The 72,089-nt window shown below is 31.0% G+C and overlaps 5 protein-coding genes, 1 long non-coding RNA gene and 1 other non-coding gene across 14 annotated transcripts; 3 read left to right on the top strand and 4 right to left on the bottom strand.

Moving 5' to 3' along the window:
* Positions 1–5,774: 5,774 nt before the first annotated feature.
* LOC115716066 ((-)-limonene synthase, chloroplastic-like) lies at positions 5,775–16,846 on the top strand. Of its 2 annotated transcripts, none has more exons than XM_061115238.1 (7): positions 5,775–6,056; positions 9,494–9,767; positions 10,112–10,562; positions 14,403–14,621; positions 15,134–15,272; positions 15,537–15,788; positions 15,943–16,846. In XM_061115238.1, the coding sequence occupies exons 1-7, from the start codon at positions 5,784–5,786 to the stop codon at positions 16,243–16,245; spliced, it is 1,911 nt and encodes a 636-aa protein (XP_060971221.1). In that variant the 5' UTR covers positions 5,775–5,783; the 3' UTR covers positions 16,246–16,846. The 2 variants fall into 2 exon arrangements, with proteins under 2 accessions (XP_060971221.1, XP_060971222.1); XM_061115239.1 differs by lacking the exons at positions 14,403–14,621; positions 15,134–15,272; positions 15,537–15,788; positions 15,943–16,846 and adding exons at positions 11,295–11,513; positions 11,939–12,077; positions 12,169–12,420; positions 12,502–12,921.
* On the bottom strand, positions 7,291–8,982 carry LOC133037765 (protein RICE SALT SENSITIVE 3-like). 4 transcript variants are annotated; one of them, XM_061115241.1, is made up of 6 exons: positions 8,916–8,982; positions 8,629–8,734; positions 8,455–8,496; positions 8,247–8,333; positions 7,946–8,064; positions 7,291–7,752 (listed from the first exon to the last, which is right to left on the bottom strand). In XM_061115241.1, the coding sequence occupies exons 1-5, from the start codon at positions 8,933–8,935 to the stop codon at positions 8,014–8,016; spliced, it is 306 nt and encodes a 101-aa protein (XP_060971224.1). In that variant the 5' UTR covers positions 8,936–8,982; the 3' UTR covers positions 7,291–7,752; positions 7,946–8,013. The 4 variants fall into 4 exon arrangements, with proteins under 4 accessions (XP_060971224.1, XP_060971226.1, XP_060971225.1 ...); XM_061115243.1 differs by having other exon boundaries at positions 8,231–8,333; positions 8,916–8,981; XM_061115242.1 differs by having other exon boundaries at positions 8,912–8,975.
* Positions 16,847–16,851: 5 nt separating the features above from the next.
* On the top strand, positions 16,852–19,333 carry LOC115717349 (uncharacterized). Its single transcript, XR_004011739.2, has 3 exons — positions 16,852–17,815; positions 18,406–18,470; positions 18,891–19,333. It is a non-coding gene; the product is annotated as an uncharacterized LOC115717349 (long non-coding RNA).
* Positions 19,334–38,897: 19,564 nt separating this feature from the next.
* Positions 38,898–44,123, top strand: LOC115715884 (myrcene synthase, chloroplastic). Its single transcript, XM_030644559.2, has 7 exons — positions 38,898–39,176; positions 39,866–40,133; positions 40,602–41,028; positions 41,571–41,789; positions 42,389–42,527; positions 42,970–43,221; positions 43,587–44,123. The coding sequence occupies exons 1-7, from the start codon at positions 38,934–38,936 to the stop codon at positions 43,881–43,883; spliced, it is 1,845 nt and encodes a 614-aa protein (XP_030500419.2). The 5' UTR covers positions 38,898–38,933; the 3' UTR covers positions 43,884–44,123.
* A 5,683-nt stretch (positions 44,124–49,806) lies between these two features.
* On the bottom strand, positions 49,807–54,124 carry LOC115716688 (uncharacterized). 3 transcript variants are annotated; one of them, XM_061115236.1, is made up of 9 exons: positions 54,003–54,124; positions 53,353–53,687; positions 53,197–53,301; positions 52,511–52,597; positions 52,135–52,183; positions 51,889–51,985; positions 50,813–50,865; positions 50,640–50,702; positions 49,807–50,451 (listed from the first exon to the last, which is right to left on the bottom strand). In XM_061115236.1, the coding sequence occupies exons 2-9, from the start codon at positions 53,667–53,669 to the stop codon at positions 50,158–50,160; spliced, it is 1,065 nt and encodes a 354-aa protein (XP_060971219.1). In that variant the 5' UTR covers positions 53,670–53,687; positions 54,003–54,124; the 3' UTR covers positions 49,807–50,157. The 3 variants fall into 3 exon arrangements, with proteins under 3 accessions (XP_060971219.1, XP_060971220.1, XP_030501402.2); XM_061115237.1 differs by having other exon boundaries at positions 53,407–53,687; XM_030645542.2 differs by having other exon boundaries at positions 53,197–53,687.
* Positions 54,125–55,076: 952 nt separating this feature from the next.
* Positions 55,077–63,791, bottom strand: LOC115716788 (protein TOPLESS-RELATED PROTEIN 2). 2 transcript variants are annotated; one of them, XM_030645690.2, is made up of 25 exons: positions 62,882–63,791; positions 62,533–62,712; positions 62,283–62,396; positions 62,039–62,197; positions 61,750–61,924; positions 61,536–61,662; positions 61,048–61,157; positions 60,756–60,891; positions 60,568–60,677; positions 60,360–60,429; positions 60,187–60,260; positions 60,022–60,117; positions 59,847–59,942; positions 59,624–59,751; positions 59,167–59,401; positions 58,901–59,068; positions 58,135–58,242; positions 57,903–58,049; positions 57,652–57,762; positions 57,373–57,555; positions 57,128–57,256; positions 56,855–56,950; positions 55,998–56,183; positions 55,743–55,915; positions 55,077–55,648 (listed from the first exon to the last, which is right to left on the bottom strand). In XM_030645690.2, the coding sequence occupies exons 1-25, from the start codon at positions 62,959–62,961 to the stop codon at positions 55,432–55,434; spliced, it is 3,408 nt and encodes a 1,135-aa protein (XP_030501550.1). In that variant the 5' UTR covers positions 62,962–63,791; the 3' UTR covers positions 55,077–55,431. The 2 variants fall into 2 exon arrangements, with proteins under 2 accessions (XP_030501550.1, XP_030501549.1); XM_030645689.2 differs by having other exon boundaries at positions 55,077–55,651; positions 62,882–63,786.
* Positions 63,792–71,417: 7,626 nt separating this feature from the next.
* LOC115718316 (small nucleolar RNA R71) lies at positions 71,418–71,524 on the bottom strand. Its single transcript, XR_004011895.1, has one exon. It is a non-coding gene; the product is annotated as a small nucleolar RNA R71 (small nucleolar RNA).
* Positions 71,525–72,089: the final 565 nt, after the last annotated feature.

The raw sequence follows: 72,089 nt of genomic DNA, 5'->3' as shown, positions 1-72,089 counted from the left end.
TATATAAATCTATAATATACACATTGTTATTCAAATGTTTTACGTTATAAACGATTTTTTTTATATAGAGTTTAAATTTTATATTGATGATTCTAATTTAGGGTGGGTATTGGTGTAGTTTTTTTTAATTTAAAAAAAGATGGTTTAATTTTTTGGGTTTAATTATTGGGTTTAAACGTTTAAAAAAAAAATTATTTAATTTTTTGGGTTTAAAAAAAAATCGTGTAAACCTAATGTGTAACAATATTAATATTTGTTAATTTTTTATTTATTTGTTAACGTTTAACTAATAAAAAAAATATCAAACATTGAGATATACGGTTTGTTATGTTAGAGAGATATGTGGCTAGGATGATTTTTTTTAATTTAAAAAAAGATTATTTAATTTTTTAAATTGAATTATTTGTTTTAAACGTTTAAAAAAAGATTGTTTAATTTTTGGGTTTAATTATTTATATATTTTTGAAAGTTAACGGGAGATCAAACATTTTTTTATTTTTAAAGTATATTCTGTTAAACCAAGAAATGCCGTTAGATAGTCACTTTTAATATATAAAGATATACACATGTATTTATATATCTACAATATATTATTGATCTATATAATGTACTTGTGTTAATTATAAATTAAATAATGAAATAAAGCAATATGCAATTTTGATGAAAAGAGATAAGAGAGGGAGTGATATGCAACTTAATTTATTTATATTTATATGGAATTTCGAAGAAAAGTACAAGAAAACTATTATCTTTTTGAACAGAAATATCTTGACTCTCTGAAATATATATTTGTTATTTATAGGGAAAATATGAGGGAATCAGACTTTAGTGCGTTAACAAATGAATCAATTAAATCTCGAAATTGTAGGAATTTGTTGTAGTAGACCAATTCTTTAGGGATATTATATTATATAACTTCTTGGATCATAACCACTCACAACCCTATTGGGGTGCCTATAAGGTTTTGGAGGAGTAAGCTCTTTTGTTACTTTGGCTAGCTAGTAGCTTCCCTCCAAGTGATTCACATGTTAAGATTTGTTACAAATGAGAATTCAGCTACTTAGCTGAGAATTATTACAAGAACTAACAAACTTATTCTCTAAACAACTTGGACAACTCACTACACTAACCAACACCCTAACTATCTTCCTAACCAACTAACTTCTCAATGTCATATTTACATTGAAAAAAAGAAATAATAGTTCTCTCTCCAATAAATCTAAAGAATTTTTTCATAAAAAAATACCAAACTAACTTTGATACTCCCCTCAAGATGGAGAATAGATATCTCTCCAACCCATCTTGTCTTTGAAGGTATTAAATTGGTTAGGAAAAAGTGGCTTAGTTAGGATATCTTTTGTAGAAACATGAACTATTTTGATAAGACCTTGTTGTACCTTTTCTCTTACCAAATGACAGTCTATTTTAAAGTGAATGTTTAGTTCTTTCATGGAAAACTGGATTTGCAGCTATAAGTTGAGCAGATTTGTTGTCACAATATAGCAATGAAGGCCCTTCATGCTCAACCTTCAGTTCTTTAAGAATGGAAAGAAGCCAAACAACTTCACAAGTAGTGTTAGCCATTGCTTTGTATTTTGCCTCTGCAGAAGATCTTGAAATATATAGTGTGTTGTTTCTTGCTCTTTCATTAGATGATAGAGGTTTCAATGAAGATACAGAAACCTGTTGTAGATCTTTTCGTATCAGGACAAGCTACCCAGTCTGAGTTTGCATAAGCATGAAACTTCACTTGTGAATTGGGCATCAAAGAAGATCCCTTAGCCAAGACTACTTTTCACATACTGCAATACCATTTGTGATGCATTTATGGGAGTGACTCGAGGTGTATATAGGAATTGGCTCAGTTTGTAAACTGAGTATAAGAGATGTCTGGTCTTGTAATTGTTAGGTATTGAAGTTTCCCGACAATTCATCTGTACAAAGTTGGATCAACTAGCTTCTCTTTCTCAACTTGTCTAAGTTTCAGGTTAGCTTCCATTGGTGTATTCATAGGCTTGCAGCCATAACAACCAAGATCCTCTAATAATTGCAAAGCATAGGGCCTTTGAGAAAAAAAGATCCCTTCCTCTGATCTAGCCACTTCTAGGCCTCGGAAATACTTCAATTTTCCTAAGTATTTTAGTTAAAATTGAGCATGTAACCTGATCTTTAGAGCCTTAAATTCATGTAGATTGTTGCTATTTAGAATGCCATCATTCACATAAACCAAGAGAAAAATAAAACTTCCATTGAAGTGTCTGATGAATAGAGAGTGGTCTGTGGTAGAGTGATGGAAACCTTCCTCAGTTAGAGCACTTGAAAATTTAGCAAACCACTACCTTGAAGCTTGCTTCAATCCATATAGGAATTTTCACAATTTACAAACTGCATTTGGTGGCAACTCTCCCTTAGGTCTATACCCTTGAGGTAGGGACATATACACATCTTCAAGGAGATCACCATGTAGAAAAGCATTGTTGACATCCAGCTGGTGTAAAGGCCAACCTTTGATTGCTGTAAGAGACAAAACTAGTTTAACAGTAACTAAATTAGTTACTTGCGCAAAGGTATATGTGTAATTAATTCCCTCCTACTGGTTATAACCCTTTGCAACCAGCCTAGCTTTAAACCTTTCTACATGCTCACCAGTATTAAATTTGATCTTGTAAACCCATTTTGGACCAATGACATGTTGATCTTCAAGCAAAGAAACAACAATCCAGATCTGTTTTTTCTCAAGTGCCTCTAATTCTGTGTCCATTGCATTGTCTTATTCAAGAATTCCCTAAGCTTGACTGAAAAATTATGGCTCAAAATGGCTTGAAATGGCTAAGACAGTTGCTCTAAAAGTAGGGGACGGCATGTGATACCCAAAAACTTGAGATAAAGGATGAGTAGTAACTAGAGAAGCCTGAGATGAAACAAAATTGTTATTAGTGGCCAAATAGCAGTGATAATCATTCAGGTATGATGGTTTAATAACTTGTCTCCTTGATCTATCATGAAAATGAGAAGAAACATGAAAAGGATCAGAAGAATTAGTTTGAGGATGTTGAGGAGTTGCTGTATGCGAATGTTGAGGAGCTGCTATATAAGGCAAATTAGAGAAAAAAGATTCATAAGTAGTAGGAAGACCCCAAGTATGAACTAAAGGAAAAATATGTTCATAAAAGTAGATATCTCATGAATTGAATATTGTGTTGGTATTTAAATCAAGCTAATGCATGTTGTAAGCCACAACAAATTTACTAATATTTTAATTCCAATACTTCTAATTATTTTAGTATAATTGTAAGTAAGGGTCGATCCCACTAGGACTATGTTTATTTAATTACTAAAAAAATTAGTGACAAAAGTTAGAAAATAGGGGTTTGAGGTTTAGAGTAAAATAGCATAAATAAAAATAAAAACAAATTAAAATTAAAATTGAGACTACGATATGAAAACCTAGTTAAAGGTTATTCGTCACCCTCAACAATGATTCCTAATTCCTATTAGTGAATATAATTTCAATTTCCAATCAAACTATTAATCCCGCAGATAAAGTTGAAGCAGTCAATTATCTCAATCTCCCTATTACATGTAATTAAGGCGAAGCGCTCAATAATTAACTCTTTTACCTAAGCAATAAATCCACGAAGCATGTAATTTATTTAACTTAGATAAAGCTTTAAGATTTATGGAGATAGATTAATCTAGGCAACAAATTAATGAAGCATATAATTTATTTAACTTAGGTTTTATTCTTCATCACAATTAAAAATACCTTTGACAATATTAAAAATTGTAATTCATCACAAACACTTAGAATCCTAGACTATTAGGTGAATAGTAATCATAAGTTGATGGTAGATTAAAGTAAAACCTAATTTAGTGGCCATCTAAACAAGATTAAAACAATAACCATGACATTGAACATAGAAGAATAGAAGCAATTTGATATAATAAAAACTAGAAATTAACATTCAATAATAAAATTAAGAATTCATGTCTCGGGTTTTGAAATAACCCTTAACTAAAAGGAAATTACTCCAAACTAGACATTATAACGATAATCATAATAAATAGTAAAAGTTTAAGGAGAAGAAAAGAACTATGATGAAGAACACTTCGAAGCCGCGATCTCTGTCTCTTCCTTGCTCTCTCTCTAAGTTTCTATTAATTCGGTAGCTCTAGGGTTCTTAAATTCGTAGCGTAAAGAACAGCACCTGGATTATCACAATTGGAGAGATAAGAGATCATTGGATCAGTCGATCAAGAATTTTCACTGGGAATAAAGAACATGTTAGAGCCATTTGAAGTGTTTTCTGATTCACATTTTCTTCGAGTTTGGACTCTTCCACCTCGAGTGTGGGCTCCTCCATCGCATGCCATGAACACCAAATAGTCAAGAACAGAAAGAAGAGGAAGAAGAAGGAGCTCACAACAGTGGCTCTGATACCATATTAGCTCATAAGAGCAAAATACAGTAGAAAACGAGAGAGAAAAAACAATCTATTTATTATTGAATGAATCAAGTTGTTACAAATGAGAATTCAACTACTTATAGTAGATGAGATGTAATGTCCCCTCTTCAAGCCTCCATCGGGCCTTTCCCCATATTGGTGACTCTTATACACGGGTATGCCACTCTAGCTGCTTCCTGGACTGATGATTGCTCCTGAGTGTTTTCAATGTACTTTTTCCTCACCCGCACGCTTCCTGGAAAACACTCGTGTTGGTCTGTAGAGCCAGTCATCAATCCAAGAAGCAGTCAAAGTGGCATACTCGTGTATAAGCCTATAAATAAATACTAGAATATTTGTGTCTAAAACTGATTAGTGACAATTTATACAAAAAAATACTATCTTTTAGTTACGAATAACCCAGAATAAGAAAAAAAAAATTACGCACACTGAAAAAAGTGCTATCAAATATTGCTTGTATCACTTTTAGCAAAGCGATCAACAAATATTATTAAGAGTTGAATAGCATCATATATTTTAACAGATGTGAAATCTATGATTATTGAGCTCAAATTCATAATTAGATTGTGAATTCCACTCTACCGAGCACTACCTTATTTTTCAGCTTGTCTTAATTGGGTCATCAGTAATTACTTTAAGGGTTTCCATCATACAGATGGAACCATCTACAGCAAGCTAGCCTTTGGAAAGGCTAAGCCTTTAATTCCTTTCTATAGAGATTGTGGTGGATTTTGAACCTTTAATCCAAATAAAGATGGATGCCAATAACAGAAATCCCTATAACTACACCACACATATGGTCACATGGTTGATCAATCTTGATTAGTGTAGATATAGATGAGTGGATACTAATATATTTTAATATATAGATTTATATAGTGGAAACATTTTATATTATTTGGGTGGTAATTAGGTAGTGTACATTGTTTCTTGCACATTATCATATATTGATCTAGTATTTCATCATTCACCCAAAATAGTAGTTTTAGACATTTTTTAATAACTAACTTCCAAAATTCAAATCTATTGATATTTCTTATAGTATTCGATTTATAGACAAATTTCACTTTATTAATTATAATTAATTAATTAATGGTGGGATGTTGCTTTACTTTTTTATATATGTTATAATAATAATAATAATGGAGCAATAATAATTGATATGAATTAGAACTATAGATAATCATGAATGACGTTTGAACTAAATATTAATTGTTTAAATTATTAATTTATTCTACTGTGTGTTCCATATATGTATATGTATAAATACAAGGTCAAGCAAGCCTAAATTATTCTCATCCCAAAAACACAAACAAAATGCAATGCATAACAGTTAAACACCGATTTTCTCCATTAATAATATTCCCTAATATTTGTAGTAATAGTAATTATTTTGGTATACCTTTTAGACCAAAAATATGTACTAATATTAATACTACAAAATCAAGATTATCAAGTACTTGCTACCCCATCAAATGTTCTGTGGTCCATAACCCTAGTTCTACTACTACTATTGTTAGAAGATCAGGAAACTATGAACCTCCCATTTGGTCTTTTGATTATATTCATTCTCTTTCAAGCAAATATAAGGTCATTTCTTTATATAAGTTTTTTTCTTTGAAATTTATTATATATAATCTCTAATAATAAGTTTTCTTAGAATATCTCCGATAGAGTACTATTATAATAGTGGTATTATAATAGTGGTGTAGTGTTACATTTTAGTATTTTAAAAAACATTAATTCTCCACTGGTGTACTAAATATTGTGTCATCAAATTTGACTAGAAGTTGTGCAAAATTTGGTATAAAATATAGCATTATATGTCAATTTCGGTCCACAATAAATGCAGTTTTTTTAGTTAGATTTAATATAAATATTTTAATTATAAGATTCTCATTAACTGTTTTTTAAATATTTTCATTTATTGATGAACATTATATTTTATTTTTGGTTGTTATTTGCATCTTAAAATTTCATTATATGCATTGGAGCACAATAACAAATATTATAGCAAATATATGTTTTTTTTTTCTCAAAATTAATATGGCACAATATTTACATCTATTGAAAATAGTCTTATTAATTAGTACATGTATATATAATTCTATTATTTTTACTTTCATAATAAGTTAACATCTTATTTACTAATGCATAATTCTATTCTTATATAAAAATATATATATTAATTACTACTATAAAAAATCTTACTTTTAGTCACAACAAAACATGTGACTAAAAGTGAAAAAGTAGTGACTAATTATAAATTATTATTCTTATGACTAAAAGGTCTGTGGCAAAAAGTATTAGTCACAAAAATTCACTACAAGAAAAAACATTTACGATAACACTGAAAAAATGTAATTAAATGTATTTTATAACATTTTAGCAACTGTTAAGACAGGCCATGTAATTAAAAGTATTGACATTTAATTACATTTTTTACATGTTATTAAATAGTATATTATAACATTATTTTAGTGTTATATATTATAAATAGTAACATTAATTTAGTGTTATGGTTTATTATGTTACATTTATTAATAACATTTTCAAAATGTAATCATATATGTTTTAATTACATTATTATTATGTTATATATAAGAAAATATTACATTTTAATATTGTTATAATTTTTTAATAATAACAATTTTTTTAATGTTATCATTCATCTTATGTTATATTCATTTAATAACATTTTAAAAATGTAATCATATAATTTTTTATTACATTATTATTATAATATATATTAAGAAATATTACATTTTAATATTGCTATAATTTCTCAATAATAACACTTTGATCCAAGTACAAAATAACATTAATAAAATCTAATATATTTCTTATACCATCAAAATATTCAATACATGTATCACGAAATTTGGTTCAAGTACAAAATAACATGATAAAAGCTCATGTAATGTCTAATAAAAATCTATTTGTAACATTTATCAATTACTAATTGCACAGATTCATGTCTCTTGATCGTGTCACTATCTCGATCACCTATAGCAATTAGCAGCAGACCTTGAGAGAAATAATGTAGTCTTTTTCCACTTATAATTCGCCATTAAAATCATCCTCTGCTTCATCAATAAACAATCATTTATCTACATGCTTCTTAAGTTTCACATAATGAAGCTGGAACAATCTTGAGTCCAAGTGATACCAAATTTTGTAGAGCTATATGAATCCTACTGTAATCATCACAGCAAAACCACTTGTCCTTTGGGAGTTCCAGTAAGATACGCAAAACTTAGTAAAAAGATACTCAATTGGCAGGAAACTGGTAAAACAGATTGGAAAAATAAATATATTTTGAGTTTGGTCGATGCCAAAATGAAGATCGACTATAAGTTGGTGATGTATACATGTGTGGGAAATATTATAGCTACTCAAACATATTTTCAAACTCCCAAATATATATATATATATATATATATGATTGTAGCGGGGGAAAAAGAAGATAATTTGAATACCTGATAGTGATTCTACCGGCAAAGACGAGACCAAAGAGAAACTGAGATAGAGAAATTGAGATTCCAATTCATAGCATGCCATAATAATTATCACATGTAAATGTAAATTTAAATATAAGCTCATCAGGAAAACAGTACAAGAATAATTTATTCTGTAATGTTAGGTAATTAGTGCACCTGGAAGGATAGAAGGAAAGAGCTACAAATTCAATCAAGCAAATTGATCAGATTTTTTCCATTCAATTCTATTATCCAACCAATAGCAGGAATGAAAGGCAAAGAAACTCCTAAAGCTAACTACAAGAAGCTCTCTGGGACAGAATCTTTTTACAATCTTGCAGGAGCCCAACTGCAAAAGACCATGACCAGCTTGAATCACAGCTATAGTCTGGTGAAAATAAATTATTTCACTTGAGAATTTCGAATCAGTAGTAAGTAAATCAGATAATGATAGTACATGATTTACAGTTTAATCTGTAGTAAGTAACATAATTTTCCTCTGTACTGACCTGAATCCCCGACTCAAACTGATCAGTCCATTCAGTGGGCAGCTGCAATCAATAACATCAATTATTGGAGTCAGAACCAGATATTGCTAATAAAACACCATCTTACCTAAAACAGAATAATAAAAGCAGAAGTAATACTCAATTTACTAAGTTTAAGTAATTATAAGAACATACAACATCAAAAGAGCTTTGCCAGTAGTTGGAGATATTAGGTTCACATTCAGTTGGTTCTTTGAAGACCCATTTGTGACATTTATCAGATGCAACTTTGCCCATCAGCCTGGTCATGATCAAATGAAACCCATCAAAAGAAAAGAAGAAAACACCAGAAAAATTTCACCAAAAATGTAGTCATGTTTATGTGCAGACATATTTTGGTAGGAGCAATTAGATTTTAGATTGTAAGAGGCAGAGAGATTATTAAATTGAAACAACCACAAAAACAGCTACCCAGTACCCACCCTTCTTCATAATTATACATCTGTCATGATACAATGAGGTGACTTCCTCGAGATCCGCCTGCAGATCGTGCAAATATAAGCATGAAATCATAGAAAACAATAAGGTTTAACCACTTCCTTGTAATAATGACTGGGTCCCAAATTATTTATATATATACAATTTGTTGTGACTAAATGTATTTTTAATCACAATACTATTGTGACTAAAACGAAATTAGTCACAACTTGTATCTAAAGACTATGTTTTAGTCACAAGTAACATTTTATTGTGACTAAAAATTACATTTAGTCACAAAAAAATTATGTTGTGACTAAAAAGTTATCACTAAAGGTAGCAATTTTTTGTAGTGTACTTACTAATGCTTAATTCTATTTTTACATACATATAAACATAAGTTAATGTTTTATTTACTAATGCATAATTCTATTCTTATTATAAAAATATATAAGTTAATATTTTAATATTGTAAACGACTTAATTAGTTAACCTAAATTTGTTAATTATGCTCTTTTGAACAATATCATCATCAGAACTTTATTCGATTTATCTATTAAGAGATATTGTTATATGCATGCAGGGAGAAGCTTATACAAATCGACTAAAAAAGCTTGAGAATGATGTGAAAATGATGCTACTTGGCATGGAAATTAATTCTTTAGCCCAACTTGAGTTCATTGATACATTACAAAGACTTGGAATATCTTATCATTTTAAAAATGAAATATATAATATTTTAAAGAAAAAGTACACTAATAATATAAATATTATGAATAAAAACCCTAATTATGACTTATATGCCACTTCTTTGGAATTCAGACTTCTACGCGAATATGGATTTGTAGTACCTCAAGGTAAAGATTAGTATAATTAACTAATTAATAATTTAAATTTTTATGTGATTTATATAGAGCGGATCCACGTAGAAGCGAGGGGGTAATCAATCTCTAAAAAAATTAAAAAAAAAATGTATATTCATTTTAATTAGCTACAATATATATTTGTAATAAAAGATAATATTTATAGATTTTATAGACATATTATTAGTTTTGGTGTAATTGTATAGAATACATATATGATAGAAGTTAAGGGTTTAAATTCTTACTAAAAAAATATTACTTCTCCTCATTTTAAATCTTAGATCCGTCACTATTATTTATAATAAATCATTTTTATTTTTGTGATATTATTATTGCAGAAATTTTCAATGATTTTAAGGATGATGAGACAGCAGAGTTCAAGGCAAGTATAAGTGATGATATTATGGGAGCATTGGCTTTATATGAAGCTTCATTTTATGGGAAAAATGGTGAAAGTGTTTTGGAAGAAGCAAGAATTTTCACAACCAAATGTCTTGAAAAATACAAAATATTGTCAAGTAATAATAATAATAATAATAATAATAATAATAATAATAATAATAATAATAATAATAATAATAATGTTATGGATATATTATTATTAGTGGATCATGCTTTGGAAATGCCACTTCATTGGAGAATCACAAAATCAGAAGCTAGATGGTTCATTGAAGAAATATATGAGAAAAAACAAGACATGATGATGAATTCTACTTTGCTTGAGTTTGCCAAATTGGATTTCAACATTGTGCAATCAACATATCAAGAAGAGCTCAAATATCTCTCTAGGTAATAATTATATATATATAACTATATTAATTGGATTTTTTTCTATTTAGCAAATTGTGTCTAATACCACCTAAAAATAATGTTTTACGAATGAGTTTTACTATTTGGTACCATGACTAGCATTATTTGGTGTCTTACGATTAGTTAGTGATATTTTATAAAAATTATTGTATTAAATTATATAGGATCTAATAGTATTTAATTGCACTAATAGCGATATAATACTTTAGAGAGTGCTAGACACTCTACTCACTACAAAATAAAAATTATCTTTAGTAACAATCTTTTAGTCACAATATAATTTTTTTGTGACTAAATGTGACTTTTATTCACAACAAGTTACTTGTGACTAAAACATAGTATATTAATTCAAGTTGTTATTTATTTAGTTTTAGTCACAACAAATTATGATTTTTGTGACTAATACTTTTAGTTACAAACAATTTAGTCACAACATAAAAATGATAATTTATATAATTAGTCATAATTTTTTTACTTTTTATAAGTCACAAGTTTTTAACATTTCTCTTTACGAATAATTAACAGTATGACACCTCATAGCGCGGTATTATTATAAGCACAACTACTAATAGCCTCTAAGGATTTTGCTTGTATTATTGAATATGTACAATATATGTATGGCAATATAGAGATTGCATATTGTTGAATTTCAAGTGGTTTTGATCATATATTTGTGTGTATATATATAAATGTAATTAATTATATATAAAGGTGGTGGAAGCATTCTAAACTTGAAGAGAAATTGCCTTTCGTTAGAGATAGATTGGTGGAGTGTTTCTTATGGCAAGTTGGAGTAAGATTTGAGCCACAATTCAGTTACTTTAGAATAATGGATACAAAACTCTATGTTCTATTAACAATAATTGATGATATGCATGACATTTATGGAACATTGGAGGAACTACAACTTTTCACTAATGCTCTTCAAAGGTAATTACCTAATACCTAATTAATTAGTATATTATAATGATATCACATTTTTTTATTACCTGTTATAACAGATTACTAATTAGTAAAAATTTAATTTTTAGATTTCAATTAATTATAATTAATTATATGCTTAAAATAAATTATTTTTTAAATTTTAATAAAACTTTTTTATTTTTATTTATAAGGAAATAGATAAACTAAGGCAAAGTATGAGATTGAAAGTAATTCATTAATTATTTTTATTTATTTTATAAATTAATCGCAAGTGTATAACAATAATATCAAAAGACTAAAAGTAAATGTAACCATCATGATTAAATATTTGTATGTAATCATGGAAACCTCCTCTCTTTCTCTCTATATATATATATGTATATTAAACAAAATTAAACTTATATTTGTGTAAAAATTCAATTGGTTTTCAGATGGGATTTGAAAGAATTAGATAAGTTACCAGATTATATGAAGACAGCTTTCTACTTTACATACAATTTCACAAATGAATTGGCATTTGATGTATTACAAGAACATGGTTTTGTTCACATTGAATACTTCAAGAAACTGGTAAGTTTGTATTGGGTTTTTTAGTTGTAATATATTGCATGTTTAATACTATTATATCTTTTTTATCTTTAATTAATATATATGTATGTAGATGGTAGAGTTGTGTAAACATCATTTGCAAGAGGCAAAATGGTTTTATAGTAGATACAAACCAACATTGCAAGAATATGTTGAGAATGGATGGTTGTCTGTGGGAGGACAAGTTATTCTTATGCATGCATATTTCGCTTTTACAAATCCTGTTACCAAAGAGGCATTGGAATGTCTAAAAGACGGTCATCCTAACATAGTTCGCCATGCATCGATAATATTACGACTTGCAGATGATCTAGGAACATTGTCGGTAAGCTAGAATATATATTTACAATGTGGAAATTATTATTATTATTATTATTATTATTATTTAACTTTATTAATTGATTAGGATGAAATGAAAAGAGGCGATGTTCCTAAATCAATTCAATGTTATATGCACGATACTGGTGCTTCTGAAGATGAAGCTCGTGAGCACATAAAATATTTAATAAGTGAATCATGGAAGGAGATGAATAATGAAGATGGAAATATTAACTCTTTTTTCTCAAATGAATTTGTTCAAGTTTGCAAAAATCTTGGTAGAGCGTCACAATTCATGTATCAGTATGGCGATGGACATGCTTCTCAGAATAATCTATCGAAAGAGCGCGTTTTAGGGTTGATTATTACTCCTATCCCCATGTAAACTATGATTAAATGTTTGTTTTTCTAATCATAGCTAGCCCTATTTTGTTTTTAATAAAAGGCTAGCTATATGATTACAAATGGTACCCAATGCAAATTAATTACAAAGCATTTTCTTCTCTAAGCTGATTTAGTTGTTTGCTTCTAGTTCTACATTGTACACATGCCTACAAATTAAGTGAGTTAAGTCATAGAATGAACATAATTGTGGGGGTATACATATAAGATTTTTTGTCCCAAAAAAATCATAGTTAGAGGGACCATTTCGCATAAGAAAAAAGTTAGAGGACCAATATACACAAACATTTTAGGGGGCTGATTGATAAGTAAATAAGCCTAATATATATAAAAAGTAAAAGAATAAAGCGCATTTAGAAGACAATAAGTGTAATATTATTTTGGAAAATGCTAAGGAGCACTTTAAGTTAAAAGTGTCAAAACAGAGTTATTAGTGTGCATTTCAATATATATCTAGGTGGATTTGTAAAAGGTAGATTTATTTACAATATTATGATATGTCAAGACTTGGTTAGACATGGAGGGAGTCTACCAAAGCTAATTGCATGATCAAGTTAGATTTACAAAAGGAAATTTGAAATTGTATGCATTATAGGAATTAAAATTGATCCACTAATTTAAAACTATACAAAATTTGTAAAATGGGATAAATTTTACTAAAACCCAATTTTACCCCCTCATTCTAAATTGACTCTCTCTCTCTCTCTCTCTCTCTCTCTCTCTCTCTCTCTCTCTCTCTCTCTCTCTCCTTTCTATTTCGAATTCCCACCATCCACACGGACCGAACCATTCCCCCACTCGACCGATGAACCCACCACCCCACGGACCGAACCCACCACCTATAACCGAACCCATTACCCCACGGCGCTCCCCCACCGACCCACGACGCATCCACGACGCACCCCCAACCAAATCGGACACAATGTCAAAGGTGAGTTCGTGTTCCGTTTTAGGAAGAATTATTATTTGAGCCCAATAAATGTGTATAGACACGATTAGTTAGTGATATTTTATAAAAATTATTGTATTAAATTATATAGGATCTAATAGTACTTAATTGCACTAATAGCGATATAATACTTTAGAGAGTGCTAGACACCCTACTCACTACAAAATAAAAATTATCTTTAGTAACAATCTTTTAGTCACAATATAATTTTTTTGTGACTAAATGTGACTTTTATTCACAACAAGTTACTTGTGACTAAAACATAGTATATTAATTCAAGTTGTTATTTATTTAGTTTTAGTCACAACAAATTATGATTTTTGTGACTAATACTTTTAGTTACAAACCATTTAGTCACAACATAAAAATGATAATTTATATAATTAGTCATAATTTTTTTACTTTTTATAAGTCACAAGTTTTTAACATTTCTCTTTACGAATAATTAACAGTATGACACCTCATAGCGCGGTATTATTATAAGCACAACTACTAATAGCCTCTAAGGATTTTGCTTGTATTATTGAATATGTACAATATATGTATGGCAATATAGAGATTGCATATTGTTGAATTTCAAGTGGTTTTGATCATATATTTGTGTGTATATATATAAATGTAATTAATTATATATAAAGGTGGTGGAAGCATTCTAAACTTGGAGAGAAATTGCCTTTCGTTAGAGATAGATTGATGGAGTGTTTCATGTGGCAAGTTGGAATAAGATTTGAGCCAGAATTCAGTTACTTTAGAATAATTGCTACACAAATCTATGTTCTAATCACAATAATTGATGATATGCATGACATATATGCAACTTTGGAGGAACTACAACTTTTCGCTAATGCTCTTCAAAGGTAACCTAATTAATTAATTAATTATACTTAACTACACTATTAATTTAAGGGTAAATATTATTTTAGACTGTGTATTTTATAAAAATTATTGATTGGGTCTTCTGCTTTGTTAAATGATAATATATTCGAGCCTTATATTTTTCAAAATAGTATAAAATAGATCCAGAGCTTAATTTTTTGTCAAATAAAAACTTAACAATACATAAACTGAACTGAAAATGTTATGACAAGAATAATTACATTTTTTACATCTATATATTCATGTTAGAAAATGATTTCAGGTTGGTTATACTAAAAAAAAACGAAAAAATTGAGTTCACGATCAATTTTGTACTATTTTGAAAAACACGGGGTCTAAATTGTATCATTTAATAAAAATAGAGAGTCTAATCTATAACTTTTACAAAATATGGGATCCAAAATGATATTTTACTTAATTTAATTATACAATCATTTACTACTTAATTTTTTTGTTTTAAAACTTAAATAGAATTTATTAAATTGGTTTGCAGGTGGGATTTGAAAGTAATAGATGAGTTACCGGATTACATGAAGATGGCTTTCCTCATTTTATACAATTTCACAAATGAAATGGTGTTTAATGTATTAGGAGAACATGGTTTTGTTAACCTTGAATACTTCAAGAAATTGGTATGTTGGTACATATAAAATTCATATGTTATTTTAAAATATATATTTTGAGCATTGCTATTAGGTATTAATAGTATCCAGTACTATTTAAAGGTGGTGTCTTACAATTGTTTAATAATATTACACGAAAAGTTATCATGTTAAATTATATGAGATCTGATACTTAATTGCATTAGTAGCGATATATCATATTAGAAGGTGTTAGGCACCACTGAAATTTTTTCAAATTTCTCTAATATTTTTCATGTGAATAATTATATGCAGTGGATAGACATATGTAAACATCAATTGCAGGAGGCAAAATGGTTCTATAGTGGATACCAACCAACATTGCAAGAATATACTGAAAATGCTTGGATTTCAGTAGGAGGACCAGCTTTTCTTATGCATGCTTATTTCTGTTTTACAAATCTCATAACAAATGAAGAAGTGGAATGTCTTAAAGAGGGTTATCCCAATATTGTTCGACATGGATCCCTAATATTACGACTTGCGGATGATCTAGGAACATGTTCGGTACGTAAGCTCATATTTCGTATCTTGTGTTTTATTAAAATACAGATTGGATGTATATTTCAAATTCGATAAACACATTAAATAGTACTCTTATTATTTTTAAAAAATTTGTTAATGATAATGTTTATAATAATAGTAATCATTTATTTAATAGGATGAAATGAAAAGAGGCGATGTTCCTACATCAATTCAATGTTACATGCATGATACTGGTGTTTCTGAAGACGAAGCTCGTGAGCACATCAAGCATTTGATAAGCGAATCATGGAAGGAGATGAATAATGAAAATGGAGATCATAATTCTTCTTTCTCCAAAGAATTTGTTCATGTTTGCAAAAATCTTGGTAGAGCGTCACAATTTATTTACCAATATGGAGATGGACATGCTTCTCAAAATACTCTATCAAAAGATCGTATTTTTAAAATTATTATTAATCCTTTCCCCTATAAATTATGATTATAGATGTATTATGGTATTGACATTAATAATAATTACATAAATAAAATAAAATTATCTATTATATGTATATGTTGAACTTTGTGGTGGTGAAAGTACGATTAAAGTAAATTGAGATGAATCAATTTAACTTTTTAATTAATAATATGTTTTTTTCTTCTATTGTTTATTTATTTTTATTATGAGCTTCAACTCTAACTGAAGTGACGTAATTAACTAGTTGCTGGAGGTTGTTTTTTTCTTCGTCCAGGCCCGCCAGCCTTCTTTGGATTTAGGTGTGGCTTGGTCGGGTTTGTACTTGTAGTTTTGCTACTTTAGTCCTGTCTTGTAACATAGTTTTGAATATCTTTTGTTTAGGATACTGGGATTAGTCATTTTTACTGTGACATGGTTTTGTTTTATTTTATTTTGTTGTTGATTTGTCTTCTTTGGTCTTTGATGACTCGTCATCAAATCATTGTTAGTGGTTGGGAATAACAAGTTATTTGTGGCTGAAAGGGTTGTTAGTGGTTGTCATAGTCAGAGTCCTGTGATCCGAAGGGGAAAGACCGGGAGTTGTACAATCCCCCATCGCCTGGGAAAGGTCATGTGTGATGATTCTGGGACTACATAGTTGAAGAGGACTTAAATGGATTGATTGGTACTACCTATATCAACAAAATGCATCTTATTATTTTTCGGTAGCCCATCACGAAAGAACTCCACTGTTAAGCGTGCTTGACTTGGAGTAATTTCAGGATGGGTGACCTCCTAGGAAGTTTTCCCAAGAAGTGTGCGAGTGAGAACAAAGCACGCTGGAAATACTCATGTTGGTTTGTAGGGTTAGTTGTCATTCCATGAAGCAGCCAAAGTAGAGTACTCGTGTCTAAGATTCATCATTCAGTGGGTGTAAGGGCCCAATAGAAGCTTGAAGCGGGGACGTTACAAAAGTTGTAATGAACGTATGATTTAGATATGGATTAGTGGGGCCATAGATATTAATTGTTGTTATTTAATGATTATATGTGAATATTATACGTGATGTGGGTCCCATTTTTTAGAATGGGCATTAGAATTATAATTTTTTAATTTTGGAGAAATTATTTAACTCTACAAATGTTATTTATATCAAATGCAAAATATGTAATTTTTGTGATTCTAGCCCGGTGGCGATGGAAAATGCAACGGAGGGTCGTCAAACATAGAATCTTTTTATTCTTGAGAGTAATAGCAGGTTGAGTTCAAGTTTCGGGTTTAGGCGGGGTAATGGTATCGGACCATTTTACCCCTAAACCATTCTTTGAGTTAGGTATTAAGACAATGGTAGAATTGGAATTTTACGCTTGATGATAGGTGGCTTTAGAGAGTATGGACAGCGGGCATTTAGAAATTTAGAGATAAACTAAGTTTATCTAAAAAGAGAATTAAATTAAAGAAAAAAAATATTAGAAGATAAGTGTAAAATCCCATTTCTTTAGCTTTCTCTCGTTTATGTAGCAGCCCTAGAACGAAGGGATTTCTTCAATTTTCCTTTGTTGATTCTAGAAGAAATTCAAGGGTTAAGAAGAAGCTTTGGAAGAGAAAAACTAAGGTGAGCCCTAGAACTATTTTTTTTTCCCAAGTTTTGAAGTTATGCTTGAAATGTTGATTTAGTTACTGTTTTGTTAGGGTTTCGGTTAGAATTGATTTCTGTATATTAGGATTGGTGTTTTATGCTTAACTGGGTTGTTGTTATTGAATAATTATGAGGTTGAGCATGTTTGAGTTCTAAGAACTCAAACTTGACTCAACAATGGCATGTTCAGTTTTAGGAGGTGTTTCTTACTGTTATTGCTTGGAAACTGTTATGGGATGTTATTGCAAGTGTTTTGGAGAATTTGGTTTAGTTTGGGGAAGTTTTGAGTGATTTTTCAGGGTTTTTACATTTTTTGTAAGAGAACTGGTTAACCGGTTTTGTAGAACCAGTCAACCGTTTCCCCCAGGCAGGGTCTCGAAAACCGATTCACCGGTTGGGGAATCCGGTCTATCAGTTGGGGCAGGCCCAAAACCCAAATTTTCATGTTATCTCAAAATTTAGAGCGTTTTCATGTTGTTTATCATTAGGGCTACCTCTGATTTTAACTTTAGGTTCCTGGAAGGGTTTATTCAAGTTGTTTACCCATTTATGTGAATGTGACACAGGGCCTCCGTTCAGGTTGAGAATTTTCTATTCAAGTCGACCCGGCACGCTTGAATCTGGTAACGAGGTAAGATTTGCATAAAGTAAGTATATGTATGTGTGTATGTGTATTATATGCATGCAATTATTTAATCCATACACTATCAATACTAGTACAGAGGCGGTACTGAGTGCATGTGGTATAGCTTGTGTTACATAAGAGTACCAACTAGTATTACCGACACTAGTACAGTTAGGTGTGTAGTGCATGCAGTGTAATACTTAGTAGTACTCGGGATACAGTTCATACCCTACCAACACTAGTACAGTGACGGCACGTAGTGCATGTGGTACAGTGGTCGTACCTTAGTTAAGAATATTCTTGATCATTTGATAAAACTTGTAATTAGGCATATGAGAGCCTAATTATGAGTCATTATTAGCACATAGTATATTTTATGCATATCTTACTGAGTTTGTTGACTCACCAGTGTGTTACCATGTGTAGGTAAAGGAAGAGCTAAGGCAGAGGAGCAGTGAGTTTGGAGCTCGGTAGTGATTGTACATATCGCGGCAATACAGCCTGGAGGGTTCTGGTCTTAAAACATTTTGGGTCAAATTTTTGTAGTCACCATATGACATATAATAGAATACGTTATGTTTGTGAAAATCATCTTTTGAAATCGGGATTCCGGCTTTGTAAAATTATATATATGTTTATATTTAGTTTATATGATTAAAGTTTAAATCCAAGTGATTTCTAAATTGGGGGTTACAATAATGCAATTACGTACCTTGCACAATAGTTGAGTGCTAAAGTTAAGTGGTTGAATGAACTTACTACAACAGTTTGTACTGATGTATATTCTGAGCGCTGGAGAAAAATGAATATAAGTATTCTTAAGGTTAACTGTGTTGTTGCAATCTCTTTCATCTGATTTTATTTTAGTTTTTTTTGTCATCAAACGATTTGGGAATCAGGCAACTAATTGGTTGATCATTTTTCTGAATCCCTAGTCGTGTTTTCAATGAGGGAGATAGAACAACCTCAACCATATATAAAATACAAAAATGAAGGATTTCTTTTTATTAGATAGAAAAATTAAGTATAGAAACTCAAATCTTCCAAATAATACTCATTCATGGGTAATACACATTAAGAGTACACCCATATATATAAGATGAATAAAATGAAAAAATTGATCAGGTACAAATGATGTTAAACAATCTTGATTATACAATTTTATCTTTAGAATATGTCTGTTTAAATTAATATTTATCCCTTTCCATTTTAAATTACAAATCACGTTATACAAAAGGAGGAAGTAATTAATATTTTTCTAGAGTGACATCAAAAATACCCGAGCTAGATCTATAAGCCATGCCCTAACACTCTTTTTGAGTTGAGCCGTTGAGTTGTGTAAGAATAGTTAGTTATGATAGTTAGGAGTTAATATAGGTTTAGAGTTTGTTACACTTGTACAGTTATATTATTTCTATTTCTAGTTTGTTAGCTCTCTAGAGCTTGTATAAATATTTTACTCAATTCATGATTCAATAACAAGATTTTTCTTTCTATCTTGATCTTTCAAAGTCTTTCTCTTTCTCTATCTTTCTTCCCTTTCTGTTATTCATTGTTCATTAGCTATGGTGAGACATGGGAATAGTTCCAACATTGTATCAAAACTATTTTCGTAATTAATGGTGAATATGGCAAGCACTGGTGTTGGTAACACCATCTACGTTTCCTTCAACTCCACCAAACCTTCCTTTTGCGACAGCAAGAACTAGAGCTCGAGAGGCAAAGGATCATCCAGTCTATTCAATCACACTCTATCGATCAAGCTCAATGATCATAATTTCCTCTTCTGGAAACAAGAGATCTTGGCAGCAATTCGAGGCAATTGACTGTAGAAGTACATTCAAGATGTCACTCCACTGCCGAAATATCAAAATGATGCATATCAAGTTGCTCGGGTGGTTAATCTAGCTTTTCAGGAGTGGGAGGTTCATGATCAGTTGTTAGTATCTTGGCTTTCTATCCTCCATGTCTGAGAGCTTGCTCACTCGGATGGATAAGCTTCAGAATCTCAGGAAAGACACCTTGTCCCTCAACGTATATCTTCTTAAAGTAAAGCAACATGTCGATCTGTTGGCTTTTATTGGAAAGGTTCTTTCTACTTGAGATCACATTGTTACAATCTTCAAAAGATTACAAAGTGAATATGACTTTCATCATATCTTCCAAGATTTGAATAGAAGAATATCCAATTGCTAAAATTGAAGCGCTTCTTCTAGCCTCAGAATCAAGAATTGAAAAGACTAATAAGGAGATTAATCTCAGTGTGAATCTTGTTGTTGCTAACAATGATTCAAATCTTGAATCTCAGTGACCGCATGTAGCAAACTTAGCTCCTTTGCAATCACAATAATTTCAAGAAAGAGCTTCTCGAGGTGAGTTTCCCTTTAATCATCATAACTATCCTTCATTTAATTCATCTAGTTTTCATACCAATAGAGGATCTTCATTTAATTCTGGTCAAGGAGGTCCCAATTTTAAGCATAGTGGAAGGTTTCCTCCAACATAAAATAGACCTCAGTGCCAATTCTATCATAAATTTGGTCACATGGCTTTTGAATGTTTCTACAGATTTGATAAGAGTTTCACTAGAATCTTGTCAGCCTCTTAGGATTCCACTTCTATGCAACCTCATGTTGCTCAGACTACTCACAGTGGAAATGGAAATTGGTATCCTAATTCTAGTGCAACTAATCATTATACACAATCTAATGCACAGTTGGTATTACAATGAAAAGGATTGGCTATATGTTGGTAATGGATCAGGTTTGACAATTCAACATACTAGATATATTTTTCTTAATTCTAACAGTTCAGATAAACTTTTGATTCTTAATATACGATCCATATTCTACAAAATCTATTTTGACGCGTCTTTTTTATTGAAAAATGTTTCCATTGATCCCAACACCTTAATAAGATTCAAAACGACCCAAGAACACAACCCCAATGCGTCGAATTGGGTTGTCTTCTCCAATCCCAGTGTACCGTCTTTAATGGTGTCGAAAATGGCACAGTTCGTTACGCGCACCATTTTGTTTTGTTTCCTTACATTCCCGAGAGTCCCTTATAAGATCTAAAACTACCTTTGGTAAACCCATAAACGACTTAAACACATTCAAATTTAAGATTGCTCAAGAATATCTATGAACGTGCATGAAAATGGTGAATTTTGTTCTCGGTATTCCCAAACTATTTCAATGCACTCAAATCCTTTCTTAGAGCCTAGGAAACCCAATAAAAACTCTCAAAATAACCCATAACATTCCCAACCCTCACACACTTGGATCTCTCTTGACTTTTTTACAAGAAGCATTATTTTTCTTTTTATTTTCTTAGAGCGCCGCGACCTTTAACAAAAGGTCGTGGTTCTTAATTTTTTCTCAAACTCGAGCTTTTTTGAATGATTGGAGAGTTGTGACTAAGAGATAGCTTCAACTCTTTACGCTGAAAATTGGAAAAACTAATTTTTCGAGATTTACGAGCCGCACCAAGCCATGAAATCTATTCCTAAGATTCTTTTTCCATGATTTGATTATTTTCATCGAAAAGAAATTCAAAAAAGATCAATTTTCACCTAAACGTGTAATTTCTTCTTCTATATCACCTAAAATTCACAAAAAAAAAAATAAAAACAAGTTCAAACCTAAACAATAATACATAAAAATTACTAAAAATACTTTTAAAATTAGACTCTTAAACAAATAAAAATATACTTATAATTTTAATTATTATTTTCTTTGTTTTTAGTCTACATTTAAGTTAATAATTAGTAATTATCAATTTATTTTAATTTTTCCCCCGAACTTTGACATGTATTAAATCATACTCCTTGAACTTTTTTTGGCGTTAAAAATTCCCCCCTCAACTATTAAGATTGTTAGATTTAAGGACTTTTATCTAATTTTAGTAAAAAAATTCTAACACAGATGAAAGTTCAGGGACATGATTTAGTACATATCAAAGTTTGAGAGGAATGATTTGGTAGATATCAAAGTCTAGGGAGCATGATTTAGTACATAAAAAATCACTGAAACAGTAAAATTGAATAAAATTAGACAAAAGTCCTTAAATTTAACAATCTCAATAGTTCAGGGAAATTTTTTAACGGACAAAAAAGTTCAGGAGTATAATTTAGTATATGTAAAAATTCGGACGAAAAATTACTAATTAGCTTATATTATATTAGTAATAATAGAGTAATTATCGACATTTTTGTCTATTTTAATTTTGAGATGTATATAATTCAAATCAATTATTTAACTATGTACTACATTTTAAAAATCTTATCATCAAAGACAAATTAAATTATAATAATTGAATAGATGTGATGTGACCTCTTTGAAATGAGTGAAGCTTTATTAATTTAAGGTATAATTGTTGTGTGGCACAGTTATCATGATTAGAAATTATATTGGATTTATCCTTGAGAGTTATTGATTCGATATAATAATTAATATACATAAATATAAATTCTATAATGAAAAATTATTATCAAAAATTAAGTGATTATTTTTTTTTAATTATAATATAAATTTTTTGTAATTAAATTTAACTTTTAGTCATAACAAAAAATTATTCGTGACTAAAACATAGTATTTAGATACAAGTTGTCACCAATTTTATTTTAGTGACACCAAGTATTGTGACTAAAAATACATTTTTTTGAAAGGTAATTAAAAATACATTTAGTCACAACAAATTGTAATTTTTATGACTTATATTTTTAGCCACAGATCTTTCAGTTACAATATAAAAAAAATAATTTATAATTAGATACAATTTTTTTACTTTCAATCACAAATTTTATTGTGACTAAAAATAAGATTTTTTGTAGTGAATATAATTAATTTATTTATTCACTTGTTTTGTGTTTTTAATATTTAGATGGTTTTAATTTATTTTTTTATTTTTACATAACATTTTATACCATATAGTTATTTAAGTTATTTTGTCAATTTTTTAAAAATTTAGAATAATTTTTATCGAAAATAAAATTTAAACAATTAAATAAGTGTATTATTTTTTTATTTTATACACATATAAAATAAACTACTTAAACTCCTTACGGTAAAGTAAATTATTTTAAATTTTTCAAAATTTTATAAAATATCTCAAATAATTACAATTACACTTATGTAACAATAAAATGAGAGATTAACTACAGTACAAAAATAATACATCAGTACACTTATTTTTAAATAGTATACTATAAAAGCACTCATTAAAATATCTATCTAAAAATATTGTAGTGATCACAAGTAATTTTTTTTGTTGTGACTAAGAGAATTTTTAATGGAGATGCAAATAAGTGATGTAAGTGTAAAATATAGCTCATGATTTTGTTAAAAGTCTACTTATGCTAAACTATGATGCACAAATCTCACATAATCAAAAGTAATCCAAATTTGTATCACAATATATAGTATGATGTAAAATTTGCATCACAATAAATACTATAATTTTATATTTGTTATGAAATAATATAAAATAATATAAAATAGATGAGAAGAAAGAAGAAGAAGATGAAGAGAGAAAGAGAAAGTGAATGAGAATTTCTGAGTTGTTTATTCCAATGGGATGAACCCCTATTTATACAAATACAAGAGTGAGATATTAAGAAACTAAGAAAAAAGGAAACTAAGGAAAAAAGGAATGTTGATTACAATTCATGGTAATAAATAAAAGATTTGGACATCCACATAATTATTAATATTTATAACACTCCCCCTTGGATGTCCATAATAGCTGTCTTATTAAAAATCTTGCTGAAAACTTGGTCAAAGGAAAAAGAGTATAGTGTAAACTAACTCCCTCCCCCTCATTTAGGCATTTGTGGAGATCTTCTAATCGACGAATTTCGATCTTGTCTGTCGTCTTCTCAAATGTTGATGTTGGTAATAACTTTGTGAATAAGTTTGTAAGATTGACACTTGATTGAATATGTTGAACACCAATATGCATTTTCTTGAAGCGTATAAAGAAGAATTTCGTGAAATGTGTTCTAACTCTATCTCCTTCAATGTACCTCCTTTTAGTTGAACGATGCAAGCAGTATTATCCATAGAGAATTGCTTGGGTTGATACTTCTTTATTGAGTGCAATCCATATGTTTCCCAAATATGCTATGTCAATGATCTCACTCACACACATTCTCTACTTGCTTCATAAAATGCAAGTATGTTAACATGATTTATAGTTGCCTCGTTAAAAACCTTGCCAGAAAAACCCAGTGGGACAAAATCTGAGCTAGGGAAAAGAGTACAATATATATTTCATATTCATAATTATTTGCAAGTTACCTCGTTAAAAACCTTGCCAGGAAAACCCATTGGGACAAAACCTGAACTAAGGGAAAAAGAGTGCAACATGAATATGTCTCCCCCTCATGCACATATGATCCATAATTCTTTTGGTGATAATATATCTCATAAGATTATTGTTATCACTTTTAAAATATCACCATATATAATCTTTGATCATATATTTTCTATAACTCTTCCAGAGTATGCATGGACTTCTAAATTATAGATGAGGGGTTCGTGGAACATTAGTCTTTATCCAACTAATTGTATCATTCATGTGTGTACACAACTTTGTTCATACGAAAATTTAAAATTTCAAGTAGATATGAACATAACACATTAATGGTACTACAAATTTTCATTTGTGACAATGATGGTACTCCAAGACCATATATTTATTCCATCTTGTTTTATGATCTTAATTTCCATATCAAATGATCATATATCTATAATTCTTGATACATATGAAGTACTTCAGGACTTCAATACTAATGAACAAACTTTATACATTAATATTTCTCGAAATACAAAAGAAATAAAAGTTTGTTCTTCAATTAATCAAAAACTCTTCAAGAGTCTATCACAACGTATAATTTACGTATTTATATTGCATAGACAACCATAGGTATTTTTCAAATAATAATTTACTTACATGTCTTTATTTCATACAAAGATCTTTGTCATATAGTGCGCGCGACTTTGAATTTATATCACTTAAGACATGTATTAAATTCTTCTAGAATTTTTAGATAAGGCTTATTTCAAATTCTCACTATATTAGGAGCTCCAAATAAATAATATTTTGTTGCAACATTTATGTGACGCTTATAAATCCTCATAAAATATATTCCAGGCTATAATCAAATCATGATTATATTTTCTCAATATTTAAGCCTTACTTCAATCAATCTCATGTCTATGCAAACTTTGTACAACAATTCATTATGTACAAATACATATATGCAAATTTCTCATTAGAAATATTTATTTGCACACCCTACAGGTCTTACTTCACTTTATGTGAGTAAATTTGCATGGATTGCGTCATAATATTTTGGCCAAAAATCAAAATGTATGTCGATAATTCTCGACAAATCTAATACAATGATCCTTGCTATCTCATGTTAGTTTATTGCATATGCACACATTCAATATTTATTGTCGACAAAAATTTCAATAAATGATAATTTCCTCCCATATTGACATAACTTATAGAGATCTCTTTAAATTACATATTTTCAAATATGTTTATCATTTATAGGTACCTATAACGAATCACTTTAGGGATTCAATTATGATTAAATGTGTTATGTCTAACTTCTCTTGGGAGTCTCTTCGAGTACCGTTTTCATCACGGTTATCATTTTAATACTTTATAACATTAAGGTATCTCCATGAGTACCTCTAGATTTAACAACTTCAGGGCAAATCAAATGAACATTTACTAATAATTTCTATATTGTTCATTTACGCTTCAGGCGTTTTCAACTCATTCTATCTCAACTTTGAGTAATATTGATTTGCAGTTGGTATATATCATTTTGAACTATATCGTTCTTATAACTTTGTGCAAGGATCATTTTTCAAAAATTATCATCGATCCCAACTGCTTCTCTCCCCCTGATCGAGAGAATTTTATGAAATTGTGATATCTAATAATATTAATACACCTGTAGGGATTTCAATATATCACAATGAATCAATATCTATTTAAACTCATATATATTATATGACATTGAACTTCAGGTTCAATAACTTCAGTTTCAAGTTCAATACTTATGAACTTAATTCATTTATAAGAATGAGTCATACGTGTATAATTAGAAATACATAAATTTACACATTTTGTAAATGCATGATCATATAATCTTATCACATCGATAAGAAACTATGCAATAAAAATCTAATAATGGCTCAAGACTGTTAAAGAAATATAATTTAAATATTTTCTATGTGCAAATATATGCACATTCTTCTTTTGAGCCTTATAAATTAACAATGAGAAGAATCTTCTGGTTCTTCAACAAAATTTAGTCAAATTTTTTGACAATTTATTGCATATGATTGATCATGTCAAAAAATTCAATTCATGAACTTCAGGTTCACTATAATTTGTATTTCAATGAAACTTTCAAAAGGTAATGTAAATTCATTACAACATAATCATTACAAGTTTCATTTTATATACACGAATAATATAATTATATTATTCTCCAAAACATATACACTCTTCAGGAGTCACTATTATGTTTATCAAACTTTATATTTCTTCAGGAATCACTATCATCAATTCAATGATGTGTATAATATAAAATTTACATGACAACTTCATCATGTTGTTAAAATGGTCAAATAGATATAACCATAATATATCATTCATGTTTCCTGGTATCTTTTTAACAAGTCGTCTAATTTATTAATAGACTATTCATCAGTCTAATTATCATGACTTGATATATTATATATTTAAATGTACAGCAAGTACATATAATAAGTTATTTATTATCACTTTCATAAGTAGATAAAAGTTACACATCTAGGTACATACAAAGACATTTTACTACTCAAAGTAGCAATTGTATGTAAGACTTCTTCAGGAAGCTTTTCAACTAATCATTTTGTGATTCTTTATCACTTTGATTATATTGGATCACTAACAAATATTAGCAAATTATATATCCACTTTTGGGAATATGCAAACTGAATTACATAGTAACTATATATTTACATATCATGTACCAACAATAGTTTGAAACTATTGATTTCAAGAAATAATAAAATATGTATATATTAATTTGCTTATGGCATTACCAATATATGTGAAATCTATATTCTTTGAAATAGAATTTCATGCCTATTCATTCTCTTTAGGTAATGATATTTAAATATTCTAAATGTACAATAAGTTTGTACAATTCACATTCTATTAAATAATCAAGTATACTTTTATCTTGATTATAATTGTGTCCGTACTACAGGTACGCGACCACTATTATTCAATTCCACACATGATAAATAGATTTCATGCACTTTGATTGTGTGTGGTATCTCATCTTTTGGTTGTTTCCACTTTTTTCTGGAAATATTTGAGTAGTAAATAATGTCATTGATTATTTAAAATCATTACATTCACTTCGGGGAATGACGTTGAACAAGTAGAACATTATTATAAATTTCTTAAAAATTTATTACTTGTTCATCCATAAAAATATAAGAAATTATTCAACAATTTCTTTTACGATATTTCAAAGAATATATGAATGCAATTTTTGCATAGTCTCCAAGATGTATGCAAAATTTAATCTTTAATATATGTCAGATTCAATAATTTCCAACATTGCAAGTAATAACAATGTATAATAACATGACTAATACGAGGAATCTTTAAAAGTGATTGACTTCAATTCGTATCATTCTCTGCAGGGAATGATGAACAATAAATACTGCCGCATGTATTTAAATAACATTAGTCATGCTCATTGTTATTCTTATACTTTAATGTTTCAATGCAATTTTTTTAACATTCTTTTTGGGTATTCAAAACCCACTATAAAATTGCATCAATAATAATCATTTTTAATAATTCTTTAGTTGTATTCACATAAATACAATCATTTTTTTTTTCTTCGATAAATATAAAACATTTACTTCAGAAAATATTTGTCAAAATCTATATCGATATTAGATTATTTTTCATTGTCCTCAAAGAATACAAGAACATATATATAAATATGTATTCATCTCTTTCATTATATATTCATCAACTATATAATGAATATTACGTTTGCATAATCTTCAGGATATATGCAAGATTTTATTGAGGACGCATAATCATCAGGATGTATGCAATATTTTATCGAGGATGCATAATCTTCAGGATATATGCAATATTTTATCGATGATGCATAATCTTTAGGATATATGCAATATTTTATCGATGATGCATAATCTTTAGGATATATGCAATATTTTATCGATGATACATAATCTTCTGGATATATGTATAATTTATATAGATTTTCTCTATCATATCATAGGCACACATATATTGTAAATATTATGAATGATAAGACCATTATATATATATATGAAATCAATAATAAATATATAAAAATATATACATACATATATAATATATAGATATATAGATAAAAAGAAAAAAGAAACCAAATGATTCTTGAAATTGTTTCAGTCAGAGGAGTATATATATAAATATATATTTAGTGTATTTTGACTTTGAAACAATTCAAGAACTTTAACAAGATACTTACATTGGGACTTGGGTAGAGACTCATGCTTGAAGCTTGGGCAGAGACTCATGCTTGAAGCTTGGGCAGAGACTCGTGCTGATAACGTGTTATAAAATAATATAAAATAGATGAGAAGAAAGAAGAAGAAGATGAAGAGAGAAAGAGAAAGTGAATGAGAATTTCTGAGTTGTTTATTCCAATGGGGTGAACCCCTATTTATACAAATACAAGAGTGAGATATTAAGAAACTAAGAAAAAAGGAAACTAAGGAAAAAAGGAATGTTGATTACAATTCATGGTAATAAATAAAAGATTTGGACATCCACATAATTATTAATATTTATAATAATATTTACTATATATGTCATTTTTTATATTTTATTAATAATCTTTTACATTAAATGACTTATATTGTTATTATTATTTTATTATTAAATTTTACATTTAACTTTACATTATTATTACTTTATATTTTTTAATAAATTATTAAGTGAACATTAAATAACATACTAAATTTACATCAAGATTTACAATTATGTATTGGAGTACAATAATAAAAGTTGATGTAAAAATATTACAAAATTATTTTTGTATAAAATATAGCTAAAATTAAATTTTAGTCACAGAAAATTTATATTGTGATTATCACTAAAATTAAATTTTTGATAGTATATTATCAATAATACTAAAAATCATATTTTCAATAATGAGGTGATAATATTGATAATATATATAGTATTAATTAATTAATAATTTAGTTATTAATTTTCCCTTTGTTTTAACATCTTCATTTCAGTTCTTGTCAAAATTATTTATACCTATTTTTTTAATTCTTTTTCAAGAAAAAAGATTGATGGACCAAAAAAAAATAAAAATATTATTTATTGAATAAAATTGTAGTGCGCTATAACTTTAATTCTCCACTATTATATTATATTTAGAATATGATTCCAATAGAAAAATTATTCTAGCTGTAATTCTTTCAATTATTTCTTGCTTTTTATGACAAAAAAAAATACAAGAAAAATCGATGGTGGACCTTCTAAAAAGGGGTGTTTTCTACATTCAAACAGTTTTAAAAATGTATTGTAGTTATTTAATATATTTTATATAAATTTTTCTAAAATTTTGAGTAATGTGTAAAGGTTAAATATAAAATTTAAATAATTTGTTACATGCGTCTTTCTTTTATTTTATATGAGTATCAAATAGATAATTTAAACCTTAATTTTTTTAAAATTATTCTTAATTATTTCTTAAAACTTTGCGTGATATTGAAAATACGGCAAATGCATCAATATATTTATTTTAGAGATGCACTATAAAAACGTCCAAATAAATATTTTTTAAATTTTATTTCTTTAAATCACCCATGTTTCTTTAATGGATTAATCATGCAAAGCTAGCTAAGCTATGTTATATGTTGTCACCTTAAACTTAAAATTCTTTATATAATAAAATATATAAGTTTGTAGAATTTAAATATTATTTGTAATTACATAAATATTATGATAATAATTGAACACATGTGACCTCTTTGAAAAGATTGTAAGGTTTAAAGTTCAATTATTGTATAGCTGTTGTGACACGATTATATAATATCATGATAATTAGAAGCATATTGGATGTATCCTTGTTGAAATACAAGAAGAAGACCACCGTTAAGACTGTTTTGCTTATGTGTCATATTTAGCTCAACTATCTGTAACGGTTTTGTATAACCAATTTCTGTTTCTTTTCTTTCTTCTTGTATTTACACCAGTATAAATAAAGCTAAGGCCAATCTAGTTTGATTGAGCAATTCATTTCATTCCAGTTTCTTTCTCTCTTTCCATCTTCTCTCCACTGCTTTCTTCTTCACCAAAACTCTGTAAATAACAGAGTGTTTCACATGGTATCAGAGCCATGTCAGATCCAAGAATCGATCCTCCTGCTCAAGAACAAATGCAGCAGCAACAGCATAATCAAGCACGGGTTGATGCTGCAAATCAAGCACAGTATAATCAAAATGATCTACCAAGAATTGTCCTCCCCAACAACAATCTACTTCCGCTTAATCTTCGTCTTGATCGAACAAATTATACGATCTGGAGATCTTTGGCCCTTGCTGCTACTCGCGCCTACGATCTCGACGGATACATTCTTGGACTTCGTCCAGCTCCTCCGATTTTACTTGCAGGTAATGTCCCTAACCCAGAATATCAACAATGGATGAGATTTGATCAGTTCTTGATGCATTGGCTTATGAATTCTGTTTCTGATAATATGCTTGGGCATGTCATCCATTGTCAAACATCTGCTGAGATCTGGAGTACCTTTGCATCACTGTTCGTCACCAGATCAAGAGCTAGACTCCTGCAACTAAGAGGATTGCTCCAATCCACCAAGAAAGGCTCACTTTCAATCGAAGAGTACATACTGAAAATGAAACAGTATGCTGACAGTCTCAATGCCGCTGGACAAACCATGTCTGACGATGATTTGGTTCTTTACATACTCGGAGGCTTGGGATCCGAATATGAAGCAGTTGTAGTCAATCTCACCTCTCGATCCGAATCTCTCTCTTTGCAAGAAGTCCAATTTATGTTACAAAGCCAAGAAATGAGACTACAGCAGCTTACATCCGATTCCATGTCAAACATCCAAGCCAACATAGCCAATACAAACTTTAATAATGGAGGAAGAGGCTATCAATCAAACAGGGGCTATCGTGGAACAAGAGGAGGAAGAGGTCCTAACAGAGGTGGTTTTCAACCAAATCGTGGCAATAGACCCATTTGTCAATTGTGTGGGAGAAGTGGTCACACTGTGATTAAGTGCTTCCACAGATTTGACATAAACTTCACTGGTCCTCAACCCAATTCAAATCCCACCCAATCCCAAACCAGTGACACCTCTCCTCAAGCCAATATAACAGAAACAAACATCATGCCCGATCTGTCAAATGCATGGTATATTGACAGTGGAGCCACCCATCATATGACAAATGATTCCCAAAACCTTGCCACCTCTACTGACTACAAAGGAAAAGCAAAAGTTGTTGTAGGTAATGGCTTCTCTCTCCCTATTCATCACATAGGCACAAGTACTGTTCCTACTAAATTTCCTTCCCAATCTTTAGTTTTACAAGATATATTGCATGTGCCTAGTCTAACAAAGAATCTTTTAAGCATCTCACAATTCACAAAAGACAATCATGTTATTCTTGAGTTTGATGATTCTTCTTGTGTTATTAAGGACAAGAAAACCAGGCAAGCTCTTCTTCAGGGTAATCTCTGTGATGGCCTCTATAAACTTCAAGTTTCTCATCCTGGCCAAATCAAGCCACCTGTGTCCAAGTCTTCCTTTCTTGCCTTTAATCACACTACTACAAGCAATCCTGTTCTTGACAAGTCCAAAGCTGCTACTGTGTGGCATCATCGGCTTGGTCATCCATCTCATACAATTCTAAACAAAGTTCTTGCACTTGTTTGTCCTAATGTGAGATGTAAACCTGATTCTTTTTGTAATGCTTGTCAAATCGGCAAGCTTCATCAATTCAGTTTCAAGAAAACTTCTACTAAAACTTCCATGCCTTTTGAATTAGTCTTAACTGATGTTTGGGGCCCTTCCTTTTATGCTTCCAATGATGGTTACAAGTATTATGTCAGTTTCATTGATGATTTCACTAAGTTTACCTGGTTATTTCCCATGAGAACCAAATCTGAAGTCAAAACCATTTTTACACAATTTAATGCCTATATTGAAAGATTTTTCCAACTTAAAATTAAAAGTGTCCAATCTGATTTAGGGAAGGAATATGAACCTTTGTATAACATGTTCAAAGAAATGGGCATAGTTAAAAGGAACTCTTGTCCTCATACACATCAACAACAAGGTCGTGTTGAAAGAAAACACAGACATGTTGTTGATATGGGTCTCACTCTTCTTGCTCAGGCTAATATCCCATTACAGTATTGGTGGGAAGCTTTCACTTCAGCAGCTTATTTAATTAATAGGCTACCCACTCCTGTCCTCAATTTACTATCCCCATATGAAAAATTATTCTCACAAAAGCCTGACTACAATTTATTAAAAGTCTTTGGATGCTCTTGCTATCCTTTATTAAGACCATATGAGAACCATAAAGTTGCTTTTCGGTCCACTAAATGCCTTTTCATAGGATATTGTCTTTCATCCAAAGGATATAGGTGTTTACACCCAAGTGGAAGAGTGTATGTGGCAAGAAATGTCACTTTCAATGAAGCCGAATTCCCCTTTTTAGACCTCTTTCCTACTTCCTGCAACAACAGTACCCACTCTACACATAAAGTCATTGATCCTAATGCTTTTCAAGTTCCCACCATTACCCCCATGTCACGTCCCCATCATCCACCCACTCCCCCTGCCACTATTACCAACTCCCACCAGTCAACAATACCAACTGAATTATCTCACTCATCTCCCACACTCGTGCCTCACATCCCTCCAAGTAATGACCATATTCAACAACACAATTCCCCACAAACCAGTACCTCTGTCCCATCCATATCTACCACACAAAATCCCACACACAACAACCAGCATCCTATGCTTACTCGGTCTAAACATGGCATATATAAACCAAAGCTCTATCTTGCCTCCATTTTTCAAGACACTGAACCAAAAAGCCTCAAAGAAGCCTTAGCCAATCCTAAATGGAATAAAGCCATGAATACTGAAATTTATGCCTTAAAGAAAAACAAGACATGGACACTTGTTCCTCCCTCCTCTGAAATGACTATTGTTCATAATAAATGGGTCTACAGAATCAAATTAAATGCAGATGGCTCCATAGAAAGATTCAAGGCACGTTTGGTTGCCAAAGGTTTTCAACAAGTACCAGGAGTGGACTTCTTTGAAACATACAGCCCAGTTGTCAAGCCTTGCACCATCAGACTCATGTTCACTATGGCTGTCACTTATGGTTGGGAAATCCAACAATTGGACATCAACAATGCCTTCTTAAATGGAGAACTCAAAGAGGCAGTCTACATGTATCAACCACAAGGTTTTGTTGATCCCCAATTCCCCAACCATGTATGCAAACTCAATAAGGCTATCTATGGTCTAAAGCAGGCTCCAAGGGCATGGTTTGATAAACTCAAACAATCATTACAACAATGGGGATTTTCCAACAGCAAAGCTGACTCAAGTCTCTTTTTCAGCAACACTAATGGTAAACTTCTGTTAATACTTGTGTATGTGGATGATATATTAATCACTGGCCACGATCAGCATCAGGTTCAACATGTCATCTCCACACTTCAATCCAAGTTTGCTCTCAAAATCCTAGGTCCAGTAAGCTATTTCCTAGGTTTTGAGGTCATTCGTGATGGCAGCCACCTATACTTAACTCAACATAAGTATACAAAGGATCTGTTAAATTCCACTCAAATGAATGACTCTAAGTCTCAACCAACACCTATGTGCTCCACCACAAAGCTGTCTCAACATACTGGTACTCCTATGAAAAATCCAACAATGTACAGAAGTGTCTTGGGTGCACTTCAATATCTCACAATGACTAGGCCCGACATTGCGTTTGCTGTAAATCGTCTGAGTCAATTTCAGCAAGCGCCCACATCAGATCATTGGAGTGCTTGCAAGAGAATCCTAAGATATCTCTCTGGCACACTTCATGAAGGACTCCATTTTGCCCCTGCCAAAACACTTGATCTTCAAGGATTTACTGACGCTGATTGGGCTGGTTGCTACGATGACCGCAAGTCTACATCTGGATATTGCATTTACTTTGGTGGCAACTTGGTGAGCTGGTGTTCGAAGAAACAAACTGTTGTGGCTCGAAGTAGCACTGAATCCGAGTATCGAGCTTTAGCTCTTGCCACCACCGAACTTGTTTGGATTCAATCTGTGCTCAAAGAAGTTGGAATTCCTTTTCAGCACTGCCCTATTCTCTGGTGTGATAATTTGGGGGCTGGCTCTCTTGCCTCAAATCCGGTCTTTCATGCTCGTACAAAACACATTGAAGTGGATCTCCATTTTGTCCGAGACAAGGTTATTGCCCAAGAATTAGATGTTCGATATGTTGATACGTCACACCAGATTGCCGACATTTTTACTAAACCATTGGCTGCCACACCTTTTCTGCATTTTAGGAACAAGTTGACACATGTTTCAGACATGTACAACTTGAGGGGGGATGTTGAAATACAAGAAGAAGACCACAGTTAAAACTGTTTTGCTTATGTGTCATATTTAGCTCAACTATCTGTAACGGTTTTGTATAACCAATTTCTGTTTCTTTTCTTTCTTCTTGTATTTACACCAGTATAAATAAAGCTAAGGCCAATCTAGTTTGATTGAGCAATTCATTTCATTCCAGTTTCTTTCTCTCTTTCCATCTTCTCTCCACTGCTTTCTTCTTCACCAAAACTCTGTAAATAACAGAGTATTTCACAATCCTTAACAATTATTGGTTTGATAGGTTTGATAATTTTAATTTATATATATGTGAAAATGTATTACTTAAAATATTTTACAAATTTATAAAAAAATTGAAATAATTTAACTTACAAAAAATAACGTTTTTCAAATAATTTATTGCGCTCGTATCTTTTTTATTTTATACGTCCATAAAATAAACTGTTTAAAATATTTATCTTTTAAAATATAATTCTTTTTTGGTAGAATTAGGAAAAAAGAATAATTATTAAAGTTAATTTTTTTATATGATTATTTATAAAATATTATTGTTATATAAATATAACTAAAGTTATAATATAAATATAATTTGGTAATTATATGAAAAAGTAAAGTATAAATTTAAGCCTGAATATGAAAACGGACTGGGCTGGTTCAGAAATTCTGGTCGGCATGAACAAGGTACAGAAATATCAGATTTACGAGTCATGCCAAGCCTACTGTTAACGCAAATTTTTGTTAACTAAATATATAGTATTTTACGTAATAAATTTACTACAGAATTTAATAATAATAATAATAATAATAATAATAATAATAATAATAATAATAATAATAATAATAATAATAAATGAACTCCAAATATTTTACGTGATTTTGCAGTTAAAATTTATATACTCCACGAGTCCTTCTTATTCAAGATATTTGTTGGATATAGAGTACAATTCTCAATAATTATAAATAATAGTTTTTTTCTCTCAAGTTGTCGTTCCTTTTTTCATAAATTCTGTCCCTATTCATAGATGTATAGGATGACAGTTGTTTTTATTGGGATTTATTCATTTACAACTGTTCATGAAACATGGACATTCTCCACGTTTCATTTTTATGGGATAATATCTAATAACTATCCAACTACTCTTTTGTATTTATCCTTGAACGGTTATGTTGACTAAGAAGGTTATTTCTCTCTAAATGTGAGTCATCCTGTCTTTATAGAAAAAAATGCTATATGCTTCTTCTTCCCGTGTTCTTCATCATATCGTAAAGTTATTCGCGAGGTGACAACTCCGTTTCAGATAGAGCGAGATGGATGAATGTAGTTATCTTCCACGCGTAGAGATATGTGGGCCAATGAGTTGTAAACTCATTGATATCTCGTCTTGTACGTTTTTATTATATACTATGTTTATCCCGAGGTGGACAAATCGTCTCGTAAATTATATCTGTTAATAGTTATTATTAATTCTTATCTCGCATATGCTTACGTAGTCAGCGAGTTTGAATATTTCTATCAACTTTATTTAATTGGAACAAGTTAATTAAACCGCATTTAATAATAGAACTCAATTATTATATTCTTTGAGCTGATTCGTATTCTTTTTGTAGGACACCACTATAAAAAACTATTACTTTTAGTGACAACTTTTTAGTCACAATGTAATTTTTTTGTGACTAAATGTGACTTTAGTCACGACAAATTATATTACTTGTGACTAAAATAGTAAAATATAATATTTAGTTACAAGTTGTCACTAATTTAGTTTTAGTCACAATAAATATTGTAACTAAAAATAGTGTAATTTTTGTGACTAATATTTTTAGTCACGAACCTTTTAGTCACAATATAGGAACCATAATTTATAATTAGTGTTGCACATATCAGCTTCTAATGAATAGCCGAATTTCAAATATAATACCTACCTTTTAAAAATGTTAGCACGACACGGCACGATTTATATTTTTTCGTAGCACAGCACGCACAGCCCATTTTGCACAAACTTACAACACTAATATGAGGTGTGAATGCATGAATCACGTGGTCTTGTGAGTGCATGGGTTAATTAGTGGTATTATATATTATTGTACGTATTTTTGTTGCTTTTTTCAAAAAGGAAAAAATCTTATGACATTTTTGAAGATTTTTTACAGTATTATATGTTGATGGGATTTTTGAAGATTAGTTACAACATTTAAAAATTTCTAATAATAGAAAATTTAATGGATGCTTACCTATGTATGAATCTAAAATAAATCAAGTGGCCATATTAAATTATTAATATAACTAATCATTTAAATATCTATACTGCAAAACATTTTTATTTATCATTTATTTATTTGAAAAGCTGCAAAAAAAAAATGAAAATTGATAACTCAGAAAATTATATTGCATCCAAACATCATTACTACCTGATTGAGTTTTTTTTTTTTTGGTCACTATTAAAAATCTTACTTAATCACAATAAAATGTATGATTGAATATAAAAAAATTGTGAGTAATTATAAATCATTATTCTTATATTGTAACTAATAATAATTTATATCTAAATATTATATTTTAATCATAAACAGTTTTTATTTGTGACTAAAAATCACATTTAATCATAAAAAATTTATATTTAATGTAACTGTTTTTATAGTGCGTAAAAACTGCAAAACTCTATTTAGACACGACATACATAACACAACAATTTTATTAAAATAATTGTTTAGCATGAATTCAATTGTTAAAATAATTGTATATTGCTTCCATCAAAAATAAAAATAAAAGCTAAAAAATAAACGTATTGTTATAAAGCACCAATAATACTTAGCATCATCTAAAGATGGCGTCTTACAATTTGTATAACAATATTTCATAATAATTATTATATCAAATTATATGAACTCTATATTTAATTGTACTAATAACGATATAACATATTAAATAATATTAAGTATCACTAATATTTTTTAGCATTTATCTTAAAATAATGGATGGACAATTTTGGTACACTCTTTATCCAAAAACAGGTAATAAATGTAACAAAATAACTCTTAGGTTAATTATAAACTAGAATATTGTCCTATTTATATATATATGGGTGCACTCGTAATCGTAATGGATATTACTCATGAATGGGTAAAATTAGAAAATTTTAAGTTTTTATGCTTAATTTTTCTATTTAATTAAAAAAATCTCTCATTTTTATATCATATGGACTGAGATTGTTCCATCGGTAAAAAAAAAAAGTTTTTAAGCAAGAAAAAGTTGAGTTTGAGTTAAATATTTTTGTATGAACATATTTTTGATATAGTGTAAAAAGAGATATTTTTTGATTTTTTTTTAATTAAGTAGTTAAATTAAGCATAGAAATTTAAATTTATGATTTCATTATTCGTTATTAGATCAAAATTCGATAGTTTGATATTTTAGTAACCATTCATGGGTAATACCCATTAAGAAGTGTTCCATATTAAAGTTTAAGCCAAAATATCATTTCATAGCGATTAGGAGAGATGTAGTGGTGGAGAGATTTCATTCCAAAAGAGAGAATAATATTTGGCCATGTGGGTTTTATTTATATGTATTTTATTTTAATTATTTTATATAATAATCAATGGTGTATTGGTATGTCTGGTTTATTTTACAAATAATTTAATACATCTTCAATCAAGTTTCTATGTATAAAAACAAACCAAGCAACACACAAAATTCTCATATCCCAAATTGTAACTAAGCCAAAATTATAATAATGTTTTGCTTGGGAGTTCATCAATTTTCTCCACTTTCATTAATCCTTAGTACTACAAAATTAGCAAGAGCAAGTAGATTATCAAGTGCTTGCTACCCCATCCAATGTACTATGGTCAATAGTACAAATATTACTAATAATACTACTATATTTGATAATCATATTCATAGAAGATCAGCCAATTATGAACCTCCCATTTGGTCTTTTGATTACATTCAATCTCTTTCATCAAGCCAATATAAGGTAATTAATTTTGTTTTTTTTTCTTAATTATTTTTGTTATATATATAAGTGCACTCTTAATGGATATTATTAGGAAAATTTGAATTTTTATGCTTAATGTTTCTATCTAATTAAAAAAAAAATATCTCAGATTTACATTATGTGAGTTGGAATTGTTCCATCGATCGGTTAAAAGAAATAAAAAGAGATCGATAAAAAAATAATAAAAAAAATCTTAATTTGACTTAAGTATATAAATATATTTTTGATATAGTAGTGTAAAAGAGGATATTTTTTTATATTTTCTTTAATTAAGTATAGAAATTTAAATTTCTCTTTTATTATTTTTGATTAGATTAAAATTGAATATTTATAGTTAATTTTATTTATAGTAATGAGTTTTACCCATTAAAAATATGGGTTTTTTTATTTTTACACTTGAAAAAAGTTTTTTTTACATTTTTACGGAATTCTACATAAAAACTCTTATTGCAACTGGCGCTGCAACTTAAATTGCAACAAAAAATCGTACAGAAATTCCTATTGCAACTAACGCTGCAACCACTTTAGAAACTTAAACCGTAAATTTAAAAAAAAAAAAAAAAACTAAAAAAAATAGTATATGGAGTAATTCCCCTAAAAATATTTTATTTGTATATATATGATATGTAAAATAATCTTATATTTACATGGTAATTCTATTTATACAGGGAGAAGCATGTACAAGTAGATTGAATGAGCTAGAGGCAAATGTGAAAGAGATATTGTTAGTTGAGATGAAATCTAACTCTTTAGCTCAACTTGAGTTTATTGATGCATTGCAAAGACTTGGATTATCTTACCGTTTCGAGACTGAAATAAACACTATTTTAAATGAAAAGTACTCCGGTAATATTATCGATAACCCTAATTATAATTTGTACGCCACAGCTCTCGAATTCAGGCTTCTACGCCATCATGGTTATGATGTATCTCAAGGTAATGTATTTCGTTATGAATTGCATGTTTCGTTTTATTGTAATTATAAGAGCACTCTCATCAGTTTTTTTATATTTTATATTTTAAAATACATCATAAAAATATACTTCAACTTCTTGAAAATAATACATCATTAGATATTCCCATATTAAAGAAAATTTTAAAATCTAAAATAATTAATAAAATATATTTAAAACAATAAATAAGATCTATAAATATATAGAACATGAATATATTAAATTCTAAAGAAATTTTTAACTGAGAAGAAAAACTTTAGAGCATCCAATGTAATTTTTTTTTAAGTTTAGCTTTTCAAATATTTTTAAGAATCGCTATTTTAAAACATACGATGTGAGTACTCTAATAAAATAATAAATATCCATATTTCAACCAATGATTCAATCGACGGTTTAATTAAACAGAGTTCGATCTATAATATTATTAATTAATGATAATTTATCATTGCAGAAATTTTCAATGTGTTTAAGGATGAGATTACAAGCAAGTTCAAGGCAAGAACGAGTGGCGAAGATATAATTGGAGTATTGGCTTTATACGAAGCTTCATTCTATGGCAAAAAAAGTGAAAGTATTTTGGAAGAAGCTAGGGTTTCCTCAATCGAATGTCTCGAAAATTACGTAGCAACTATGACGATGGAGCGAAACAAACCATCATTATTAGTCAATGATTATGATGATGATAATAATATGTTATTATTAGTGAATCATGCCTTGGAGCTTCCACTTTATTGGAGAATAACAAGATCAGAAGCAAGGTGGTTCATTGATTTATATGAAAAAAATCATAACATGAATTCTACTTTGCTTGAATTTGCCAAATTGGATTACAACATGGTACAATCCATATATCAAGAAGATCTAAAACATCTCTCAAGGTAAATTAATTATGATCTTAAATATTTTTTATAAATCAAATTAATTAGTTCACATCAATTTTAATGAATAAATGGATAGCCACTACAAAAAATTACTAAAAAATTAGGAGCGAAAAAAGTCGCTTCTAAAATTTATTAGGAGACTAATTATTAGGAGTTAATCTTTATTATTATTTAACAACAATTAACTTTGTTGCTCCTAATAGTTATTACTTTATTATATTAAGAAACAAAAAGTCGCACCTAATAACAGTTTAGAGCGACTAATAATAAAAATTATCGCTAATAAAATTATCAATATTTATCAATATTGGATTATAGATTATTAAATTTGTTAACTAGTATCTATAGAGTATATAACATGATGATAAGACCTAGTGCCTTTTCCATCACGTTTTGCGTCGGTGGTATAGGCGTCGATTTTAAGACTCATAGTAAAACTTCTCTATTGTACGATCAGGAAATCCCTTTTTTAGTATTGATGTCAATATATATATATATATATATGTTTATTTATGTATATATATGTGTGTATGTCAAAGGTGGTGGAGCCATACAAAACTTGGAGAGAAAATGGATTTCTTTAGAGATAGATTAATGGAGTGTTTCTTATGGACTGTGGGAATAGCATGTGAGCCAGAACAAAGCTATTATAGAAGAATGTCTGGAAGATTATATGTTCTAATAACAACAATTGATGATATATATGATGTCTATGGAACATTGGAGGAATTAGAGCTTTTCACTAATGCTGTTGAGAGGTAATATATATATGTATATACAAATACTATTTGATATTGATTATTTTTAGTATTTAATACATTTTACTCGACAAAAAAAAAAAAATCACAATTACTATAAATTTATAAACTATAAAACAACAAAAGAAAAACGATTTATTATGTTTACTGAATTGTAGATAAAAATGTTCAAAGAGTAAAAATAAAAATAAAAAATTATATTGACTACATATTTTTGTAATTTTTATCAAATTTTTCGTGTAAATTTTACTATAGTTACGCATTGAGGATGTCCCGCAAATGTTTTTATAAAATTTTAGATAATTTAAGATAGCAAAATCAGAATTCAAACAACACGTTGTTATTTTTCTGCTTATTTTGATATATTATACAAAACTATTTGAATTAATATCTTGATACTTGATATATTCTAAATTATTCGAAATTTTTTGAAAAAATTTATGGGAAATCTCATATAACTACATTATAATCCGAAAGAGTTATAACTTTTTATATACCAAAAATACTAAAGTATAGATGTAGATAACGATATCGTGAATTCATATGTAATTCATATAATAATGATGTTTTTTGTTACAAAAATTAAATCGGTTTTGTAGATGGGATGTGAAAGCAATGGATGATTTACCAGAATATATGAGGATGCCTTTCTTTCTTTTACACAATACCATAAACGAAATGGCTTTCGATGTGTTAGGAGACCAAAATTTCCTCAACGTTAAATTCCTTAAGAGGACGGTATGTTTGTATGAATTTTTTCTTTTCCTTCTCTACAAAGATTTTTGTCATATAGAAATTTTTACAATAATTGTCCTGACAAATTATTATAGTGATGTTCTTTGTTTTTTTAGTATCCGATAAATTATAACTTAATTTTTTATAGAATGTGTAAATTTTAAAAAAATTATAAATAATATTTTATATCGAAATCATGTTAGCATGCATTATTACACTTGTGTATATTTTTTAATAGGCATGTGAAATACATGTACTTTCTTTGAAAACTATTTTTGAGATAATAATTATATTTTTAAAATAAAATATGTAATATAAATACAATACACATTGATTAATTGATGCTATATACATATATTTATTTATTAATTAATTATGTATTTTTTTTCTTCAATATTTTTTTTGTGAAAAATTAACATTATGTTCACGTAATGCATGCATGCAGTGGGTAGATTTCTGTAAACATCAATTACAAGAGGCAAAATGGTTTCACAGTGGATACAAACCAACATTCGAAGAATACATTAACAATGCATGGATTTCGGTATCAGGACCGATTATTCTTATGGATGCTTATTTCTCTCTTACAAATCCTGTTACAAAAGATGCCATAAAATTACTGGAATTAGGTTATCCACCCATAATTTACCACGCATCCATGATTCTACGACTTACAGATGATCTAGGAACATCGAATGTAAGTTAATTCTCACCAAATATATACATATATAGAAAAAAAAAATGGGATATTGATTGATATTTAAATCACTATTTATAGGTATTTTAGTATTTTTAGATGTTAAGTAAATTTTCAAGAAGTTTTAAATAATTTAAGATATCAAAATCAATATTCAAGCAGCTCATCGCACTTGTATTGCTTCGAAATTTATACACTTGTACAAAAGTATATACACTGGTTGAAATTATGATTTTGACTTAAACTGATTATTCAAAATTTTTCAAAAATTTATTACAAGTAATTAATCTCTCGTAACTAAATTACATATCCTAATATATTTATTTATTTAATTAGTTACTTTCTCTTAATTATTTACTGTGTAGGATGAAATGAAAAGAGGTGATATTCCGAAATCAATTCAATGTTACATGAACGATACAGGTGTTTCTGAAGATGAAGCTCGAGATCATATGAAGTTTCTAATAAGTGAATTATGGAAGGAAATAAATAATGAAGATGAAAATATGGACTCTCCTTTCTCAAAACAATTTCTTCAAAATTGTAAAAATCTTGCTAGAATATCACAATTTATATATCAATATGGAGATGGACATGCTTCTCAGGATAGTTTATCAAAACAAAGAATTTCAGAATTGATAATTAATCATATTCCTTCTTAATTATTAGTTTTATAATAAGTACAAGGAATAGTACTATTTAAATAAATTTTATGTAAAATTTTAAGTATTAAAGTTTTAAAACTTAATTATTTTGTTGATTTGTGGTGAAAAATAACTATGTATCATTATTCATAAATTCTCAATCAATTGTATTTCTGAATTACTTGATTTTCTTTTATTATATTATTATTATATATTAGTTATATTGTATGAGGAATTTTCATGAATCATGTGTTTTTGTGGGGACATGAATTGTTATTTCTTTCAAATGTTTTTGTATAGTTTTATTCTAATAGTAAAAACATCTAATGACACTTTTGAAGATTTAAAATATTATTATATCTTAGTGGGATTAATTTTTTTTCCCTTTTTTCATAATAATGGATAAAATGTAATAATAAAAAAAGATGTTCACTATGAATCTAAAAAAATCAATCAAGTGATATTGTTTTGAGTGTTATTTGTTGGCTTAAAATTTCACTAGTAAAATTTTAATTATTAGTGACACTCGTTAGAGTCCTGCATTAATGGATGTTAAAAAAAAATGAATTCCACAATGCATGTCAATAAAGATATGTTATACATACTAAAAAAAATTAGTGACATATAGGGGCGCGCGTTGATAGCCTGGACACATGTTTCCAGCCCTGCAATGTGCGCCCCCTAAGTCTTAACACTAAAATAAATAAAAAAAATATAAAAACAAAAATCCCACGTGTTTGTAAATATCCCTTTTAGAATATAATCCTATTCCTAGTGCTAAACTTTTGGTAGAATTAGGAGAAAAAAAAAACAATTATTAAGGGCTATGTTTGATAAGAATAAATGAAAACAATTATTAGGAATAAGAATGAAAATATATATAAAAAAAAATAATAATAAGAATAGAAAAAAAAATTGGTTAATTTTCTTTTCATTTAGTATTGGTTAATTTTTTCAAGAATTACTAAATTAATTATTAAGGTTTCAGTATGGAGGCTTGAAGCGAGGACGTTACAAATGGTATCAGAGCCTTGACCTAGCCGAAAGTGTGGTCGACGAGGACGTCGGATCCCGTAAGGGGGGTGATTGTGACAGTCAGTAGTCTCGTGATTCATAAGGGGAAATACCGAGTAAGTTGTGCAATCCCACATTGCCTGGGGAAGGTCAAGTGGGATGATTCTGAGACTGTATATGTATGGGACTACATAGTTGAAAAGGCTTAAATGGATTGATTGGTACTACTTATATCAACAAAGTGCATCTTGTTTTTCGGTAGCCTATCACGAAAACTCTACAGTTAAGCGTGCTTGACCTAGGATAATTTCAGGATGGGTGACCTCCTAGGAAGTTTTCTCAAGAAGCGTGCAAGTGAGGACAAAGCACGCTAGAAACACTCGTGTTGGTCTGAAGGATCAGTCATCAATCCAAGAAGCAGCCAGAGTGGCGTACTCGTGTATAAGAGTCATTATTCTGTGGGTGTAATGGCCCAATAGAGGCTTGAAGCGAGGAGGTTACATTTTTAATCACAATACATGTGATAGCTAGTCAGAGCCCCGTGATCCTAAGGAGAAAGATTGGGAGCTGTACAATCCCACATCGCTAGGGAAGGTCATGTGTGATGATTCTGAGACTATGTATGGGACTACATAGTTGAAGAGGGCTTAAATGGATTGATTGGTACTACCTATATCAACAAGGTGCATCTTATTTTTCAGTAGCCCATCACGAAAGAACTCCACGGTTAAGCGTGCTTAACTTGTGGTGATTTCAAGATGGGTGACCTCCTGGGAAGTTTTCCCAAGAAGCGTGCAAGTGAAGACAAAGCACACTGAAAATACTCGTGTTGGTTTGTAGGGTCATTCGTCATTCCATGAAGCAGCCAAAATGACGTACTCGTGTATAAGAGCCATCATTCCATGGGTGTAAGGGCCCAATGGAGGCTTGAAGCAAGGACGTTACAAATGGTATCAAAGCCTTGACTCAGCCAAAAGGGTGGTCGACGACAACGTTGAACCCCTAAAAAGGGATGATTGTGACAGTCAAAGCCCCGTGATTCGAAAGGAAAAGACCGAGAGTTGTACAATCTCACATTGCATGGGGAAGGTCATGTGTGATGTCTGAGACTGTGTAGGAATGGGACTACACAGTTGAAGAGGGCTTAAATGGATTGATTGGTACTACCTATATCAATAAGATGCATCTTGTCTTTCGGTAGCACATCACGAAAGAACTCCACAGCTAAGCGTGCTTGACCTGGGGTAAAAGATGGGTGACTTCCTGAGAAGTTTTCCCAAGAAGCGTGCGAGTGAGGAAAAAGTATGCTGGAAACACTCGTGTTGGTTTGTAGGGTCAGTCGTCATTTCATGAAGCAGCCAAAGTGATGTACTCATGTATAAGAGTCATCATTCCGTGGGTGTAAGGGCCCAATGGAGACTTTAAGCGAGAACGTTACAATACGTGTTGCGACTAAAACTAAATTAGCGACAACTTGTATCTAAATACTGTGTTTTAGTCACAAGTAACTTTTTGTAACTAAAGTTACATTTAGTCATAAAATTTTTATATTAATTATGATTAAAAGATTGTTACTAAAAGTTATTTTTTTTAGTGGTACTTTGTAAAATATAATAATAATAATAAAATCCATATTTCTTTTATTATATCCTTTTACTTCATATTGGTCATGTAATTATATGATTAAATAATGGTATGAAGAAGAGTGAATACTCATGAATCATGTGGTTCTGTCGGTGCATGGGTTAGTGGTATACAATATCTTTTTCAAGTGTTTTTGTTGTTTTTCAAAAAGAAAAGATCTTATGTCATTTTTGAAGATTATTTTACAATATTATATCTTGGTGGGATTTGTTTTCCCTTTTTGAATATGGATAAAAAAGGGCATTAATATATAATAAATTTGTCTACTAATAGAAATTTTGATGGATCTTTACGTGTGTATGAATCTAAAATAAATCAATCAAGTGGCCATTAATATAACTTATCATTAAAATATCTACTGCACAACTCTATTATTATTATTATTATTATTATTATTATAAGAAAAGCTCCAACCTTTATTTAGACAACACACATAACACGACAATTTCATTAAAATAATAATTTAACTCGTATTAAAAATAAAATAGTATTTAGTACATTTCATGATGTGATATTGTTATTAGTATAATTAAGTATTGAATCTTTTATATAACCATGTGTTATGTGGTGTAGTGGTAGAGATGCATGCATTTACTGGCATCCTTCTTTTCTTAAGTCAAGGGTTCAAATCCCAGTACATCTTCTAATGAGAGAGATTATGCTTGGTCTTTTGGGAGGCTAGTTTGCTGTGGCAGTACCATCGTTAATGAAATGGGAATCCTCAAAGTACATACCAATGTCTCAATTAAGGAGGGTGATGTATAAGGCCCTGATAGCTAGCTCATAGTTCCCAGAATTGTCTAAGGTACTGAAGGGGTGGGAAAGGGATCTGTACCACGTGATCCCCTTCAATTTGGATTAAAAAAATATTAGGTCCCATATATTTTAATGTAATAATTTTTATGAAGTATTGCTAGTCAATCGTAAAGTGTCACCTCTAGGTGATGTAAGACGACAATCTCTCTTAAACATATAGATAAACAAAGAACAATATTATTAGGCACTAGTGGCGCCTAACACTATTTTAAGGTGATGTCTTGTAAAATAGTTAGCAATATTTTATAAAAAAGTTACTAAATTAAATTATGTGGGACTTCATACTTAATTGCACCAATAGCAAAATAACACCTTATAGATTATGCTAGTTGGTGGCTTTAATTTACCATTTCTCATAAATGAAAGGCAAAGCAATGGAGAAGATTTCATCTCAAACTATTGTATTCAATTGCTAATCAATATATAGATGCATTATTAATATATATTACTCGTAAATATAGGTACTATTAAGAAAATTTATGCTTAATTTTGTTATATAATTAAAAAAATATATATATTATTTTCATATTATATGGACTAGGGTTGTTTTTATCGATCGAAAGAGATAAAAAAAAAAGATTAAACTTGAGTTAAATATTTTTGACATAGCTAAATTAAACATAAAAATATTCTCTCCCCCCTCCCTTCACAAAAAAAATCATAAAAATTCAAAATTTTATTTTATTATTGTAAGGCACGTTACGTGATTTCTAATTATTGTGTTAACATTTACTAATTAAAAAGATTTTAAATTAAAAGTTAATTTCTTGAAAAGAAATTTCGTTAAATATTTATTATCCGGGATCCCGTTATTTATTTGCAAGATACACATACTATATTGAATCTCAAAATAGTCATCTAGCGACAAAACAAAAGTTGTGCTAGTTGATCTCCCATACATCTCAAACCTGCAGATCTATACGACCAGGTATGTAAAATTTTCACCAGAACCCTCGACTCATTACTGTTTTGCTTCCGCTTTCTCTTTACCTGCACATTGCAAAGCAACTCTAAGTTAACATACTTAGCAAGAAAAATATACATATAGAAACATAAATAATTGACTTGTAATTGAGCACCCATACACTCAGTTACCATAAATCAATAATTGCATCTAGTGGTAAACTGAGATGTGAACGTTCGTATCTATAGTATAATTAACCACAATACGAACCCAATTCTAGTATTTTAGTCATATTGATATTGGTAGTATTAATTCATACTATTCAATTCCCCCTAGCATCACTAGATAATAGATATCAGTATCTAAATGCATCTCTATGGACATCCATACTGCTATGTTAAGTCTATTTTGCGCCATTTTAATAGTTTTTATCTTTCATTGTTACACTTGTTTTTCTTTTCTTTGCAATTTTAAGTGTTAGATGAAGAGTTTATGCAATTTTTGGAAGAGTGGCATTCTTCGTTTAAAAAGGAAAAAATTACAAAATCGTACAAACACGAAAGAGGCTAGAATTTTTGAGATTTTGGAGGGTGTGGAAGACGACTGGACTTGGGAGAACACCATTGGAGGCTACTCTTTAGTTTTTCTTTCATCTCATCTTGAATTTTTATGTATGTCTATGAATTTCTGTGTTTAGAATGAATACTATGAACTAATTTTATTTTTTGAACTGTTAATTGGATGTCTTGAATCCTTATGATGAACTAATGCAATTTGATATTTCTTCATTTATTTTTCAATTTCTTGCATTCCATACTTGTTTGATCGATTATTTATAAGCCACTTGTAATCCTTATTTATATGAATTTGAATAAAAAAAATTTTAAAAAAAAAGTCAAATTTAAATTTGCTTTGATTGAAGGGAATTTATAATTTAAATAAAAAATATCTAAATTAATTGTGTAATAGTTTGAATTATTTTACTTAATATGCTATTTTGTGATTAAATTTGCCATAAAATATAGGCATATTTATGTGCTCCAACCAACCTTCACTCAAATAATGTATATCGTTAAATAAGGTTTGGAGTGCGATTATCATCAAGATTCATTTCACAAGTCTAAAGAAGTTTTACCTCAAAATAATGGAAAATTTATAAAAATACTAAAATTTGAGTTAGCTTTTATAAAAATACTGTCACACAAAAATCTTTTCAAAAATATTGTGTTTTTATAAAACAAAAATAGAACACATAAGAGAACAACTAAAAACAACAGTAAAACAACTAAAAAATAACTGTAAAACAACAATGAAAACTTAACACAGTTCACAGTATAAAACTTACACAGTATTTTTGAAAAAAAAAATTCTATCCCACAATATAAAGTAAAAAAAATTAAAAATTTCATTATATGGTGTAATTATTGGCAACAAAGAAAGTAGTTCCTTAGCCTTATAAAGTGATCAACTCCCTCTTCTTTTATCAATGTAGGACACAATTGGAAAGGCTATGCTTCCATGTGATGTTTCATAGAGTCAAACTATTTATACATGAAAAGAAGATTGCAAATTTACTTGCTTCACAAGTTTGAAACTTCTAAAATCATATCTCCTCAACACCAAGATTTTAGCTTTATATATAGCCTCTAAACATAGAGATATATATATATATATATAGTTACATAAAACGCAAAACTAATTGTTAAAAATTAACACAAAATAAAAAATGTTTTAAGGAAACCAAATGGATCCTCCTCAAGTTAATGAACTTGAATTGTACAAGTAGATGGCCATAGAAGAAATAAATATCCATAAAAAATTTGCCATCTTATATGAATACCTTGTATTGCTGTACCGATCGTTAAGCGCCTAGAATTAATAAAATATTCGAGCCAGAGTAATGGAAACTAAGAATTATGAGTTCGGGGGTGCGGTGTTTGTTTCGGTAGATTCAACAAAACTCTCCAAGGCTTCCATGTCGATGGTCATGTTGTCAACTGTATCAGCTTCATCTACCTCTGTCATTACTTCATCTTTATCACCACTCGAGTCTTCTACCCCATTTTGTGGGGCAGCAGCAGTAGAATCAGATTCCATTTTCGGTGGTTCTTCACTAGCCTTTTCTGGTTCGATTGGCTCTATCAATATCGCCTTTGGTTGAGGATATGGATCGGTGGAGATTGTAAGCATAGATGTCACTAGGAGATTCTACACAACCGAAAAATCGCCCAAGTACAAACTAATGACATGATTATTCAACATCCGGGAAAGATTTATTTTTTATTTTTCGAAAACATTATACCTAACACAAATTACAATAAGATAATAACATATTAAGTGAATCTATGTAGTTTAACAAGAAAAGTTAATGAATGTCAGATGTTAAACCAAAGTACCTTTTCGAGTGCTAGTGCAAGCTTGGAGAGATTCGGATAAATGCCCCGGGCATTCAAGAGGATCTGATGAGTTGAAATAGAAAAATCAAAATCATACTTGCTTTGAACAAAATCCATTAAAAGATAGTGTTTTGTCAAGTTAATTTGCAACACATTAAACAAAGCAAGTGTACCTCACACAGCCTCTGAAGAGTAAATGGGGGACCTTGATCAAAGCTATGGAGAGCTGAAAATGTAGAAAACATACATACAATTTGTTATTCACACAAAAAGGCCTTTGCGATATAACAAAAATGATTAAGAAATAATATGGCAATTTGAATTTAATGTTGCTTAGAACATAACAGTGTTTTGAAACAAAGACAAGAACCACTTTCAATTTCACATTATAGGAAAGAAATGATACTCCAACAACTCTCTTTTTCATGTTATTTAATGTATTGGTAATGGTCATTAAGAAAGCTTGATCATCAATTGTTAGAGCCCCAAGATAGTAGAATATGGTATCACAGATTCCCAAACATTCAGTCACTACAAGCCTCCATTTGGTCGATTGGTTTTTTGACAAAGGACACACCATCACATTTCGGGACTCCCTCTTTAGTTCCAATGCACTTCACCTTGATGATGAGGTTAAATTAGGGCGGCTGGTAACGTAAGATTAGACCCCAAGATAGTAGAATATGGTATAAGACATTAAATAAAAAAGGGTACACGAGTCATTGTATTGAGAGTGGGTTTCCGAGTGAGATAGTAAGGAAAGAAGGAAGTTATGCAAGAATTGAGATTATTCTCGAAATCATGGTTCGACAGGGCCCTTACTGTTACTACAGTGCTGGTTCTGGTTTGTTTCTCTATTGCTCTTTCTCTACTGTTTGTTACTGTTCGATCAGTTTGGGTCTTATCATCAATTCCTTAAAGAGCTCATTTGTGGAGGGGGTGTTTACAATCACAACATAATCGAACCTTAGACTTGGTAAGAACAAATCACATGTCTGATCATTTGAGATAACATCTCGGATATATGATTTATACAATTCTATTAATATCAGAAACGAAAAAGAAAAACATACAGCAAGGTCAAGAAAGATTTCAAAGGTTGACAAATTGGGGACCAAGTGGCAAGAATCACTCTTCATTTTGTAATGTCAGTTCATATATTCCAGTTGAAACTTGAAAGCTAAAACTATATAAGACTCTTTAAACAACATCAAAATGAACAAAAATACAGATTAAGGAAATGAAATACCTTCATCCAACCTTTTTACCAGCTCGGTGAATGTTTCTCTTAGAGAAGCATTTTGCTCTTCAATTGTCATTTTCGCCTCAGGATACTCCAACAAAACCTTCATAAATTATAGAAAAGGGGAAAATTAAAAAGAAAAGAAAAAATCCGCTTGGATGGTTAGAGGTGAAAAGACACATTAGCTATACACTTATTCATTACATATAAACTACGAACAAAAGACCCACATGCCGCCATACCTCCCCATACCTGCTTCAGCTGAAAGGATAAGGTAGCCTTTAACTTGTCCCACTCATGCCTAAAATAACAAATATGAAGCAAGAAGATGTTATAACAGCAATATATTATATGGCTTCAATGCAAAACAATAAATTAGCAACGACTTCCAAAATATTAGGCAAATTCTAAAATTTATCTTTGGTTGTTTCAACAACAGTTATCATACTGCTTAACAAAGCAATTAAAAGAGTTTAGTTCTTCTGGAAGAAAAGGCTAAAGTCGCAATCTACATATTTCGGGTTGCCTTCTCCAGATAGAAAAAGAAGATTACTAAGCATACAAAAAACTCAGAACACTAAAAACATATGAGCAAGTCACCAGTTCCAAGGTCTAGATATAAACATACCAGAACTTCCCAGTGGATGCAATAACTTCAAGTATGGCTCTAGCTTCATTTTTAGTAATCTCAAGCTTCGGTGGCTCTTCTTCCTCTCTGAAATATCAAGAAAAACACAACTCCATTAATATGAAAGTTTTCAAAATATGTTTGAATAAGCAAAAAAAAAACTGCCTAACCAAAAGATATAAAATGGTTATGAATCTTGCCCTGACGTTTCAATTACAAATGCAGAACTTTCACTTACCCTAAAGGGCGTGTTTGGAAAGCCAGGTGGAATTGGATTTGGGTGTGATTAGAGGTAATTACACATTTTGACATGTTTGTTTGGCTATGCAATTACATTCTTCAATTCTCGTAGATATTACGTACTAAAGAATATTATATTCTTGTATAATTACTAACTATTGTAGTTTAAAATATAGGGTACGTTTGGAAAATCATAGTGTAATTAAATTTGGATGTAATTGAAGGTAATTGCTAGACTGTGTAATTACTACCTAGTGACTTCCAAACACGCCTTTATAAAATCAATGAAATAACATTTCATAACATTTCCAACCATTTGAGATAGAAAAGATTAAAAACATAAACACTAGCAACTTAAATTAAACAACTCCCATGGATACAGCATTGTTGTGAGTGTTGTGTCAAGTTAAGGATTAAGATAGCTAAAAAAAAGCATATGTTTGTACCTATGATTCAGCACATCAGGAACCACAGTATCCTGATCTTGATGGGTATCAATGAAGGGACTTGGTGGCTTTTGCAGCATATCTTCATTTTGATGGGTATCAATGAAGGAACTTGGTGGCTTTTGCAGCATATCTTCATTTTGATGGGTATCAATGGGGGGAGGACTTGGTGGCTTTTGCAGCATATCCTGATTTTGATGAGTAACAATGGGGGGAGGACTTGGTGGCTTTTGCAGCATATCATCATTTTGATGGGTATCAATTGGGGGACTTGGTGGCTTTAGCAGCATATCCTGATTTTGATGAGTATCAATGGGGGGACTTGGTGGCTTTTCCAGCATATCCTGATTTTGATTAGTATCAATGGAGGGAGGACTTGGTGGCTTTTGCATCATATCATCATTTTGATGAGTATCAATGGGGGGACTTAGTGGCTTTTGAAGCATATCATCATCATTCGATTGCACCTCCATTGATACTGATAATACCCTCTAATTAAGATTACAAAGAATGAACAGTGAGCATTTAAAAAAAATGGGTATTGTTCAGTAACAATAAACATAACAGAAAATAACCTCAAAAGACTGAAACTTGATAAAATCTTGTACTAAATAACTCGAAAATAGTCAGACCCAAAAGCTTGGTTTGTACTTATTTCACCCTAATAACGTGTCTACTTGCTCATCAAAACCCTAAAAGGAAATAGAAAGCTCAAAACTTCGATAGAATTTCAGAAAGATACAAACATATATGTATATATGTACATATAGAGAGATTGAAAAGAGAAGAAAGAGAGAGAGAGATACCTTGGATTGGAGCGGAGAGTGAAAGAGGTGAAGAAGGAGAGTGAGATCTTTCGTTTAGTGTTACTTGCAGATATGATATGTGCTCACACAAAACTCAAATAAAATTGGGAGGGCATTCATTAAAATTCTATTTTTATTTTTTATTTGTTTTTTAAGTAAATTAAAATACTATTTATTTATTATTATCATTATTATTAAAAACATCAATCAAACTAAAATAAATAATTAATTATCATCAAGAATAATAAAATAGAATTTTTTAATTTTTACACTTTAAAATAATTTTTTTATATTTTTACCAAAATCCATGTACTAATCCACATATCAAATAACGAAAAGGAAATTTTGATTTTATATACTTAAAAAATTAAAAAAATTTATTATTAAAGCAAAACCTTTTAAATTAAAAAAACTATGACATTTTTTTCAAAACCCAAAAATACTCCCCTCACAATTCAAATTCATTCTCTCTCTTTCCCTCAAACTCTCTCTGCATCATCTCTCTCTCTCGCTATCTAGCATTCTGCAACCGCCCACCCTCACCACCACCTCCGACCTCCGACCCTCACCACCACCTCCGACCACCCGCACCAACACCCTCGACCCAGCCCCCCTCTCTCAGACCACCCAAACGTCGCACCCCCTCAGCCCCAATCTCTCTTCCTCTCTCTAAAATCGCAAAAAAAAAATAAAATAAAATAAAATATGCAGGTCCGATGGTCGGACCAATGGGTCCGATGGGGTCCGACCAATCGGACCCAATGGTCCGACCATCGGACTGTATATTTTCTTTTTTTTTTTTTGCGATTTCAGAGAGAGGAAGAGAGATTGGAGTCCGATGGTCGGACCATAGGGTCCGATTGGTCCGACCATCGGACTGGGGGAATTTTTTTTTTTTTAATTGTGCAATAACCAAATTGAACTTGTTTCTTGGGATTCAAATTTTCTCATTTTTGCTAAGAGGATGGAATAAGTTAGAAAATGCAAATATTAGTTAAGTAGAAGAAATTTTGGAAAAGAAAAAAGTATTGATTCCATAAAATAAAATAAATAAATGAAAAAAAGGGACATATATGATATAATATAAATATATATGTAAAAATATGTATAAAGAAAACCACCTAAAAAACATTGTTGGAAGGCAAATTGGCCTCTTCTCAAGGGTTATGATCATCATCATCTTCTTCCAATGTATTTCATTACAACCACAGCCATTTACAACCCAACCCAACCCAACTCAACTCCCTACACTTCTTCATTTCCCAAATGAGACTCAAAACATTTACAACAAATTTAACGACTTTTTAAAAATTAAATAAATAAAAATCACCAAAAAAAAAGAAAAAGAAAATAGTAATATCTAAAAATATTTCATAAAACCATGGCTGCCTTTTGTCTGTACTCATATCATCATCATCATCACCACCAATCACCTAGAAGGGTGTTGTTCCGAGGCTTGGCCACTCAGTGAAGGGTTCGATGAATTCGAAGGGAGTGACCCGTTATCTTGAGAAGGTGTTCCGCCCCATTTCAGCTCCACATCTGATGGCTCCACTACATGTACCGAGCCGTCTGTCATTCCCAGTGCAACTTGGTTAGGCTCAGACGGGTGAGCTGCAATGACTACAGGATAGACCGAGCTGTTGCTGCTACACAAGTAGAAAGAACAAGCGTCATCAAGGAATAATGTTGGAACAAAATTATGGATGTCTTTTAACAAACATGTTCTCGTTACTTTACCTGAGAACCGACGATTGTAAGTAAGCAGAAGGCGCTATTCGACATCTGAGTCTCAAGCTATCAGCATCAAAAACACCAACCGCACCATCACAGAAGGAAACGTACACCAGCAATCCGTCACACGAGTATATTGCACTCGAGATGGGAGCTGCAAGTGCTTCTTTTGGATACCACTACAAAAAGAATTTTATCAATTTATTGTCGGTAACTTGCAATTTTTTAACTAGAAAAAAGGATCAAGTGAGCGGAACTTACTGAACGTATACATTCGAGCTTGCTATCATAAATGCCGATCTGAGTTTCATGGGTAACCAACAGATGGGTTTGATCATTATGAAACTGAACTTTAGTTTCTCCAGATGACGGGGGTTGACGACCAACTTGCGCTTGTATGGATCTTACTTTCTTCTTTTCCCATCCATCAATGCTCCACATACACAACTGTAGGTCAATCAAATTAAAATAAATTCAACTCTTCTAAGAAAAAGAACATTTTACAGCAAATCTTTCTGGTCAAAGCCACTATAGTGAAATTACCAAGAATCCATGAACTCATTAACAATGAAGAAAATCGTAACAACAATTCAAATTCATTTCAAGAAGAAAGAAAATGTGGAACTGGAATGAAATAATGTTAGACTCGTTGCCATGTTATTTGCTTATTTTAATATCCAGAAATTCACCAACTTGGGCCCGAATTTGAAAATGAGGCTTCCCGCTAACCCTACTTACATGTAGAGCACAGAAACTACAACAATTCCAATATAAGTATCCGAAATGAACTTATATTTACAATCACTCGATATAATTATTAGGATTTATTCAATTTCGCGAAACTAATTTTTTTCCAGATGGAAATTATTAGAATTAGTTTTCTGATTGTATTTAGTTTCATATTTGTGTTCAATTGCCTATCTACGTCATAGCCAAGTTTATTTAAGAATGAATTATCTCAATTATTCTCTCCCTCTATTGATTCTCTTCAATCTCTCTAAATTCCTTATTCCTATGTCTTCGTTTTTCTTTATTCTTTCATGTAGTGAGGAAGGACACCAAGGGGCTCTACCGATAAATATCATCGTAAATTTATATAAATTCAGTGAGCCACTAACCTGAGCATCAGCTCCTGAAGAAACCAACACATTAAGGGTTTGAGAAAATGCAAGCCCTGTAATCCGTGTCTGATGACCTTTAAGTTTAGTTTTAACCTGTCAAATATAGCAAGAGATTACTTTTTATATTTTTGGATAATCATTTTACCGAGCTAATGACAGGCAGATTAAAATAGAAGTTCAATTCAGAAGAGTAATAATCCATAGAGTTTTTTCGTGTATGGCAAGAAACATAAGGATTACTAAGAAGCAAATCCAAATGGTAAATTTTACCTCATCAACCCGAACATTGTAAATTTGAATTGTAGAATCCTCCATTCCGATGGCAACAATATTGTTGTCTTGAGGATGGAATGCCAAAAATGTTGCCGCAGGAGGAGGGGGCATAAAAGTTGTCATCACCTGAGAAGGTAACCAGTTTGAATCATACAGATTCTTGTTGGAAATTTTCTCCCGGTGATTGTTAATTTAATTTGAATAGAACAGAAACAACCAAAGTAAGAACATAAAATGTTAACCTTAAAAGTCATCATGTTGAACAACGAAACCTTTCCGCCAGATGCTGACATAACATAAGAATCATTTTTAGATAAAGCAATGCATGCGCCAGATTCCTCGGGTGGTTTATTTTCATTTATGTCGTTTGTCATATGAGTTCCACTAGGAGGCTGCCACAACTGGGGCATGATACAAGCAGTAGCCTGGAAAAACCACACACACACGCAAGTTGTAAGGCTATTAAAAATATCAAAGCAAGTGACTTGAAAATTCAAGTCATGAGCAGCCGAAAAACATACCTTTCCCGACGGATTTCTTTCACTACGCTGCCATTTCCAGAGCTTATGAACAGCATTTGAAGTGAGTGCCAGCAAAGTTAGGCCATTATTCGTGTAAATCAGCTTAACCACCTACATTTGGAATTAAGCTTATTTTCTCAGTTTTTGTACTGTTCGGAGACTTAATGCCCTTTTATCTAATTAAAAACGCTGCAACCCAAAATATTAAACTATTGTTTAGTGTATTAAGCAAATACCACAAATTAACTTACCTTTGCAGCATTTCCGGAATCAGGCAATCGCAAAGGTTTAATAAGAGATGGATCTGCAATATCTGGAATCTTCCAGCTCTTAATTTTGTCTACATCATCAACAATGCGTGGTTTAACATCGACAAGTCTGCTATTTTCTGCAGGACTCTGCAATTATAAAGCCAATGTAAACTTGTGAGCAAGTTGCATCAATAAGTTTTATGCAACTTAATCTTATAAAGGCTGAACTTACATGACTACTGATAGACACGGAAGGAGGCATTATATTAGGACGTTCCATGCTTTGAGCAACAGCAGGAGAAACATTGGACACTGGGCCTAGTGCATTAACAATCAGTGGCTGCATTTAAATAATAAAAGGTCAGTAACATACCCAAAACAAAATTAACATATTGCTGTTTAGAGCATTGGCCAACGATCGTTCATCATTTTCTGTGAACTGACAAATGTATATGACATAGTGCAGAACATCAAAACACAGTTCAAAGATATATAGAGAGCTGCCAACAAGAACCCATTGTCGATCTAAAATCACTGTGCAAGCATCTCATATGATAAAATATTTGAAATCATAATCTTCAAATTTTTTTTCGAAGTCGCTTCTTCCAAAAATCTTAATGTTGGAGCTACCAGCAATTACATTTCTTCCACTTTTCTAAAATCACTGTGCACTCATCTCATGTGATAAAATATGTGAAACCATGATCTTCCACTTTTCTTTTCACAGCCACTTCTTCCAAAACTTTCAATTGGAGCTACCAGCAATGACATTTCTCCTAACAAAACTAAAATCTAAAGTGCATAAATCTAACAAGGAAATGATGCGATGACTAATTTAAGAAATCATTTCGTGATTAACAAATAAAATTGTGGAAAATATATTATGGTTCATGTAATTGATAGGTAACCCCAACTATATCCAAGCCTTTGTGTCAGAACGATCCAGATATTTTATCTTCACTCACACATGTCATGCTTTTAGGATTGAAGAGAGCTACCTTAGAATTGATAGGCTCAGAAGGGCCTCGGCTCTTATCCATAGCCCTGCTCTCCAGCATCCTTATCAGGCGCAACCCATCATTGTTAGCTAAAATCTTAATGCCGTTGTCATTTGTTGTGACTGCCAACAATGACCCTTCTTTGTTAAATCTCAATCTAGGACTAGCCTGCAAATAAAAGTAAACAATAACTGTTAAAGCTCAACTCTTCTAAAGTGTTATTTTACAAACAACAAAAAAAAAATGTGAAGAACAGCAATACTAACAGGCAAACCCCCATCGGCATCAACAGCTGTCAACATGTTGGTACTGTCCATATCCCAGAACTTAATTTGAAATTCGTCACCAGCAGCTAAGAACCGATTTCTTGTTGTGTCAAACTGAACAACACCTAAAGATCTCTTCCTAAAACCAGAATATGTACGTTTGATAGCTCCTTCACTTTCATTCCACTCTACAAGATGGGATTCGCCCTCCTTACTTGTTCCGCATGAGAAGAGCCTGCCACAAGAAGAATTCACAAACTATATTGTAAAACCTCTAATTAATATTGCATATATATAAACAACCAATATGTTTTCTAATATGAAGATTAATAACGAAATACCCTATTCAGCTCATAGCTAATAGAAGTAAAGAAAATGAGAAAAAAATTAAATTAATACAAATTACGATGCCTTCCAACAAAGCATCTGTTCATCTATTGAGACGAGTAAGCTTTACCTAGTTCCATCTGCACTATATGACATCATAGTGCACCATTGTCCAGGAGCATCATAATCCACTCTTGAACCCAAGCAATCATAAAGCCAAGCTTTAATTTTCCCATCAATAGCAGTTGAAAATATGAACTGCAAATGTAGAGTGTTAAAATTTACAAAAACAAATTGGTGATATGAAAAATTGGATGTACTACAATGATAATGAGGATCTTAATGAGATATACCTGAATATTTTCTTTGTAATGAGGACAAACAGAATATACTGGAGCTTCGTGACCTTCAAATATATATAGTCTGCGTCCAGCTACAGCGTCCCATACCTGTACAGGAGCTTATACAAGTTATACTACGAAGCCTAAAGATACTCTAAACAAAAGACGAGGGTATGACAGCCCATACCTTGATCATCTTATCATCTCCACAAGTAACAATGCAATGTTGCTTATTGGGATGGGCAAAAGCAATGTCATTAACACCACCCACATGAGCATCGATCTGAAAAATGAGACAATCAATATCCTACAATTGCCAATGGAGAAAGAGATTACAAGGAATAAGATTTACCTCCAAATGTTGTCGGAGTTCTCCAGTTGGATTGTAAGTATATATCTGGACAATGTGCTTTGAAAATGCAACTCCTATAAGATGTTAAATGCAGTAAGAACCTTAATAGTATTCTCCTACAAGAATAGAAACAAAATAACATGCTCGCCCTGAATAAAAAAGGCTACACGTACCAAGCATTAGCCCATCTGATCCCCAAACACACCGATTCACAGATATTCCAGCATCACTTAACAAAGCTGACTGAGGCATAGAAAGAAAAAACCAAGTTAAAAGGAATATCATCCATAACTGAATGCGTATATTAGGATATACTAATGGAAAAGTATATATTTATCGGGAATTCTAAAATAATGAAGGTAAAAAAAAAAAAAAGCGTACCTGCAATGGCATTGAAGCAGATTGTATATCCCAAACCTTAAACGGTTTATGTACCATCCTCTCCCGAGAGCCAACTTCCCAAAGACTAATGTCACCAACATTTGTCCCAACTACAAAGTAACAAAAAGTCCAATAAATAAACAATTTTACAAAATTGTTTTTTATCAGCAAAACATTTAGTCACAAACCTAGCAGTATAGTTTGTTGCTGAGGATGAAAATCCATGCTCATAACATTAGATCCTTGACTAAGGGTCCGCACAAGATTTTTGGGAATGTCATCTTGTGAATAAGCACCAGAATGCATTACGCCAGAGAATGATACCTGTAAAAAGCAACTGTGAGAATATTTCCATTTTCTCCTGCTCCCCCTCTCTTTCGGTGTCTCTCAAAGAGGGCGAGGAAAAGAAAACACATGCAGCAACCTAAAGTTGATAATTGAAGCTTAAACATGGAAATTACATAAGAACCTCTTCCTCACCTCATCAGAAGGTCCAGTACGAATGCGCTTAATCAAGTGCTCTGAGTCAGCTGATTGATAATCCATCCCCGTCACACCTGTAGGAGTCCTTGGGTGTTTCAAGAATGCAGCTACATCGGAAAAAAAATGGTGAAAGTTACATCAAATCTCAAAATAAGTCAGCAATCCATAAATTAAGTTACAGATTTAAAATAACTATGGGAGAGAGTTCATAATTATCATTCATACAATAAATCGACTGGCATCATAACATATTGTACACAATCATTAGGCACAAGATAGAAACTATAAATAGCAGTTGGCTGACATAATCAAACAAATAACATAATAGGAAACAATTAAGAATTACAGACTAACAAACGATATTCACTCTAGAAAATTGTGTAAGAACAAACAAACAAATTTACATAAATACATTGTCGACAAAAGCTCGATGGTCCTCTAATACAATTTGTTGTTTCTTTCAGCAAATAACGTTGAATTCTTACCCGCACTAGATTGCTGAACAAGTCCAGGAGGTGGTCCTGCCACAGAAGGATGAGACAAAGATGGATTAGAATTCGACATCCAACCAGCAATGGAAGTAGGAGATGGGGACACAACTGGTTGAAATGGCTGCACAAGATAAAACGAAACAGCATGAGTGTTAGGAAATTGTGCAAGTTACTTGGGCAGAAAAGATAAAAAGAGGACTGCACTTACACCGTGGGCACCAATAGGAGGAAATGCACCAGCCTTGGGAATTGGTCCAACAAGATTGTTTGTAGGTGGAGGACGAGATCCATTAGCAGTTGGGTTGCAAGAATGATCGGTAAATAGTGTTTTTATATCAGGGTTTGGACGAGGATTCTTGCAAAGTTGATGCTGCCAATTTAGACTGAAATTCTAACTAAATGAGATTCAAGCAAACAAAGCTTATGCAGAATATAACATTGGGGAAAGTTCATAATTACACGAAAAACTAAATAAATCAGGACAATGCAAGTATCACCTCTGATTAATTAAGGTCCTTAGACGCGAACTTTTGAAAGCTGGGAATGCAAGTTTATCACGAAACAAAGGATTTGCCTCAATTAACTTTTTAAGTTCGATAAGCATGATGTTTCGGGCTGATTTTGTGTCCCCATACTTGGAAAGCTGCTCATTTTGCCTGTTTATACGCGATACCAACAAAACTTAATAAAAACCAATCAATCAATCATCGAAATTAACTGAGCAGACAAAATGTAACTTACCTAAAATTATCAAGAGTCAGTAACTGGGTGATCTCCTTGAAAAGTTCCTCATTGAAAGATGCAAAAACCTTAAGATCCTTTACAAGAATCTCAACAGCTTTAGCTCTATCCTGCCTGTTAGAGAGACACAGAACATTATACCAACATGCAAAAGAGAAATTTGTAACCATTTTAGTTTATGAAGTTTCTTCATCAAACCAATGCATACCAATCTACAACCAATACATAAACACATAATTCAAATCCTCACCTATCAAGAGCTTCCAAATACTTTTGTTTCCTGATTTCAAAGAAAATCTTCATTGAATACCGATTATCTTCAACCTTGGTAAACCCGCATAAATAGCGCTCAACTTCATCCCACTCTCCAGCCTGGACTTGATCCTCAAAATGTTTCATATTGAAGAAGAAACCAGACTCTTGCTCTAATCTAAAATTCCAAAATTAAACACACACAGCATTATAAACACATGAACAAAATCCAACAATTCTCATGAAAATGCTTAAACCCCAGTTCAACAAGTATCAAAATTTTAACTAATTCCAAACAAAATGAGTACAAATATTAAACCCCAAAACAAAGAAAAGGAAAAACTTACTTGTGAACAGTCTCCTTGAACTTCTCCTCATCTAAAAACTGTAAAATTAAGAACACCAATTCCCTACTTAACGAAGACATTGTCCCCGGTAATCCTAAGCGCTCCAGTGCAAAGATCCAAGCTTAAACCACCAAAAATTTATATTTGTGGGTTTTTCCCCCAAAAAAGAGCCAAGAAACTGTAACAATCAAAGGAAATGCACTTCCCCCACAAGAAAATTTTCAACTTCAAACTTAACCAAACAACCTTTTCAAACCAACTCAATCAAAACAAAAAACCCTAAATTTTGAAGTTGCAGAACAAAGATCTCAACACACAGAGAAAGAGCGAAAGAGAGCTCGAAAGACAAACCAAATCGCAGAGCAAAAGTTTCACTCGAATCTCATCTCATCTCATCTCATCTAATCTCATCTACACAACACAAAGATACAATAATAATATATATATATACAAAAATCGTTTTGTCTTTCTCACTGAGAAATAACCATTTTTTCTAGGGTTAGGGTTTCTGAAAGCCTCTTTTTTATTATTCCTTTTCTCTCTCTCTCTCCTAGCTAAACTCTGTTCTGCTGCAGCACCACCACCAACCCTCACTTTCTCTCTCTATATACCATTTTATATATATATATACTCTTTCTCTCTCTAACTATATCTGTGACAAGGACAACAAAGACAAAGGTTCTGCTCTCTCTCTCTCTCCTCTCTCTGCTGCTTCTTCCTCCTCCTGGCTTTTGTTAGGGCACTCAACCATCTTTCTCTCACTATATTATATTATATATATACATATATATAAAAATAGTACCTTTATTTTCTCTCTCTTCTTTTTCTCACTTTGTTTCTACTTTCTCTCTCTATCTCTACAAACTACGATATACCCTTTATGCATAAATAATTGTTTCTCTCTCTATAAATATATATGTTTGTTTGTTTCTCTCTCTAGGTTTTTTGCTTTCTCTCTCTACCTGACTTTCTCTCTCTACTGTTGGAAAAAGAGAGAGAGAAAGAAGACTTGGACTTTCCTTGAGAAGTGAGAGTGAGTGATTGTGATCCTCTGTGACGCGGTCTTGTTTTACTCTCTGTGATCGGGTTTTTTATTGGTTGCCACTAAAATAATTATTATTATTATTTGCAGAAAAAAATAGTTATTATTATTAAAATATGTTTCTTTATTTTTATATTAAGTATTTTTTTTATTTTATTTATTCGAAATATTACAACTTTATTTTATAAGTGTCAATAGTAAAATAATGATAGTTGAATTGTCAATTTCTTATTATAATTTTTTAATTAATTTTTGTAATAATTTTTCAAAAAAAATATTTTTATAATAGTGTTTTTTTTAATAAACTTAGCAATTTTATTAACTCGCAATCGTTAATAACAATAGAACGCACTTCGTTAGAATAATTCTCCAATTGAAGCACACGACTTAGAGAGAAACAAGAATACTGGCTAAAACATAAGCCAGCTTGTTTGCAGATCGTTTGACAAAATACAACTCAACATTATTTAAAGATAAGAGAAGAGTACGAACATCATGAACTAATAGACCAAAAGAGGATGACAAAGTAATTTAGCTATCAGTTTCTGAAATCAATTGTCCCCACAAATGACAGTCAATCCAGCTTAAAGCTTCTTTTATGCCAACAAAATCATCTATTTCAGGTTGCACCTGCTATTTCGGCATAAAAATCCCTACTATTTTTTTCACTGCCTCCATTCGTTGATAACTACTCGACGCCATGGACACCCGAACGAACCCAGAACTAAGAACCAGTAACTAACGCCAGAAACCAATAAGCCAAACCAAAGAGATAAACTATAGAACCATGTCAAAAGACAAGACGGACAAGAGAAATTAAAAAACCATGTCAAAAGACAAGACTAATGGAAAAACTTAATTAGTTTCAATACATAAAACTAAAAATTCTAACCCCATAAAACATTAACTGGAAATAACCTAAAAACAACAAATAAATAAAATAAGCAATAAAAACAAAAACTAAAAAGAGTAATATTTCCTTTTAACAAAGGATCTAAAACCAACTAATAAATTCATCCACCACGTTGAAGAACACGGCAACAACCCTAGCACCGCCGTCGTTGACGACTGCGAGAAAGAAGACCTGTCCTGCCGTCGTCGCCTGCGAAGGGGAAGAACCGTGCGCCGCCGTCGTCTGCGAAGAGGGAGGACCGTGCACCGCCGCCGCCGTCGTCTGCGAAGAGGCGGCTGTGGTGAAACGATGGAAACCCTAGAACCCTAACATATAATAGTGTTTATTATAGCTATTAGTTATGTATTTATAGTGTTGAAAATAATTTTAAAGCTTTTCGAACACGCGTAATAAATTGGAATATCAGTAATTCTATTTTAAGTTTTGTAAATTATTAGAATTTTTTTAAATATTTACAAAAATAATATTGTATATATAACAAATACAATTGTAAAAAAAATATTTTAACATGTGATTTCGAATGAAGTAAACTAAGAGTTCGTAATTAGTATTTCGATGAGTTCTACTTATAACCTCTTAATCAATCTTCACGCTCAAAATCACACTTCGGAATATTTTATTTCAAATTTTTTTATAGCGGTATTCGTTATAGCTACGGTATCATTTATAAATTTTTGAAAATTTTCAAATAATTTATAGTACCGAAAATAGAGTTCATAATATTTTAGTTTACCATACGTGTTCAAAAAAATTCTAACATAATTTCAGTATTGTAAGCCACTAGAAATTTTTCAAAAATTTACAGGGATAATATTGTAAGCATAACAAACACCGCTATACAAAAATATTTAAAAAAATATTATGACATAAATACTCAAAATTTATTTTATTGTATTTTCATATTTTAGCATTTTTTATTTATTTATTCAAATTAATACATCTTATTTTGTAATGACAATATTAAAAATAGTAACAGTACATGCATTAAAAACACACAATGTTTGAAATTATTTTATTTTCATATTTTGTATTTTTCTTATTTCTTTTTTTATTCGAATTATTACATCTTTTTTGTAATGACAATGTTAAAAATAGTAACATTACATGCCCTAAAAATACATATAATGTCTGAAAGTAACATGATGAGTTTCTTTAATTAATTACAACTATTTAAATTTTAATAATATTATTTTGAGATAATAATCTTGTTTTTAAATTTTAATTAAGGTAAATACTATTTTAGACCTTTTGTTTTGCAAAAATTATTAATTGGATCATCTATTTTATTAAAATAGACTTTATATTTTCTAAAATGGTAAAATATGACACTGAACTCAATTTTCAACAATTTTATTTTTTTTAATATAACAAACTTTAAGACAATTTTTAACACAAGTAGATACAAAAAATGTAATAAGTTTTGTCATAAAATCTCTAGATCATATTATTATTTAATTTTTTTTGACAAAAAATCAGTGGTCCTATTTGTACAATTTAGAAAATACATAGTCAATTTTGTCATTTAACAAAACAAATGGTCGAATTGATAATTTTTGCGAAACACATAAGTCTATTTATAAAGCTTATCGAATGCTTAAAAACATCCTTAACTAGGGTACGACTGTTGTACCACATGCACTACATACCCTCGTTGTACTAGTGTTGGTGGGTATAACTCGTACTCCGAGTACCACTAAGTATTGTACTACATGCACTTAGTACCTAATTGTACTAGTGTTGGTAATACCAGATTACACCTTTAGGTTGTACCACATGCACTCAGTACCATTATTATATTAGTGTTGGTAGCTTATAAAACATATACTCGCTTGCATATATTATCCATACACACATACATATACATACTTTATGCTTATCATACCTCGTTTCCAGATTCAAGCGTGCCGGTAGACTTGAATGGAAACTCACGCGCTGAACGGATGCCTAATGTCACAATCGTAAAAACCGGTAAACAACTTTCTAAAATCTCTTTGGGGATCTAAACTTAAACTAAAAGTCCCCCAAACAATAAAAAGCATAATGGAGCTATAACCATCGAGAAAACTCAAGAAAAAACCCTAAAATGAGGAACCTGTCTAAAAAAATAGCAGGCCATATTTTTCTGGGTACTGCACCAGAAAAAATGATAGACCATTTATGCCTTTTTTACTATAGAAAAACAAAAGGTCTTTATTTCGACCCATAATCAACCCAAACTCCACCAAATGCTCCAAAACACCTAGAATCAACAATATAAACCGAATTCAAGCAATAAAACCAAGTATAGCACAAAATTTCATAATCCACAATTGTTGAGCCAAGTTTGAGTTCAAAACTCAAAACTTGCTTAACCCAACCAATACCTGCTAAAACTTCTACAAACAAGCTTAGAATAACCCAATAACACTGCAGCGAACATAACAACTTAAACCCTAACTTACACAGTAGCTAAACGCATCATTTGCATGCTTAAGCTAGAAGAAACTTGAAAGAAAACTAAAAAGAATAACTTAGGGTTCATACCTCAACTTGAACAATCACAAATCTTTGCTTAAATCTCAGAGATGAAGCACAAAATTTCAGCCTTCCTGGCTTCCTCTAGGGTTTGAATGGTAAGGGTGAAAAGAGGTGGTGTTGCTTCTAAATTTTCCTTTTTCTAGAAATTATGAGATAATACCCTAATTAAACACTCCTTTTTATTAATTAGACACCAATTGTCCATTAACGAAAAGGGACACTAATCACCATGAAGTAAATGACCAAAATGCCTCTCTTAAGTATCTAACCTAATAAATGGCCTAGGGGTAAAATGGTCAAAAAGTAATACCATGCCTAACCCCGATATCTCAAATATCACCAATGAATGTCCCTCTAAATAAAAAAGTTCTAACTAATCCATGTGACTAAATTGGCCATTTGTAGCATTTTTCATCGTTGCCAGACAAAAATTATAAAAACTGTAAAATTTGCATATAACATAAATAATATACTTAGAGTTTATTAAAATTTCTGAAATTGAGAAATTACAACTCTAATGCCCATTTCTAAAAATGGGACTCACAATGAACGTAAGTATAAATATTCACATATAATCAATAATAACCATAATTAATATTTATTGCCCTACTAACCCTTTATTAAATCATGTAGTCGTTATAGGGGGCGTTCTTCGTTGTCTCATTGTAGGAAATTGTTGGTTAACATCCTAAATATAAATTCTCTAAAACAATAAAAATAAACACATAAGGGTTTAAGAAAACTTCACATTGGTTGCAACAAAATATAATGACTCTTTCTGTTCAAGATCTCATTCCTTATGTAACATAGCATTATCAAGATCTGAACCTGAATTTTTTTCTCTCCTTCGGGTTTGGTTACCACAATCTTACTCACTATGATTGAGTACTTGACTCGCTATGTGTGGGCATGTCACTCTTTCACTCAAGGTTTCGAATATGGTGAAGAACAATGAAGGAGGCTGAAATCACTAAGGACATAACTCTCTCATCTAGGTTGGTTGAATAGTCAGGTTGACATTAATTGGATGAGTGAGAGTATTATGTTCTTTTTATAGTGTTTCAACTAAGGCTTAGGATTGAATTATATGGATTATAAAAGAATAAAATATTGGGCAAAAAATACTTTATGGTCGTACACTTAGTAGGACCAATTTCTAGTTAGATTTTTGCCATTTTATTTCAACAACTTATTCTTCTTTTCAATAATACCATATTTTCCAATTCAATCCTATAAATGCCAAAATTATTTATTTAATAATTATAATTAATTACTAAATAAAAGTGTCATTTATGTAGTTTATTAATTAGACCATAAAAAGTCTCTTAATTAACAAATTGACCCCAAAACTTTTTTTCTTCACAATTAAGCCCTTGCTTAGTTAAAATTCATAAATAAGACATAGTCTAATTTTAAAATTATAATTGATTAATTAAAATTAATTAAATGCGTCTGCAAGCAGTATTATCTCAGCTAGTGAGGAGACCATAAGCATATATAGCCGAGCTTTCAATAAGTAGATCTAGAATTTACTAAGTACATTCTCAACTTATTAATTCCGCCTTGCGCCACGATAGATTTAGAATTGAATACACTCTCAATTGTATAGAACGCTCTATATGTACCATGATATATACGTTATGATTATCTATTGTTATAATTATAATAGTCAAGGATCCTCTATAGATGACCTACACTGAATAGGGACAAATTTACCATCTACCCTTCAATGTATTTTATCCTTAAAACACTTAGCAACCTATAAATGATACTTTAGTAAACTAATATAATTACTGAAACGAGGCCTCAATCATTTATCACTATTCAGCCAAGCTCGAAGGAAATCATCGTTTCACTTCTAAATACTTATAGAAGCTATAGATTCCATATTTATATTTAGCGCTCCCATCAATTGAACTACCATGTCCTTAATCTGTATGTCACGAGAAGATCTAATTGGTCGACTTTAACGAACAAATTGAAGAACATAAATAATACAACAAAGTTGAACCTAACCATATCAGAATTAAGATCCATAGACCTAAGATCAACCATTGATATTGACTTAGAAAGATATAGCAGTAAGTTTATGATATTTTATCTAAGATCAATATCGGTCCCTTCCAATGTATACTCCATACATCCAATACTGGTAAACTTTGCTGTTAGGCTATTTTTAGCCTATGTTTTGGATCCAATTTATGTGCATTTTTAGCTGTGTTGGGACGGAATTACGCTTGTTTTCTATGTTTTCAGGTTCTTTGGAGTAAAAGAGGTTTCGGGTGCAGAAATTCATTGAAAGACGTGCTGAGCCGAAGAAAAACTTAATTTCTGAGTTTTTTGCATATCTGGCCGCGGCGATGAAGAGGCTCGCCGCGGCGAGATTCGACTTACAGAAAGCACCTAAAATTGGCAAATTCTCGCCGCGGCGAGAGGAAGCTTGGCCGCGGCGAGATCCCGTACGGACCAGGGGCAATTTCGTCCATCGAACCCTAAATTTCAAGTATAAATAGAAAACTGCGATTGGAAGTCATGGGGAGCGATTTGGAACCCTAAAACACAGCAGAAAGAGGCAAGAAGAGCAGAGAAAATCAAAGTGAAGATCCAGATTCATCCACCAACAGTTTCTTTCTCTATTCCTCTTTAATTTATTTATGTTGAATATTGCTTTAGGAATGGTTATGGATTTGTTTCTGAACTAAATTTCCCATTTAGGGAGGATGATGATTGTTGTTTAATGTTTTGCCTAGTTAATGTTTAATTACCATTCCTCAATTCTTGTGTGTGAAATTATCTTAGTTTGTTCTTAATTTCATGTTTAAGATTGATCACCTTGTGCATGCTCTATGATCTCAATTCAAAATCTGAAAAGTGAGAATTGAGAATGCTAAAATTAAGATAATCAATGTTCTATGTGAAACGAAAGTATTTGCATGACTTATGTGACGAGTAGATTATTACTTAATGCTGATTTCATGTTAGTTTAATTAAGGAATTAATTAGATAACATGTGATTTAGAATCTAGAAGATCTGAAAGGAGCTAGGTTGTTTCATAATCTGTCATTCACTTCAAGAATAGGATAGTAATTAATCATTAACGATTTGGGTAAACAACAACAGGATTCTCCTCCCTATTGTCTCATCTTGCTCAACTTTAAATTGTGTTATTAAGTTTTCTGAATTTCTTTCATATTTTACTGTTTTTAAATCATAATTGCTTTCGATTTACCGAATAGAATCATAAGTATAATTTAGTGGTACTTAATCCAATTCCCTGTGGGATCGACCTCACTCCTAGTGAGTCTACTACTTTAAACGATACGTACACTTGCGTGTGCAAAAATATCGCAACAAGTTTTTGGCGCCGTTGCCGGGGAATTGTTTAAAGATTAATATTACATAAAATTATACTAACTTCTACTTTGGTTTATTTTTTTCTTGCTAATTGCTAATCTGTTCTTGCAAGATTGTTTCTATCTATTTCAGGAATTCTAAGTGCATGCGCCGTCAAGGACAAGCAGTCATAGTACCAGTTGATCCTGAAATTGAGAAGACTTGTAGGAGAAACAGAAAGAACAAGAGGCAAGAAAGAGATTCAGCAACTGCTGAAACATCAGAAATCATGGCTGCTAATGTTAATGCGAATGCTCCAAATAACGGTAATAATGGTGGTGCCGTTGAAGATCAAGCTAATGGCCGTAGCTTGAGAGATTACATTCTCCCTACTCTTACTGGAGTTCAGTCATGTATCAGGCCACCGGCAGTGGATGCAAACAATTTCGAGATTAAGCCTGCCATACTACAAATGGTGCAGTCTTCAGTCCAGTTTGGTGGACTCCCTTCTGAAGACCCCAATCTGCATCTATCGAACTTCATGGAGTTATGTCAGACCTTCAAAGTCAATGGGGTTAGTGATGACGCCATCCGTTTGAGACTGTTTCCATTCTCACTGAGAGAGCGAGCCAAGAGTTGGTTGATCTCCTTGCCACCAAATTCTATAGCAACATGGACAGACTTAGCAACAAAATTTCTGTCTAAATTCTTCCCTCCAGCAAAGTCTGCAAAGCTGCGAGGAGAAATAAACAACTTCTGTCAGCAAGATAATGAATCTCTCCATGAGGCTTGGGAGAGGTTTAAAGATCTAATCAGAAAATGCCCTCATCATGGCATAGAGAAGTGGATGCTGGTTCACAATTTCTATAACGGGTTGGTTGGTAACACTAGAACTCTGATAGATGCGGCAGCTGGTGGAGCTTTTATGAGAAAGAGTGCTAATGAGGCTTACGATCTATTGGAGGAGATGGCTCTAAATAATCAGCAGTGGCCAACTGAAAGGAGTCACACTAAGAAAGTAGCTGGTGTGCTAGAGGTTGATGCCATCACAAAATTGACAGCTCAAGTTGAGGCCTTGACAAAGCTGATTGCAGGGCAAGCTAAACAAGCCCAAGTTATTTGTGAGATATGTGGAGGCAGCCATCACTTTTCAGAGTGTCAGGCAGATGTGGATAATTTGCAAATGGATCAAGCAAAAGCCATTGGGAACTACTCCCAAAATAATAATTATGGGCACAACCAACAGGGGTTCTACCAGCAGAGAAATCAGCAAATTTCAACAAAACCAACAACAAAGTCCTAGTGGCTCCAATATCCAAGCTGATTTATTGCTCCAATTCATGATGGAAACTAGAGCCTCTATTAAAACTCTAGAAACTCAAATGGAACAATTGGCTACTCA

Source organism: Cannabis sativa, chromosome 5 (assembly GCF_029168945.1).
Source record: "Cannabis sativa cultivar Pink pepper isolate KNU-18-1 chromosome 5, ASM2916894v1, whole genome shotgun sequence".
In the NCBI taxonomy this organism is placed as follows: domain Eukaryota; kingdom Viridiplantae; phylum Streptophyta; class Magnoliopsida; order Rosales; family Cannabaceae; genus Cannabis; species Cannabis sativa.
Note: the sequence above shows the minus strand (reverse complement) of the source record. Positions and strands in the feature narration are given on the sequence as shown.

Coding starts and splice junctions, on each gene's coding strand:
- LOC115716066 (XM_061115238.1), top strand. CDS start 5,784: ATGCAATGCATAACAGTTAAACACCGATTTTCTCCATTAATAATATTC. Junction 6,057..9,493: donor CTCTTTCAAGCAAATATAAG/GTCATTTCTTTA, acceptor ATATGCATGCAG/GGAGAAGCTTATACAAATCG. Junction 15,273..15,536: donor TTGAATACTTCAAGAAATTG/GTATGTTGGTAC, acceptor AATTATATGCAG/TGGATAGACATATGTAAACA.
- LOC133037765 (XM_061115241.1), bottom strand. CDS start 8,935: ATGTATAATTATGAAGAAGG. Junction 8,497..8,628: donor GGCAAAGCTCTTTTGATGTT/GTATGTTCTTAT, acceptor TATTGATTGCAG/CTGCCCACTGAATGGACTGA. Junction 8,334..8,454: donor AGTTTGAGTCGGGGATTCAG/GTCAGTACAGAG, acceptor TATTTTCACCAG/ACTATAGCTGTGATTCAAGC.
- LOC115715884 (XM_030644559.2), top strand. CDS start 38,934: ATGTTTTGCTTGGGAGTTCATCAATTTTCTCCACTTTCATTAATCCTT. Junction 41,790..42,388: donor TTCACTAATGCTGTTGAGAG/GTAATATATATA, acceptor TCGGTTTTGTAG/ATGGGATGTGAAAGCAATGG. Junction 42,528..42,969: donor TTAAATTCCTTAAGAGGACG/GTATGTTTGTAT, acceptor GCATGCATGCAG/TGGGTAGATTTCTGTAAACA.
- LOC115716688 (XM_030645542.2), bottom strand. CDS start 53,669: ATGGAGGTGCAATCGAATGATGATGATATGCTTCAAAAGCCACTAAGT. Junction 50,866..51,888: donor GGTAAAAAGGTTGGATGAAG/GTATTTCATTTC, acceptor CTACATTTTCAG/CTCTCCATAGCTTTGATCAA. Junction 50,452..50,639: donor TTGCACTAGCACTCGAAAAG/GTACTTTGGTTT, acceptor TCGGTTGTGTAG/AATCTCCTAGTGACATCTAT.
- LOC115716788 (XM_030645689.2), bottom strand. CDS start 62,961: ATGTCTTCGTTAAGTAGGGAATTGGTGTTCTTAATTTTACAGTTTTTA. Junction 61,925..62,038: donor AGGACCTTAATTAATCAGAG/GTGATACTTGCA, acceptor TTAGAATTTCAG/TCTAAATTGGCAGCATCAAC. Junction 57,556..57,651: donor AAAGAAATCCGTCGGGAAAG/GTATGTTTTTCG, acceptor TGGTTTTTCCAG/GCTACTGCTTGTATCATGCC.